The sequence below is a fragment of the Lepidochelys kempii genome, chromosome 6 (assembly GCF_965140265.1).
Source record: "Lepidochelys kempii isolate rLepKem1 chromosome 6, rLepKem1.hap2, whole genome shotgun sequence".
Lineage (NCBI taxonomy): Eukaryota > Metazoa > Chordata > Testudines > Cheloniidae > Lepidochelys > Lepidochelys kempii.
In genome coordinates, this window is record NC_133261.1 from 86,409,371 (window position 1) to 86,481,459 (window position 72,089).

The following is a 72,089-nucleotide window of genomic DNA, read 5'->3' on the forward strand; positions in this document are numbered from 1 at the left end:
TAGGTGTTGTGCAGGATGAGGACTAAGAGGTCAGATATGGAATGATCACTTTGTGAAGTGTTCATGTACAGATGTTGTGGTGTTTATGTCTTTTATCATTTTTCTGTGTGAGTTCACTCAAAGCGTAGTGAGTGAACTCATTTCACCCACATTTCACCCACATAATAGTTATTGGGGCATTTAGTGCATGGGATCATGTGATCGGCATGTGTAGGCCCCTTGGATCGTGAAACGTGTGTTTACAGGAGTGAGTATTGATCCTCATCGCAGCAGAGATATGCCTACAGGTTTTGCATTTGTTGTTCTGGCAGGGTTGGGCACAGCTTTGAGTTGGTGTGTTCTGGTCTGTGGGGAGCTTGCTTCTGATGATGAACTTGGGTGGTTGTTTGAAGGCCAGAAGAAGGTGGCTGGGAAAGATTTCTATTATGCTCAATGGAGACCACATTCTGGGTTGTAACTGATCAGTGATCCCCCCACTGGAACCTGTGCAGTAGGTGACAACATGGGCTTTGCAGCCAGAAGGTTTTGGTTGGTTGGTTTTTATTTAGTTTGTTTGCCTCTGCTGCCCCCCCCCCCAATATTGAAGCAGATTCTCTTGGCATAGAATGGGGCACCCAACTATCCCATAGAGTGGAGTGTCCTTGTTTGGTGAAGGCAATTAAGCTGCATAGCATGGACTTTCTTCTTGGAGTATATTCTGTGGTGTGTGAGTGACTGGCTGCAGCTAGCAGATTTCTTGGTGTGTTTGGGGTGAAGGTAAGTGTGGTGATCTGTGGGTTTCTAATTAACTGATACATTTCAAAGACCTAGTGTAGACAAGGTGAGTTGTATTTTAGCATATTAGCTAGTTGAGGGGAACCCTATGGGACAGCTTATGGCTCAGTGACCTGAGTCAGTTAGCACATGTAATATACAGCTTGCCTTGCATACACCAGCACTTGAAAATGTTTGTTAGAATATGTTAAGTGTTATATTTTCAAATGAGTTAGCTTTTATCCTAGTGTAGACATACCATAAGTCATGTACATAGTCACAGTACATACAGAAGCACTTAGGGCTCCGGTTCTGCTAAGGACAGGTTTCAGAGTAACAGCCGTGTTAGTCTGTATCCGCAAAAAGAAAAGGAGTACTTGTGGCACCTTAGAGACTAACCAATTTATTTGAGCATAAGCTTTTGTGACCTACAGCTCGCTTCATCGGATGCACACTGTGGAAAGCGTAGAAGATCTTTTTATACACACAAAGCATGAAAAAATACCTCCCCCCACTTTAGATAAGCTATTATCAGCATGAGAGTGGGGTGGGGGGAAATATTTTTTCATGCTTTGTCTGTATAAAAAGATCTTCTACACTTTCCACAGTGTGCATCCTATGAAGTGAGCTGTACCTCACGAAAGCTTATGCTCAAATAAATTGGTTAGTCTCTAAGGTGCCACAAGTACTTCGGTTCTGCTAATGTTTATGTATGTGAGTAACTTTACTCATGGGAATGGTTTCAGTGATAGCCATGGGATTAATCACAGTGACTGTATTTGCAGGACTCTGGCCATGGAGTGGTCATCATTAAAAGTCAGCATTTGCCAATAGCTGCCACACAGGATGCATATACATAGGAATTTTTAATCATGAGTTAACATTTGTTAATTAATATGATTGTACATTCTAGTGTAGATGTTACCTATGCCTTTTTCCAGGACACACGTTTGTTGCTAGCTGTTTTTAACCTTAGGTTTCAGTTAAACATGACTTGTACCAAACCCTGGTGTCCTGACTTTGTAAACTGTAGCAATCAAATTAGTTAAAACAACTATAGTTCAAGTGAAGATGTGTTCTGAAATTGCGACAGCTTTTTCCACAGCTTGGCACTGAAGAAGCTTCCTATGCAAACTGTGATAACCGTTGGCAAATGCTGACTTTTTAATAGTGTGTATGTTACATGCACCTCTTTAATCAAGATAGATGAACACTGTGGCTTTCCACAGCCAACCCCTAGAGGCTATCAAAGAATAAATTCTGATAAAACCCTGTACATTTCTTCCCTGGAGTGCTTTCAAAGGGACTAGAGTAATCAGCAGTCCTGCTTTCTCCTGGTATTATTTCCATTTATGATGAATGCTCAACATCCCTAAAACCCAACATTTCCTAGAAAACTGATTAGCCAGCTGTCCTGCTGGCCTGAGTGGTAGTGAAAGCAGGTTATACGATCAGCTCTAAGAATAAGAAACTTTCCCTGCCTGAGGCTGAGGTATGAATATATCAGAGCCAGCTTTTTCTCCAAGGTGTTCTACACTGACACCGTTCTGTCTAGCAGAACTAGAATGTGGCCTGAGTTTCTGGCGCTAAACCAGCTGCTCACTATAGCACATCTACAACTTGGGCTGGGTGCCTTTTAAATTTAATTTGTGTTAAACAACCATTTCTCACAGAGTTGAGGAAAGATTCTCCCACCTTACTGACCATCATCTGCAGTTAAAGGGGAAAAAGAGAAATCAGAATAACCATTTTGTATTGACATTTCTTTTTAAACTGAAGTTATAATTATCCTGTTGCAAGCCTGGGCTACAGAGATGCCATCTTGGGGAGAACCAATTAAAGAATTATTCAGTGTTTAGCTTCTCACAGATAAAGAAATACACGCTTTGAAACAGAAGTGTTTGCAGTAAGCTTTGACAACTCTCTACATACAGATAAACTCAAGTCCTTTAAGCCTTTTTCTTCACCTATGTTTTTTTTTTAAAACATAATAGAAACTACCAGTACCTCTTAAAAGTGAATATTTTACTTCTCACGTTGTATACCGTACATGCAGTGAACAATTAGAATGTACCTTACAGTTATAGTAACACTTGTCTTTAAGGTTCCACAAACATCTCCATTCTAAAGGGTCTTAAGACGGTCCATAATGAATTGGCCATGAGGGCCATTGTGTTCCGTATCCTTTCACTGATATGAAGGTCAGCTCCATGTGCTTCAGAGGAAGTAACCCAATCCCTTTTTGGAATCTCGCTAAGATTTTTTGCCTCAGCGATGTCCTGTGGCAGTGAGGTACGAGCCAGGACAGAACTTACAATGCTGAGTGTTGTGGCACAGAGAAAAAAACACTATGATCCACAAAGCCAAGTTAGGTGCATCAGGAAACATAGGCACCTTAGCCTGGGAGCCACAAAGCCACTAAATGGCCACACTAGATGGTCCCCAGCTGAAGCTAGCCCATGGGAACATTGGCAAGAGGAGTGTTTGCTAAGCCCCACTCCCCTCTTGATGAGCTTCTAAGTTCAGGCTGCTGGAAGACGCTAGTGAACCAAGATCCAGGCGTTCAGCTGCTTAAATGATGGGCAGGGCCAGAAATAAAACAGTTGTGGGAGGGTTCTCCTCTCTGATCATTAGCCTAACTTACTCATGTAGGCTATGGGAACCCCCTGTTCAAAGCCTACTGCGGAGAAGAGATTAGACCAGGGATCTACTAGTTCTCAGATAACTGCTCTAACCATTGAACTAGAGTCATTCCAATGCTGCCTTTAGCCCACTTGATACTGAATGAGTCAATAGTTTAATAAAAGTGGAACTTCGAGAGGAGAGATTGAGGGAAACCTAAATCACACTATTCCACAGTCGTAGGGGGTGCAGGCACTCAGCTGAGAGGTGCCAAATCCATGTTCAAAGCCCCTTTCCCCCACCCTCTCAGGAAGAGGTGGGAGGGACTTGAATTGAGGAAAGGGATGGTCCTCCACACCCTCAGTTTATCAGGGAGGGCCCCTTTTTCCCCCTGGCTCTTTTAGGTGAGCTCACCTGGAGGAAGGAGTCTTATCTTGTATGTGCTCAGAGGCCACCTACTGGATTGGGCAGTCACATACCTACCTTCTCTGGTTTGTGACATCCTCAGGGAGGGGAGTGAGTTAGGTGAGCGATAGGTGGCTGGCCACCTAGCCTGGGGCAGCAGTGTTCATGTGCAGGCAGGACAGTGGGGGTATAGAATGAGGCTGTAAGGCACATGCCCAGAGGACAAACTTAGGTGCTGAGTGAGTTTAGGCACCTACAGACAAGGTTAAGCAATAGCCATGGGGGAGTTTCATGGATTGCAGTGATGCCTGACACGTAGGTCCCTAGGTGCATCAGTACCTTTGTGGATACCACCCTGAGATCTGCAGTTTAATTAGCTACTTCTTCATTTTATTGACTGTCCCTTGTTATGAGCTAGCAAGACCAGAAGTTCCCAGCCCTTCCTGTCTTTTATTGTGCCCACTCCTCTTCATTCCAGAATCAAGAGAGCACGGGGAAGGGAACCATTAGCAAGCTTTGCAACTTTTTAACAGCTCCAGTGGCTGGTGGAAAAAATATTAAATTTGGTAGCATGGCAATGATTTTATACAAACTACAGCAGCTTCTATAGGAGATGGGGTGTGGTGCACTCTCAAATACACAGTAGCCTGATGGTTAAAGAGTGCTGCTGGGAGGAGAGACTTAGATTCAAGTCCTTGCTCCACATCAGGCAGAGAGGAGAGGTGAACCCTGCTCTCCCCCACCCCCTCTGAGTGCTCTAATCACTGGTGTAAAGGGAAGGGGGTGGGGGTGTGTGCCTCTTCTTCCAGCTGTGTTAGACCCAGTAGGGTAGCCCTGTTCTTAGCCACCCTCTGAGCACGTGTACCAGCTCAGGCCCCACACGCAGGATAGGGGTGGCAATGCCTAGTTGGTCATTGCATATGGGACACAAGCAAGGAGCTGCTCACATGTGTCAGGACTGAGGTGTGGACTTTACCAGCACAAACTTAGGCAAGTAAGGAATTTAGGCACCTACCAGGTTTAGGCAGCAGGGGAGGCTGTGAGGATCTAAATTTTGGACTTAGGCATCTAATGTGGCAGTTAAGAACCCCTTGAGAATCTAGCCCTAGAGGATTTTTGCACTCACTTTAGAAAAAGGAGCTCTTTGATATTATCAGCATTGCTTGCTGGAAACAGAAGATTGCAGCTTCCCAAAATTAATTCCCATTAGAAATCACCCTCTCTGGTACACAGTGAAACACACAGAAACCCTATGAGGCTGTCATATCCTCACACACCTTTAATCTTCTTGGTGCCTGGCACCTGTTCAAAGCAGCAGTGTCTCTATTACAGCATGGTAGAGATGTAGCAGATCTCTTTTAGAGGTATTAGAGGGAGTGAGAGAGAAATGTCATCTTTCACAAATTTGAATAGCTCAGCTTCCTCAGCTTAAAGATTGAGAGAGACAAATTGGGAGAACTGGAGGACTCTCAACAGCCTCCACACTGGCAAAAGTATACATATTTAACACTATGAAGTCTCTTCCTCTTCTTGGAAAGGCAGGCTCAGGGCCAGCACGTATTTGTTCTCACAAGACAGCTAGAGTTTTAGCTTGGAACTAGGCCTTAATTTACCCAGGAAGGCAAAAGATCCTATAAGGGCACAGGAGGTTTGAGAAAGAGATATTAAGCTTTGCAGCAAAAAGGTAATACCTAGCTCTTATATAGAAATTTTCTACCATAGAGCTTAGGGAAGAGGAGGGGCAGAAATAAATTGCCATTGTCCTCATTTCACAGCTGGGAAGGTTTTCTATTTCCAAGCTCTGCCTCCACCTGTCATATAACCCTGAGCAAATCACATCACCTTTCTGTGCCTTAACTCCACTGTTTAGGCAGCTACTACACAGTAAAAATTACTGTCCCAGAGTTTTTGCTTAAATACATTTTCAGAGCATTGACTCTGTTAGAAAGGTGGCAACCCTACTCTAAATGCTGGTAACTGAGGCTCCACCCTCTGCCCCACCTCTTCCCCCCCCCAAAAGGCCCTATCCCCATTGCTCATGCCTCTCCCCCCTCAGATCCTTTCAAGATCCTGCCTGCAGGTATGAGTAGGGGCTGGCGCAGGTTAATGACCCACTGCCTCCTGCAAATCTGCGGTCATCAGACTTTTGGTTTAGGTGCTATTTAGGGTTGCCAGGTCCCAAAAACCAGACACCTGGCAGCCCTAAACAGCACCAAGACACAGATGCCACCCTTACCCTATCCCCTTCTCTTCCCCATGCCCCATCTCCCTGGCAACTTCCTTTCCCTGCCCCATCCCCTTTCCTCTTCCCTAGTCCCCTGTTCCTATCCCAATTCCTTTTCCCACTGCCTCTTCCCCCACTCCACCTCCCTTACCCTGCCCCCCCATGGGGGCTCAGCATTGTACAGAAACAGGACCCAGCACACATGGAAGAGGATAATGACAGGCACTAGGACCCAGGAGGCAGCATCCCAGAGCTGCCACCTCAGCCCCAAAAGGCAGAGCAGAGCAAGCCCTACTTGGCACTCACAGAAATTGTGGGTGGGGAGGCAATTCTCCCCTCAACTATGCCCGTGGCTGGCATGAGTTGATAATCGGGCACCTCCCCCAACCACTGGTGACTGCACATTGCCAGGTTCCTTTTTTGACCGGACTGTCTGGTTGAATATCAGACACCTGGCAACCCAATGTTTGAGGGATTCCAAAATACACTCAAATATAAAGATTAAGTCTGATTCTGCTCTTTCTAGATGTCTTACTATGAGACTCTCAGTAGTGAGGAACTAAAGAAGTTTCAGAGCTAAGGAAACCAAGAACAGCAATATACAGCTACAGTGATAGTCAACTGCTCCTTAGCTTGGAGTAATCTACTCCACAGGTTACTTCTCTCCATGCTTAATCATAATCTACACATATATTATACTCTCAGATCCATCCAGATGCTACACATTACCGAAGTGCTTCTCTCTTCTGACTCCCCTCCAGAGAAAGACTCCAGGGTGTAAAGAAGCCTAGGCTAGGATCAGGGACCAAAAATCTATAATCTCTTTCTTGCTCCAGGAAGATTTACCTCTGTGGGTGTCCAGCTAAGGAACAGAACAACATTTTGGCATTAACTAGGGTTATCAGCATGTGAGACTTACTAACAAGAGCTTTAGTTCAGCTGCTAGTTTTAGTTGCTATTGCTGTTTTTTTTAGATCTCATTCCACCTTTCCAGTGGATAGATAAGATTGTGTGCTTTTAACCATGATTGGTGAAGGGGGTTATCTAAATGGGAATGTTCCCATATGAAACTGTGGGAAAAGGGGCTCATTTTTACAAACCCCTCCGCTTTTTAATTTGGACTTCAACCTCTCATATTTGTAACAGTTTTAGTAGTCATGGGAATTCTCAGTGCAATATATTTAGCCCTATTCCTTTGGGACGGGTGGGGGTGGGGAAGAGACCACTAAATAACCACAAGATAAATTTACTATGAATGTGTTTGGGAAACTTTGGCCAGAGAAAAAAACTGAAGGAGAACTCTGTGTAAGCTCAAAAGCTTGTCTTTTTCACCAACAGAAATTGGTCCAATAGAAGATATTACCTCACCTATCTTGTCTCTCTGATATGGTGGGAAGAGCATAACTACAACACTGCAAACAACTAAATGTTAGGCATTTAGATGGACAATGGCCAATTTCACTTGAGCCGTAATTCTACACCGCTTGTTCACAGTAAAGATCATACATTCACAGGAATGGCCTCACTGACTTCAGTGGATCCTCTCCCATCTGTACAGTGAGGAATCCTCAATGTCACAGAATCAGACCATTAACCTGGGCTATACTTCAAGTGAGAGGGGGGAATTCTGTAGCGTTCCCCCTTAAAAAAGTACGCCAAGCCCTCCAGCACAGGCAGGTTTTGCTTAGGAAAAAAATTCCCACAATAAAAATACTGCCAAAAAAAGAAGGAAAAAAAAAGAAAAGAAAAAAGTCAAGTGGAGTTCACAGCACTGCATAGCGAACATGTCCTGGTTGTTCAATTTACAAAATGTTAGTGCAAGCGTAGAGCAGTCTCCCATACTTGTGGAAGAGAAAACTGCGACTCAGTTGGAAAAAGAAGCAGAGAAAGGATGTGAACTTTGTTAAAAAATAAAACATATCAGCTGACAATGTTATCTGGCCCAACAGGAGTGTGAAAACAAATAGGCACTTCAAGAAGAGTGTAGTTAGCTAGGTGACTAACCTCAAAATAGCAGGAAGCGACCAAGGAAACAGACCAAGCTGCTGGAAACAAAACGGATTTCTTCACTGACAGCTTTCCAGAAATGTGCAGTACCCCAAAGGACTACTGCCACCATCTATGAAAAAGTGCTGATTATTGATTATATGTTCGATGCCATCACGTTTCTCAACTCTATAGATTCAGCTATGTAACATCTCATACCTCCTGAATAAGAAACAAGACTGAGGAGACTTGCTCAGCACAGAATTTAACATGACCCAGTGTTTATTGACTCCTGCAACACTTTATTTGTTTCATTCCACATTTTTTTAATAACATGAACACAAAATGTGCTGGATTGTAAAATACCACCACATGAATCAGTATCTATTGACTCCAAAGTGCCAGGATTGTTGACCAGCACACAACCTGACAAGAGAAGGGTTACCCATAACTCACTCTCAAACAGCTGGTAGTGCATCACAGTTGAAGTAAAAATAATTAATTTGCCTGCAAATAGATACATTTTCCTTTACATGCGAGTGGCGTTCGAGCTATTTGCAAAAAAACATTCAAACATTTTAAATTCAACAGAAATGGAATAAAACACTTTACAGAAACAAGGGGTTTTAAAACAAATGAAAAGATCACGATCTTTTCAAACTCCACTTCTGCAGACGTCATTTACTCACAGGAGCAAGGGTAAACTAGAGGGGGAAAAAAGATTAACGAGAGGCCACTTTGCTCCAGAGGCCAACAAGTCAGGTACAGGCTTAAGAATACAAATAGCCTCTCTCTATTTCTCAATGCCTTGTTTTTGTTTTTAAAGTTGTTTGTCCTCTCCCAGCTTTCTTTCACAACCAGTAGGCCCTGTTGGGAACGATAGCTTAGTGGAGCTTGCAGATCTTCCAACATCACCTAACGTGAAATGAAGTCACATTGGGAAGGGCAACTAATTATTTTTTTTTTTAAAGCCATGGATTCTCCATCACTGACAATTTTTAAATCCAGATTGGATTTTATTTTAATTTTTTTCTAAAAGCTCTGCTCTAGGAAATATTTTGGGGAAGTTCTATGGCCTGTGTTCTACAGGAGGTCAGACTAGAAGATCAAAACGGTCCCTTCTGTCCTTGGAATCTATGGAAGAAAAACAAAACAAAAACAAAAACAAAACAAACCTCCACCTTTCACATTGCTTGCATTTGGTGTACAGCAGTTCTGCAGACGTGAATGATGAAGGCACACATTTACCTAAATGTGTAAACAAGCTGTTGGTGGCTTTGGGAAGACTGAAAATTAAATACACTGGAGAAATAAGTCCATTTTCATAGCCAGATGGCACACGCTGCTTAGCTATATACTGTATATTTTAAACACTTTGCCATGAAACCCAAAGCTGGAAAGAAACTCCTTAAGTCCATATCTAGAGAAGCAATTCATGCATTTTATTATTGGTACAGCTGCTAAAAGAAAACTTTGTTCTTGTGTAGCAGTTTCAAGCATTCCCCTCAAAAAAAAGTGGGAAGAATGTGGGAGAGACTTCAAGAATAAGGCTTCATTAATGACTTGTTAAAATTAATGTGTGAAACATCCACAGAGATCCTTCAACTGATCTCAGATCTGTGGTGAGGGAAAGGGGGAATATTTTATAATCCTGTATACTCATTTTCTTGATGTTTAAATTTTACATATTGAGAGATGAAAGGTCTGTCTCTTCCAGGTAAAATCAATCAATCAACACTCTTACCTAGACCAAGAGAATATAGGCTGAAACTGAAAACATTTAGCAAACATTTTCTTTACAATAAATGCACCGATTTCTCCACACACCCCAAGCACACTGCTGGTGCCTTATGCTGGCAACAGAGATAACAAAAGTACCTTTAATATCCAGACCCTTTTAAAAAAAAAAAAAAATTGTACAAGCTACTTTGTTGTAGGCAGTTGATGTGATTTGCACTAACATTACTATCTAATAGGCAACATTGATTAAGTTTAGTGTTTCTGAAATCTATCAGAAGCAATGAGTTTTTATTAGGTTTGGCCCCTCAAATAATTTAAAAAAACTCCTTTAAAGAACTTTTTAAAATGTAGAAAATGTCAACTTTGCATAGAGATACTCAAACTATTACAACATATTCCCCTGCAGCCAGTCTTTTAGAGAGTTCAACATTTAACTATTTACATAAATTAATCTTTCAAGGAGTCACCTATTGCTTTCAGTTAAGACTTTTGACTCCTTTGGAATTAGAATTTTAAGTTGATTAAGTTTCCTTCAAGCCCATTCTGTGCTATTTAGATGCATCTGTAGTGGAAGAATTTTACTTTACAGAAGAAGTGTATCAAATTACATGCCTTATTGGAGGGAACCTAGTAGGATTTACAGGGATCAGGGATGGTTGTGTCATCTCCCCTCCTCAAATACATCTCTCTCATTCAGCAGGATGTGTGCCCTGAAGACACAGACACGCAGACCAACTGGAGTTAAAACCACATGATCACACCTGGATCCCCAGTAGAAGTCTGAGAGGAAGAGGGGTTGGCCAATACTAGTTCACTTAAATTCAGACTTCAAAAAATGGGCACAAGGATGACCCTCTTTTTCTTAAAGAATACAATTGGCTCAAAATACTCAATTCCTTTTGCCATTTCTCATGCCAGAAAAGCTGCTGCTTTTACATTTTGTGTTGCTGTTGTACTTTTTCTCCTAGCTAGGAAGCCTGAATAATGTCAAAAAGTCCTAATTTGGCAGTGCCTAGCACTCACATCATCACTCATTCTCTGGGTCAAGTTCTGTGGAAGCCATGTGCTTGCCCATGAAGGCTGTCCTGCCAATTGCTCCCCTTCTGGTCAGGCATGTGACAAGCTGAGTCAAGGGTGGGTTGGTTAAAATGGGGAAGAAAAATCATAATTGGCAGGGCCCCTCAAAACCATTGGGGTCCCCTGACACATGGGAGTATGGGCCAGAGGGGAAAGCATATACTTGGAAGATGTTAGTAGGTACTGACATACATTGACAAGCCTGGTATAACTATATGAATGAAGAGGGAAAGTTTACACACTAGGTGTACAATTGTTAAAACAAGAACGATTTATTTATGTGCTCAATGTGACCATGACAATTTTCTCAACATCAGTGAGATCTACACTGAGCAGCTAAGTCCTGGTTTTGGAAGTTTAAGCTGCTTAGGGACACCTTGGAAGTTATTCATCTAGCTTTTAAATTAACAAAAAAAAACCCCACACACTTGAAGAAAATGTGTTCCTGCTCATCTGAGCCTAATCCTCTTTTTGTATATCTTGTGGCTCAAATGCAGGAGGGAAAATAATTTGAAATAATTGGGACAGCATCACTTTTTCATTCAAAGTGCACATACATACGAATTAACCAAATGTCCGAGCTCAGGATGGGCAGCAGAGAGAGAAATCAAAACTCTAAATTAGACATAGTTATTCATCGTACATTTGTCAGGCTGCCAAACATATCTTTACCTTCCAAATTCACACTTCTATGGTACACACGTTGGTATACGGAGACTCAATTAAAAATTCTTGGCTCTAAGGGCTAAAGCATTTTGTGTGCCATCAACTTCCCCAGCTTACCAATCTTTCGGAGAAACCAGCTGCTTTAAAAAACAAACTGAAAATGGGAAGTGAACATTGATCCAGCTCAAATCAAAAAGAAAAAAAAATAGTTCACAAAATTGTGAACAGATGCATAACTGCCTCCCCACCCTCTGTCCGGGGGCTGTAAAAGGGCAAAGCAACTGAATTGCTACTGCGTGACTGTTGAAACGTGAACAAAATCCAGGCAGTTTGATGGCAACATGGAAGATTATCCTTTTAGAAAGTAAAAATACAGGAGAGTAAAGCCAATGCTCTGTGCAGCAAAAAAGTGATTAGCAGCCCATCAATAGCCCCACGTTAAGCATAACAGAAGATGACCCTCTACAAATACCTAGTTTAATTTCACATTTCCAATATCTTGCATTGCCCATCGGCATCTGCAACAGATTTTAATTTGTAAATCGCCTTTCCATTGAGCTAAGAAATTTACATAAAGTGCAAATAAGACTCAGGTTTTTTCCCACTGGTTCTAATACTTGTTATCTTTATTACCACTATTACTAAAAGCCAGCTGGCTTAGCCACCTGCATTAGGCTTTGGTGACATTCTTCTTTTACTAAAATCCTGGTTACTTTCTTCAGTTAAAGGCAAATAGAAAACAAGGGTTCCTTCTGCCAAATGCAGGCATGATGGGAGGCTACTGTGAGTACCATCAATGTAATATGCAGGTGTTAGACAGACAAATAAGTACATTCCTGTGGGTAGGAAGAATGTCCAATGTTTCACTGGAAAAGGACAAGTCGTCTTTGGATCTCATCATTTGCAAAGAGTTCAGAAACGGTTGTGATAAAAGCACTATGCCAGCAGATAACTTTCAGTCTTCATGGAGAGCTGCTTCTGTCTTCCCTGCATCTACAATGAACAATTGAAAATGCAATTAAGTTATAGTAAGTAAGTGTTTTGAACATCTAATGTAATAGCAGTAATCAGAAGACTCAGTTGGGGAAAGGAATATATCTGTATAAGAACTGCCATACCGGGTCAAACCAATGGCCCATCTAGAGTAGTATCCTGTCTCCAGTATCTGAGGTTCAGGGAGAGTGTATGGAACAGGACAGTTGGAATGATCTATCCTTGACTTTTCATTTTGGCAGTCAGAGATTTAGACCTGTCTACACTACAGAGTTAGGTTGATGGAAGAGTTAGGCCAGCTCTGTGGTCCCATGTAGTTCTGCAGTGACTGTGACATCACAGCACGGTGCATGCTGGGTAGCCATAGTGAAACAGAAATGCCTTGAATTATTATTTTCAATAGATTTATGAAAGAAAATCATACCAGTTAAATTCCTAAACTTTTTCTTGGCTTCTGCTCTTTCTTCAGCATCAAAATACCACACAGTCATGGCATATCTGTGAAAAAAAGGAAAGGATTTATTTCTTAGACTCCCAAGAAGACACTAAAACACCTAAGGACACTGGGTTTTTATTCTCATACAGAGAGCTCAAAACTCTCGTTTGTCTATTATAAAATTGGAAGCAGACGAATAAAGAACTAATTTGATTTCTGGGTGATAAAACAAACCAGGGAATCTCTGTAGACAAACTCTGTGTGTGTGAGTCTAAGTAAAATCCAGGGAAGAATTTGTGCTGTACCTCTGGGAGGCATAGCACAGATCTGGCAGAGGGAGGGCAGAAATCACTTTAAGATCTTCCCATTCTAGGTGCTCCAGATGTTAAAACAATCCCTGGGGTGACTTAGCCAGCTTAGGGGTTGCTCTAACTTATGGTAGCCTGGCTTGCCTATAGTTGGCTGCAGCACCCCCAATCCCTGTAATGTTATATGATACAGGCCTACTCCAAGGACCCCCACACTCGTATTCACTATGGCTGTTTTGTGCAGAGCCTGCCACTGAGGAATTCTCTCCTCACCAGCTGAAGGGCTTACAGCTCCAATATGCTACCACAGCAGCATACATGGGCCGCAGCAAATGGGGTAGAGGGAGTGGGGAACTTCACCATATATATTATGCACGTATATGGTTTGATCCTGCTGCTCATTTTTGTGGGGAAATTTACATTGGCTTCAATGGTTCCAGATAAACTCCATTCACATTAGTATTTGTACTGTACATATGCATGTGTGCATATATACAGATACACCCCCCCACATAAAGGTTATATATTTTTATACACTATGTGTGTGTTGGAAAAGAGCCAAGCTCTTTAATCTTTGGCCACATGTCAGTACTGAACATCGTATTTACCTGGTTGCATAGGAAGGTTGCACTTCATGTGGGTTCCTTCGGTCTGACCAGAAAAAAAGTAACCTGTCAAAAATGGGCTCAACATCTGCTACATAGGACTTTCCTTCCGGGAATATTCGAAGAATTCCACCATGCAGCTGAAAGTAGAGTGAAGGGTTATTTTCCCCCACATACATACACCCACATTTAAAATGACAATTGTTTCCTCTTTAACACACAACAAATGTGGAGTAAACGTTGAGGGCAACGCAACAGCAGCACATGGCAGTGCTGGAAAGCTGTGTGTTGCCTCACGTTAGTCACTTTGATTTTAGCAAACCATTCGGATTGACCGAGCATAATAAACGTCTGTTTAAAAAAAAAAAAAAAGTCAGCCAAGATGAAACACCAACTGCTTTTTTGAGACAGGACTTCCCCCTTCACAGAGGCTCTGTCACAAACACATGGAAACCACTTGAGCTCACAGTCATTTCTAAAATTAGTTAAGACTCATAAGAAGATTGTTTGTTCATTCTTTCTGGTTTGAGATCAGACTTCACTGCATGACTGTCAAATGGCATTTCAAAACCCTGGTATTGAGCCCACATAGGAGTTCTCTTTTGGGTCTGACAGTGGAATGCTGCACTGGACATGAATATGCGGGTGTACCCAGCCATCTAAAGTTGCATTTTATACATAAAATTGTGGCTACATCCTCCACTCTTCTCACTCCTTCTGGTCTGGCTTCTGTCACATCTCTCACTCTGGTTTCTGACAATCTTATGGGACAAAGTTTGCACCAATTTACGTGCATCAGTGGAAGCGCACAGGGTACAAGTCTGTGCTACCGTCCTCCTAGAGGACTAAGGGAAGTGCAACAGGTCAAGCAGATGGTTACATTTTTTTCCATTTCAATATGTGGGGGTATTATTCAGAACATGCTGTAGGTACAGGATTGTGTTTTTCTATAATACAGGATTTTTCAGTGGCAGCATCTCTCCAATATTAAATCACTTGTTGGGATTTAGTGGAGGAAGCGTGTTGGCACTTAAAGGGATGGCGGCTTTACATGACCAATGCATGTTAAGAAGAAGGTGACCTTAGTATTATCTGACCAGGAAATAACCTGGGAACAGGTTTGAAAGCATTCTAACAACAGAAATCTGAAGAAACAGTCTTTGATTTTACAAGCCCTTATCTTGTTTATTATTTAAGGTCTGATAAATCCCCTGCTCAGGCTGAATTAATTGCCCTGTAATGATACAATATGCACAGAAACAGAAATGAGAGCCAGCTCACCCCATTTGGCAAAGAAACTCATGGGATGTGGCCAGAGAGTTAGGGAAACTCTACCCGATTCCCCTTATGAAGTGTGCTGCGACCCCTTGAATGGAAGGGATTTAAAGACGTGGGGAGTATACAGGGGGCAAGGCCTCCCAATCCCATGAATCTAGGAAATCTGTGGGGAAATGATCTGCCTTTACAGCCCCTGCCTCAGTGTTGCCCCATTAGTCCTCACCCAGCCCTGCTGCCATTGGCTTAACAGTGGCTGTAGAGGGAAATGCATACTCAGATGTCCATGAGGTTAAGCAGGGGACAGTGTCACAAAATACAGCCAAGCTCCCTGCCTTCTGGCTGCTAGCCCCACTGCAGACCACAGGAGCTCCTTCTCCAGAGGGGTTTTACACAGGACAGGAGTACAGAGAGGGTGGGACAGTGCTGCAGAGGAACCTCAGTTTTGGCTCTGACCCTGGAGGTAGTGTCATAAAGAAACGAAGCTACTTCTCACACTCAGGAAGTGCTTCCTTTGCTAGGTCTTATCTTACTTTAAGCTGAAGTCAATGAAAGTTTTTCCACAAGATTCAGTGGGAGCAGGATCAGACCACTTGAGCAAAAACTTGCATCTTTCATGTATTAAGGGGTCTAATGAGACAGTTGGAGCCAGAAAACATGACAAATGGCTCCAATCCACTGAGGAAACTCCTAGAGGCCACACAGAATGGAGTCTGAAGCTGCAAGCCCATAAGCCTGAACAGATCACCCCTAAAATACCAAACCATCATGGAAAGTTCATCTTTGACAGATTCTAATAGTGCCAAAGGCAGTCAGGAAAATAAAACATACCAGGGATCTAGAGTAGAAGGAAGATGGGCTACCATGAGAATTCTAGTCTCCAAACGTTCTGTATGCCTGACTAATGGGAAGGAAGGCAGGTAGTCTTTCTGGACTTAAGGGACCCAATCTGTAGTTAATCCGTTCTTGTGCTTGGGGCCAAAAGATAGCTTTAAACCACCTTTGTGTTCTCAGTATTCTAGGACCATGCAAGGCCCTGACTGACTCCCAGGATAAGGCATAGCAACATTGGGGCTTGGTGCTCAACATGCATTCATTGTGCCCCCTATGCTAGACAAGGGCTCGTGTAGAGAATTTACATCAGTTCTACTTTAGCCAGGGGGGCGGGGAGGAATCCCTGAACAAGGATATTCCCATGGGGCTTTTACACCCACTTTGTAGCACTTTTATGTTTCCACAGAGACATAAAGCAGCCTTTATTTAACCAGGAAGCAGTCACAATACCCAAGTCTTTAAATTAAGGTGAGAGAGATCATAAACATTTCTGGCAAGAAATTTTCTAGAAAAGTCAGGAAAGATCAGACTTCACATTCCTAATATCCCTAATGTGAAAAAACAAGCATAAATTAATAAATGTCTTTCATGCCCTCTTCATGAATCATAAGAAGCAGAAAAGTGCACAAACCTAATTTTCATAGATCCTTTGCAGGTCAACTTAAAGGGACAGACCCCAAAAGTGACCTACCATTTTTTGGTTAAAACTGCTCCCAGATTCCACTTAGTCCTGAGTGGATGTGGTTTCTTTCTAGATGCTTCATTACTCTTTTCTCTAAACAAAACTAAAATGACAGCAGCCCAGCACATGAGCTGTTCTACGACTACAAACTGGAAGGGGGCGGGGGGGGGGGAAGAAGGGGAAATGGAAGAAAAAAAAAACTGGTAAGGAAACAATTTCAGTTTCAAGCTTCCAAAGGGGTTGCTAAAAACAGCAAGAAAACCCAAGATGTAACTGAAAAGTGCAGTTTTTAAAACCAGCTGTTCAAGAGTTCATGAAAATATGAAATGCAAGTAAACAACTGATAGCAACAACGAACCGTTTCTGAGCCAGCCTTCCCTTGCCTAGAAATATGGGGTTGCTTTTGGAACCCATGGCTCACATACCTTTGAGTCCCAATCCTTATTCAGGTAATAAATACAGGTGATACAGCGCCCATCGCCATTTGGATTGTCTACGTGACGAACATACCCAGTTCCGTTCCCAGGGTAGCAAGCTACCATTGCCTAAATGAAAGAAAAATATCCATCAACTAAATTCCCCAAGACTCTCGCTTTGTTTTTAAAACCTTCCTGAACAGTTGATTTGACTCTAAATACTAAATTATTCAGAGCATCAATCCAAAGATTCCAGTGGATACTAACAAGAGGACCAGTCACAAATTTCTTCCCCCATATGATCCTGCCTACGGGCAATTCCATACATGTAACGTCTTTGGTGTATAAGAGCAAGTACACTGGAGGGGGGAAATAGTTTATTTTGAGTAATATGCTAAAACATAAAAGGACCAAGTTACTATTATTTAAAAGCAACATAACTTTCAACTGCAGCTTGTTGTTCAAGAGAGTATCTCAATAAAGGTTTACTAGGGTTTCTAAGGCTGCCTGGTCACTATTAATCTGAAGTTCTTGGTCATAGTGAAAGCAGACAGCAATCTTACTATGCCGAAGTTTTGCTGTGTCCCCATCCTCCACTCCAAGTTTCCTGCACACAAAGCTCATATCCAAAAACACCACATGCAACTGCAAATTCAGGTTCCTCAGGAGCGAAGCGTGCAGAGAGATGCAAATCTTTAGGCTGTGCTTGAACCAGGCCGTACATGTTTGCTGTCACAGGCTGAGCCACAGAAGTAACCAGAAGTTTTCATAATCACAATTCTTTCTTTGATCATCCTCAAACCTGCTGATGTGGCCATTTAAGTCAAGGTTTGGTTAATTTCACATTTAATGGTGAGAAGAATCAACAGAAACACAAACATGAATCATTTTGAACCACAAGAGAGAACTACAGATGACTAGTAGGAGTATGTATCGAGCACTTAAAAAAAAAAAAGTGGTCTTTTGCAGCACGTACGCATTTAACATGAATTCAACCCAGTAGAATGATATTAGCAGACAGGGCACTGGATGCTCAAGGGATTATCAATTGGTTACTATGCCTCACTTGTCTAAATTATTAGTCTGAATTGGTAGTGACAACCTAAGTGCACTAAACTCTAGTCCTAAAGATATGGCCATACTAGCTTTTTCCCACAAAAACTTTTCTTCTATTATTAACACTGGAGGCATGGAATAGGTAGTAGCAATGGTGGCAGACCGTCAGCCAGCACAGTGGATCCCTCTGAACCTCTGCTAATTAAGCTTAGACTCTGTTCCCTCAAGGGTGTGCCAATTGCAGAAATGATTGTACACACAGTTGCACACATACAGTTCTCTATTTTTAATACTACAGTAATCTACTTTCCTTCACGTTGCTTGTCCTTTCCTGTAAAGGTTGCCAGAATGACACTAACAAGTTGTTATAGGATGCAATTTATAATCTGCTCTGCTGTTCAAGCCCCTATGGACATAGCTATTCTGAGGCCCAATCCTACACAGTAAGGTGAGAATCTCAAGGAGGTGATGCATGCTCTTAATTCCGATCAATATCAATAGGCACTCTTAGGATGTGCTGGCACCTTGCAGGATAGGTCTCTAAGGCCCTATTCACTATAGTCATTTCAGGGAACCTGGCTACAAGTTGGGTGTCAATTTGTAATGGAGGCTGAACCTCAATGATATTTCATTACCAGACTGAGGAACTGTGCTAAGGTCCATTCTCCATGGCAGTACTGGAAATATAGCTAAATATAGCTCAGTAAAAAGGCTAAGGGACAAACCTGGTTGGAACCAGGTTCCCTGACCGTTGTATTTGCAATGTAGAGGGAGCAGATGACTGTGAGCTCTGGCAGCAGAGGAAGGACAATACTAATTCTTTGTACCACAGGAACAATACTCTTTGGCTGATTGAGATGCCCTGGCTTGAAAACAAGGCGTTTACACAATATTATGGTGGTGCTGGACGGCTGAGGAAGGCTTTCTTCAATGGGCAAACATCATTTGAATAGCAATGAATTGTTCAAATAAAAATTCAGAGTGACTGCAGTTTGAAAAAAGTGAGCTCTTGTGGTGTAATAAGTCAGAGGTTGTCACTAAGGGTACATCTACACAGCAGCTGAGAGATGTAATCCCCAGCACTGGTAGACATATGTACTAGCTCTGCTCAAACTAGTGCCCCAAAAGAGCAGTGTCCCCATCATGACATGAACATACCAGGATCTCAGACAGAGTTGTATTTGGGTGGATAGCCAGAGCTGCCGCCAAGGCTGACGGCAGCCACACTGCTATGTTTAGTGCGCTGACTCAATCAGAGCTAGCACGTGTGTACATCTTCCTCAGCTGTGAACTACACCTCCCAGCTGCTGTGTTACAGCCTAAGGCCCAGAGTCTTAAAGGTACTTAGGGGCTGATCAGCTCAGTATTTCAATGCCAGCCCTGTAGGTGCCCTGCCACCTAGTGGAATCCTCAGCCCACAGCTAGGTACCCAGACTCCCTATACGCTGGGTCTCAAACTCAATTTACCTTAGGGCCACTGCCAGTCCTCAAATCCTCCCAGGGGCTAATAATGTCACTGAAGATGATGTTCAGAAAAGAAAACGTTTATATTATATTTTTTATTTTGAATTTCTTAGAAGTAATAAAACTGTCAAACAACTTTATACAATTCTTTGCCTGCCAGAGAGTTTTTAGTGTTTGCCAGACACCTGGCAACGCTTCAGTGCTGTCAGTTTGTTGATGTTTGGCCTCAGTGATGGAGCAGTTGAAACCTTCAGGATTGCAGAAAGGGGTGCATCAGGTAGTTGTGTTCGGTATTTTGACTTGTTTATATTCATCGTGGAAAAAAGTGACGCCGCCTCCATGGCTGACTCTGCCCGGCGACTAGTGATGGTATCTCTCCCCCAGCCAATGGAAAGCTGCAGGGGGTGGCACCTGCAGCAGACAGAGGCCACTGTGGGGAGGTTCTCGGGCCGCAGATGGCCCGTGGGCCAGGACTTTGAGACCCCTGCCCTATACAGTGCATGGGGAGAGGTAGGTGCTTAAGACAGGTTTCAGAGTAACAGCCGTGTTAGTCTGTATTCTCAAAAAGAAAAGGAGTACTTGTGGCACCTTAGAGACTAACCAATTTATTTGAGCATGAGCTTTCGTGAGCTACAGCTCACTTCATCGGATGCATACCGTGGAAACTGCAGCAGACATTATATACACGTGTGTATATAATGTCTGCTGCAGTTTCCACGGTATGCATCCGATGAAGTGACTGCTGCAGTTTCCACGGTATGCATCCGATGAAGCGAGCTGTAGCTCACGAAAGCTCATGCTCAAATAAATTGGTTAGTCTCTAAGGTGCCACAAGTACTCCTTTTCTTTGTGCTTAAGACAGGGATCCTCAGAAGCCGGCAGGCTTAGTGAGGAGCTGCCTAAGCTAACCAGGAGTGAAATGCCTAGGAGCAGGGCTGGGAAAGAAGAAGGGCTTAGGCCCTTAACTGGCTGACATGAGGTATCTGGCTGAAGGGCTAGAGATAAGTTCCTCGTTCTGTTCAAGATCCTCAGCTGCAAACCCTCCCCTGAAGTTACACACCGAAGCCAGTTCAGCTGCTTAGGTAGCCCATGCTCTAGCAGCTGGAACCTTCTCCCTGGTCTTGTTGAATACAGCGAGCGAGGGTTTAAATTTACAGCACACTAGGACGCCATGCACTTGGGGCCAGTCACAAAAACTGCCTCACTGCCACTGTAGACACCTAAATTCCAGAATCAGGCCCCATGGGGATTCACAAAACCCTCGCTCAGCGGCCACTGAACCGTGTAGGTGCCTCAACGCTCTTGGTGCCTATGTTTCTACAGTAAAAGTTACCCCAGCAACTATTTTCTGCCTCAGTGTGTGCGCTTTGCTGCCTCACTCTACATGTCCAGATGCCTATGCCACACAGCGATGCAGGATTTGGGGGTTGGAGGGAGGGCGGACAGACAGGCATTTCTCCACTTTGGGCCCCACAGGTGAGTTATTGGGTAGGCATCTTCAGAGCTCTCCAACTGGAGAGCCTACACAAAAACAGGTGGGAAGAGGAGGCCTTCCCTCATAAGTTTCAGTTCAGTGGTTAGGGCAGTCATCTGGGATGTGGGAGACCCTGGTTGAAGCCCCTGATGTGAAATAAAGGATTTGCACAACAATCTGCCACCTTACAGGCTAGAAGCTCATTAGCTGTGGGGCAATGTCAGAACATAGGTGGCTTTCCAAGTGTCATCCGGGGGCAAGTTAGCGGAAGGAGTAGGGGTTAGGCAGCAACTGAGTGGTGGTTATGAAAGGGTCAGTGGTGCCTAAATATCTTTGAGGCTCTGGATCTAATGCCTTAACACTGAGGCCAGAATCTTCCCAGGCCTCCCCACACACTACATTCTAATAAGAAACATGTGCTTTTACTCAGCAGATGCCGCAAGGTATTAATTATTATTATTTTGTATTGTCTGCATCTGCAACTTATAGGAGTCCCTGGGGATGAATGAGTAGAACAATTACCGTATCATCCAAAGCACTGAACGTGTTTATATAAAAGGTTAAATAGGAGCTTTCCAGCAGCAGCAGACTCAGGGGCAGAAGAGCAGAAGTGAAATATCCTTTTTCCTGGCACTAGTAATATTTGAATGAAGCCTTAAACAATGAAGGGAAATCATTGTGGTCCTCCTAGAGCCTGTTGAAATGATATCAAGTTTTATCAGAGCACTGACTGGAGCAGCTCCAGTATAGATCAAGCTAGCCTCAGCAGGGCCTCCAGCTGTTACTACTGCTTTTGGATTCATTGGTAAGCAAACAAGAAACAGGAGATGAGCCGAGTGACCTAGACCTAATTTAGGTAATTGTTGAACATTGGTCTTTGCCAGTTTAGCACTCGGGCTTGATGCAAAAAATGGAGACTGGATCAGATCAACAAGATCACTATCCCCTATATAGGGGAGCAGCTAGTGCAGCTAGCAACAATTATTCCCTATGGATTTGTGTTGATGTGTTAAGGAGAATACTTTCCTTTGGGGGAAAGTCTATCCAACAGCCAATTCTGATTTAATATAAATCAATCAGGCAGTAGGAAGTATGAATGTGCCCTGTGCTGTTATTTTATAGCAGTGAAATCAGCTGCAAGGAGTGTGAATAGGCTTAACCTCCCACTGCAAATACTCAAGAGTAAATCTCAGAATCAGCAGGTGAATTTGCTTTCATTAGTCTGCAATTTGTTGATGCCAAAAAATACACTATGGTCTAATACTCCAGATTAAAAACCTCACACATCAATGTACATACAAACTACTTAGTTGGTTAAAGGCTATCTAGCTGACAATCACAAATTAAAACCCTAAAATCCTGGAGTGTTATTTACTACCTGTCTGTAATTAGATCATAGAGGGGGCTTGTGACTGGTTTTCTGTGTGTCTCAAGTCTTCTTGTATGTAGCAAACCTAGGGAACTTGGATACCATGAAGGAATCAAGAATTCTACTGTTTCTGCACTGTCATTATCTGAGATGTTTGTTTACCCACTTGGGAAACCTAACCACCAGTTAAAAGAGTAGTAATTATTATCTGTAGCAAGGAGCCAGGGATCATCAGTGAATTACATGTTGCACAAAAAGGTTTACAAAAGGAAATAATGATAAAGTCAAATACCATATATTACAAATTGAATTACCAGGGGAAGAATTCTGCAAGTCATAGAAGATGGCAAGGAAATACAAATGAAGACTGGAAGTATACAAAAAACTACAGATGTATAAATAGTCTCCCTATCCCCCGCCCTTCACTTCATTCTCTCTCCCCTCAATGTTTCCACTAGGGAAAAGCCCTGGTTAATTTCTCTTACTACTGGCCTGCAGCCACCTCACAATACACTGTGGAATTGTCAGATGATTTCACAAGCTAAGTAGGGTTGGGTTAGTCACTATTTGAAAAGGAGTTCTTCAGGGAATTCCTGGGTGGTGATGGTGGGTCAGAAGGTGGCATTTTTCCTTTATGTTAGCACTGAGCCAGTGTCATGCTAGTAGGGACTATAAAGGTGACATTTTAGGATAAGATGTAAATATAAAGGTACTGACATTTGTGACCACTATAGGTTCCAAACCTTTCTCCAATCCCGGGGCTGTTATTTCCAGTGACCCAATAAAATTCTGCCTTGGATAATTACCATCTGCCTGCATAAATTACTTCTATAGGTATCAGCTGGTTCCGGTATTTTTTCCATTTCCTGCACCAGATTGTTGTGTAGTGTTGCTGTTTGTCATTAAACAGCTGCTATATTTGATCCCAGGAAAGGGTACAGTGATCCCTCTCAGCAGTTTTCAAACTGTGGGTTGGGACCCCAAAATGGGTTGCAACCCCATTTTAATGGGGTTGCCAGCGTTGGTATTAGACTTGCTGGGCCCCGGGGCTGAAGCCACAGCCCAAGCCCCACCACCCAGGGCCGAAGCCACAGCCTGAGGGCTTCAGCCCTGGGTGGTGGGGCTCAGGTTACAGGCCCCCTGTCCAGGGCTGAAGCCTTTGGGCTCTGGCCCCCCGCCTGGGGTGGTGGGGCTCAGGAGAGCTTAGGCTTCAGTACCCCCTCTTGGCATCGTGTAGTAATTTTTGTTGTCAAAAGGAGGTCACGGTGCAATGAAATTTGAGACAGTTGAGCTCGTTAAGTTTAGAAAGAACTTTGAGGTTCTGTGAAATGAAAGGTGCTACGTAAACACAAAGCAATAATGGTTTATGTAATTGCATCCTCTCATTTATAAGTCATGAGATGGAAAGCCAAAATACTAATAATTAATTGCATTACTTCTGACACACAAGCTTTAGGATATATTTTTAAATGACTCCAAGTTGCCTAAAAGTGGAGTGTAATATGTGGTTTGCAATCCTGAACTAAAAAGATTAAACACACACATTTGGAGAAGGAGCACCAGGATTCACATCAGAGGCCCAGGTCTGAGTGAACATTAAAAAACAGGTTGAGTAGTTTGTAGACTGCAAATATTCTGTGCATCTGGGAGAAAAAAAAAGAAGATACACAGCATGCACTACATTAAAACAGCATGAAGAGTCTGATATCTAATGCTCAAAGCAAAGAGATTCTCAATCAAGTCTCGTATGATAACATGGGCACAATGGAACATTTCTCAAGTACCTTTTTTTTTTGCACCCAATTGTGCCCAAATGTTTTCCATTGTGTAATTTATAGTGGTCAGGTATAAGGTTTACATGGCTAGTATTAAATATTAGTTTAGATTTTCATAAATTCAAACAAACACCCAACCACCACACCAAGGAATAGACTAGCCATACTGGCCTAATGTAATAGTCTTTACAGAGGAATAAATGGAGGGAACAGAAGGGAGAGAAGAATGATGTTAAAAACCTAAACAATCTGTCTCATGTCCATTCGAAAGGTAACCGCCAGTTCCAATAGGTTACATTCTGCTCACCTTACTCTCCCAAAAATTTCCATTCTCTTCAATGGCAGTGCTGAATGAGAAAGGACAAAACTACAAGGGTACCTACTGGGCTCAAAGGGAGACTTGCGACTACTTGCAAAATTAAGCGTAGGCTTGAGGAAGAAGGGAAGGCATATTCTAGACCAGGGGTTCTCAAACTGAGGGTCGGGACCCCACGGGGGTCACGAGGCTATTACATGAGGGGTCACGAGCTGTCAGCTTCCACCCTAAACCGTGCTTTGCCTCCAGCATTTATAATGGTGTTAAATATATAAAAACATCTCATTCAGAGGCTTGCTGTATGAAAGGGGTCACCAGTAAAAAACTTTGAGAACCACTGTGCTAGACCATCCAGAGCAATGACCATGAATCTGTTCTCCAAGCTTAGGACTGCCAGTGTCAGTAGCAATATTTTACTACTTTCCTGTCAGGCAGGAACTATCTCTCAATTAACTGTGGAAAAAATCCATTGATTTAGCTTCCTTTCCTCTGTTCCCAGGACACATCAGCTTAGCCAGTTGGCCTGGTAGTTGGATACTTGTGGCACAGATCTGGATGTTCCAGGAACAGAAAAAAAATTCTTGCTTTGCTTGCATCTACTTTTTGTTCTGCCTTGATGATTCAGCTGTACCTTTGTAGCTGCTTCCACATGTACAGAGATGCATTTATGAGAAATTTTCAGGAGCTCCCCCAATATACTACCATCTGTCATTATTCTGATTGCCACAGGGTTGGTTAAGGGTCTTTCCTTGACTAGAAGAAGAAGAGGAAGTCCCCAAAGAAGGATCAGCCGATGATCCAAAAACTATTCCAACTGCAAAGGATAGGTATCATTTGTCAACTCTGCATTTTCAGGAGAATGCTGAAAGCTAAAGAAATAAAACCAAAGTTATATGGAATATCATGACAATAGGATTGTAATTCTGCTTAGAGTAACATCCTTGTCTCTTCTAATCTTCAAAAGAATTAATCTTCACTTGTGTAAGAAGGGTGTTGTCATGCTCCTTAACGCACATATGTTTGTATTTGCTAGGATTAACATTTCTCTGATTTCCCACTGCTCATGGACTCCCCTGCTCATTATGTTCTACAATGCTGAAAAAAGGGCTTTGTTTTTGTTTTGTTTTAAATTATGTTCCAATTTAAACTTCTCTTTATGCTGAAATTTTATTCAGCTGGTGTGCTTTTTATGTGCCCACAGACAGTACAGTTTGAGAATGGATTCACTTACTGCATGTTGAGAGCAGCCATGCTATCACCATAAAACCTGAAATTTATGAGGCTATAAGCCAATTAATTACTTTCTGTCAGGATATTCAGATTTAGTCTCCAATTAGCAGATGTAAACAGGCTTGGTGCACCATTGTATCAATAAAAGCTGTTTCGGTTTAGGAAGCCCGCCCCTTAACTACTGAGTTCTGGCTCCTGGCCAGCTAGATGATGGCTTAATGACAGTGCTACGTGCAGAGCGTGAGGGTATCGGCAATCAAACACAAACTTTACTCCAGAGTACACCTCACAGAGAGACTGCGGAAGAAAGGAAACACACACTTACAGTACATACAGTCAATGTACTTCTCATTTCTGATTCTTACTGAACGCCCTCCTTCCTTCCCGCACTCTCATTTCCTATATATATTCTTTTAATGCTAGATACCAAAGAGACACTACGGTCTAAATAGATTTTTAGAACATTTTTACTTGTGTTTTAAACCACTGTCTTCCTCTCTCCCCGCCTCATCATCCAAAAAAACTCCATACTATTACATTTTTTATTGTCCAGAAACAAAGCGGGGATGAACTATTCTAACTAGAAAGCATCAGACATTCAATACAGAGTACTCTGTAATGAGCCACAAGAGAGACCGTGACCAAGAGCTCAACCTTGTAGAAAAACAAGTTCATAAACACAAGCTCATTAAGGAAATCTGTAAAGAGTCTCGCCTTAAGTTCAGTTGTCAATGGGGAATAAAGGCATGGTAAGCAGAAAATAAATCTCCTTAAAGTTTTTAATCAAGTGGTTTTATATATCGTGGGGGATAATGTCATAGTTCCTTTAATATTTGATCCTTGTATTCCCTGTCACCACTTACAGCTTTACCATTCTGTTTTTAATCACCCAGAGAAATATTGACAGAGACTTTGATAGACTAAGTAATGCCTTCCCCAGAAACAATTAAAGTAATTGCATATATTTTAGTCTCTGTCCCAGAACATTAATATAGGGCGTCATCCTAGATTTAATGGAAGCAAAACTTAAATGGGAATTTTGCCTATGTTAGGGCTGCAAGATCAGGCCTATATCCCTTTTTGACTTATGGACGCTGTGGGAGATGGTAATACTGCCTGCAGGACTTTCAATGTGGTGTACTGTATGCATAAATAAGCCATCTTTGCACTACCCTGATTCAGTGCTGCTGAGGGGACCCTGGGCTACTCCAACTTACAACAGCTGACCCAGCGTCACATTGCAGACCAGAATCCCTCACAATACTGAGTCTATAGCTATTGACCTTTCTGCCCAGACACCCTGCCGTCTTGCCCACAGCATGCCTCCTATGACAGGGCTTCTGAGGGAAGGCAGCATAGGGCTACTTGCACTGATCCTATGCTGCTTCTGCACCCGAGGAATTTTCCCTCTCTCTGGTGGCACAGTTACAATCCCTGTATACGGAGCCAGAGCAGCTGTAGCAATTTAAAAATCATATAATTGAATTTGGAGGGAACCCCAAATCTCATCTGTGTACCATCCCAAAGTTCTCAAGGCCAGCTTGGCTGCTGAAGCTATGCAAACACTACTTCGCAGCATGAACACTGAGATGAATGGCACACAAATGTTGATCCCAGCAGTACCGCTAAATTAAGGCTAACTGATGAGACCAGTTATCCCTGCTGTAAATTTGGAATAAAGCTAATTCTACATTTTTGAAAGTCGACTAGCTAACAGTACATTCATGCCTGCACTGATTTGTGCATAAATGGATATTTATGGGTAAAACCCATTAAAGTTACCAGTGATAAATTACCCTCAGAAATAATTTATGTTGTTCTCTAAGGAATGGATGAATTTTAGTCTTTCAGCTCTAAGACCTTTTCTGAAGATACCACTAGAGTTAAAGCAGTACAATCCCTCCTAGTGTAAACACAGTTATACCAGTATAAACGTTCTTGTACCAGTACAGCTTGTCCCCATATGGTACGGGGAATAAGCTATTTCAGTATAAGGGTATGTCTACACTGGAAACTTCCAACTGCTGCCATGGGAACGCTCCCGCGGCAGCGCTTTGAAGTGTGAGTGTGGTCGCGTTCTAGCACTGGGAGAGAGCTCTCCCAGCAATCTACCTCCACGAGGGGATTAGCTCCGAGCGCTGGGGAGCCCAGCTCCCATCGCTTGGAGCCTGTCTACACTAGTGCTTTAGAGCGCTCAGACTTGCTGCGCTCAGGGGGGTGATTTTTCACACCCCTGAGCCAGAAAGTTAGAGCGCTATAAAATGTAAGTGTAGACATACCTTAAAGCACTGTTACACAGTAGAATTCTGAGTTACCATAGATTCATAGATATTTAGGTCAGAAGGGACCATTATGATCATCTAGTCTGACCTCCTGCACAATGCAGGCCACAGAATTTCACCCACCACTCCTAAAAAAGACCTCACACCTATATCTGTGCTATTGAAGTCCTCAAATTGTAGTTTGAAGACCTCAAGGAGCAGAGAATCCTCCAGCAAGTGACCCGTGCCCCATGCTACAGAGGAAGGCGAAAAACCTCCAGGGCCTTCCAATCTGCCCTGGAGGAAAATTCCTTCCCGACCCCAAATATGGCGATCAGCTAAACCCTGAGCATATGGGCAAGATTCATCAGCCAGATACTACAGAAAATTCTTTCCCGGGTAACTTGGATCTTACCCCATCTAAAAACCCATCACAGGCCATTGGGCCTATTTACCATGAATATTTAATTACCAAAACCATGTTATCCCATCATACCATCTCCTCCATAAACTTATCGAGTTTAATCTTAAAGCAAGATAGATCTTTTGCCCCCACCACTTCCCTCGGAAGGCTATTCCAAAACTTCACTCCTCTGATGGTTAGAAACCTTCGTCTAATTTCTAATCTAAATTTCCTAGTGGCCAGTTTATATCCATTTGTTCTTGTGTCCACATTGGTACTGAGTTTAAATAATTCCTCTCCCTCTCTGGTATTTATCCCTCTGATATATTTATAGAGAGCAATCATATCTCCCCTCAACCTTCTTTTAGTTAGGCTAAACAAGCCAAGCTCCCTGAGTCTCCTTTCATAAGACAAGTTTTCCATTCCTCGGATCATCCTAGTAGCCCTTCTCTGTACCTGTTCCAGTTTGAATTCATCCTTCTTAAACATGGGAGACCAGAACTGCACACAGTATTCCAGGTGAGGTCTCACCAGTGCCTTATATAACGGTACTAAAACCTCCTTATCCCTACTGGAAATACCTCTCCTGATGCATCCCAAGACGACATTAGCTTTTTTCACAGCCATATCACATTGGCAGCTCATAGTCATCCTATGATCAACCAATACTCCAAGGTCCTTTTCCTCCTCCGTTACTTCTAGTTGATGCGTCCCTAGCTTATAACTAAAATTCTTGTTATTAATCCCTAAATGCATGACCTTACACTTCTCACTATTAAATTTCATCCTATTCCTATTACTCCAGTTTACAAGGTCATCCAGATCCTCCTGTAGGGTATCCCTGTCCTTCTCTAAATTAGCAATACCTCCCAGCTTTGTATCATCTGCAAACTTTATTAGCACACTCCCACTTTTTGTGCCCAGGTCAGTAATAAAAAGATTAAATAAGATTGGTCCCAAAACTGATCCTTGAGGAACTCCACTGGTAACCTCCCTCCAACTTGACAGTTCACCTTTCAGTAGGACCCGTTGTAGTCTCCCCTTTAACCAATTCCCTATCCACCTTTCAATTTTCCTATTGATGCCCATCTTATCCAATTTAACTAATAATTCCCCATGTGGCACAGTATCAAACGCCTTACTAAAATCTAAGTAAATTAGATCCACTGCGTTTCCTTTACCTAAAAAATCTGTTACTCTCTCAAAGAAGGAGATCAGGTTGGTTTGGCACGATCTACCTTTTGTAAAACCATGTTGTATTTTGTCCCATTTACCATTGACTTCAATGTCCTTAACTACCTTCTCCTTCAAAATTTTTTCCAAGACCTTGCATACTACAGATGTCAAACTAACAGGCCTATAATTACTTGGATCACTTTTTTTCCCTTTCTTAAAAATAGGAACTATGTTAGCAATTCTCCAATCATACGGTACAACCCCTGAGTTTACAGATTCATTAAAAATTCTTGCTAATGGGCTTGCAATTTCTTGTGCCAATTCTTTTAATATTCTTGGATGAAGATGATCTGGGCCCCCCGATTTAGTCCCATTAAGCTGTTTGAGTTTCGCTTCTACCTCAGATATGGTGATGTCTACCTCCATATCCTCATTCCCATTTATCATGCTACCATTATCCCTAAGATCCTCTTTAGTCTTATTAAAGACTGAGGCAAAGTATTTGTTTAGATATTGGGCCATGCCTAGATTATCCTTGACCTCCACTCCATCCTCAGTTTTTAGCGGTCCCACTTCTTCTTTCTTTGTTTTCTTCCTATTTATATGACTATAGAACCTTTTATTATTGGTTTTAATTCCCTTTGCAAGGTCCAACTCTACTTGACTTTTAGCCTGTCTCACTTTATCCCTACATATTCTGACCTCAATAAGGTAGCTTTCCTTACTGATCCCTCCCTTCTTCCACTCCCTATATGCTTTCTGCTTTTTCTTAATTACCTCTCTAAGATGCTTGCTCATCCAGCTTGGTCTACAACTCCTGCCTATGAATTTTTCCCCCTTTCTTGGGATGCAGGCTTCCGATAGCTTCTGCAGCTTTAATTTAAAATAATCCCAGGCCTCCTCTACCTTTAAACCCATAAATTCTTCAGTCCAATCCACTTCCCTAACTAATTTCCTTAATTTTTGAAAGTCAGCCCTTTTGAAATCAAAAACCCTAGTTGCAGATTTATTTTTGTTAATCCTTCCATTCAATTTGAACTGAATTAGCTCATGATCACTTGAGCCAAGATTATCCCCTACAACCATTTCCTCTATGAGGTCCTCATTACTCACCAAGACCAAATCTAAAATGGCATCCCCTCTAGTCGGTTCAGCAACTACTTGCTGAAGGAATCCATCAGCTATCGCATCTAGGAAAATCTGAGCCCTATTATTATTACTAGCACTCGTCCTCCAGTCTATATCTGGGAAGTTAAAGTCTCCCATGATCACACAGTTTCCATTAGTATTTACTTTATTAAAAACATTAAAAAGGGCTCTATCCATATCCAAATTAGATCCCGGCGGTCTATAGCACACCCCAAGCACTATCCCAGGGGAGGCTCTAATAGTTTTCTTCCCCAATTTAATTGTTGCCCAGACAGACTCAGTCATATCCATTTCATCGCTTCTTATTTCTTTACATTCTATCTCATCATTGATATACAGTGCTACTCCGCCACCTTTACCTTTATTTCGGTCTTTCCTAAACAGCACATACCCTTCAATACCTGTAGCCCAGTCATGACGACTATTCCACCAGGTCTCTGTTATACCTATAATATCTGGTTTCACTTCCTGCACCAGTAACTCTAGTTCCTCCATTTTGTTACCTAGGCTCCTTGCATTAGTGTACAAACATCTTAATTTTTGCTGTTTGGCCTCACTCACATTCTGTACCCTATTAGGCACGGTTATTTTACTACCAGTATAACCTATTAGACTTGTATCTACACTACCCTTCCTCCTACCTATAGCTGTATCCACTCTTACTTCATTTTCTTTCCACTCTATGCTAAATTCTGGCGTGGAGATTACCTGGACATCTCCCAACCATCTCCCCCAAATTCCTAGTTTAAAGCTCTCTTAATCAGTTGTGCCAGCCTCCATCCTAGAAGTCTATTTCCTTCCCTACTCAGATGAAGTCCATCCCGAGAGAACTGTCCTCTATCCATGAATGCCTCCCAATGGCCATACATCCCAAAGCCCTCCTTATAGCACCACTGCCTAAGCCATCCATTGATAGTCATAATCTTGTCACACCTTTGTTGCCCTTCTCTAGGAACAGGCAGAATCCCACTAAAGATCACCTGAGCCTCAATTTCCTTAAGCGTCCTCCCCAGCCTAGCATAGTCTCCCTTAATACTTTCCAGCGAGAATCTAGCCGTATCATTTGTTCCCACATGAAGGATAATTAGGGGATTCTTTCCCGCTCCCTTTAGAATCCTTTTCAACCTCAGGTCTACATCCCGTATCTTAGCACCTGGAAGACAGCACACCCTCCTATTTTCTGGATCAGCTCTGGTTACAGGCCTATCTATTCTTCTCAGTAAAGAGTCCCCAATCACATAGACCTGCCTTTTCCTAGTGACGGTGCTATTCTCCAGTCTATCCCCTGTTCCCTCTGGCTGCAAGTTTTTTCCATTCCCATTCTCCCTTATAATCCTTTTTAACCCATCCTGTATCCTCCTGGGGCTCATATTTGGTGTAATCTCCATTAACTCTTCCCCTTTTCCTATAGGGCTAACCGCTCTTCTCTTCTTCCTTGCCCTGTCACCTTCAGTGAGTGTGGAATGGAGTTTGTTCGTAACTCTGAACAAAACATTATGGTTGATCTTACAACTGAACATTGACTTAATATAGCTTTGAAACTTTACTATGCAGAAGAAAAATGCTGCTTTCCCTTAATTGTGTTAACACAGTTAAATGTAAAGTACTAAGTACTGTACTGTATTTGCATTTTTGTTTTGGTCTCTGCTGCTGCCTGATTGTATACTTCCAGTTCCAAATAAGGTGTGTGGTTGACTGGTCAGTTCGTAACTCTGAGGTTCTACTGTACCGGCATAACTGCATCCATACTAGGATTAGACTAGACAACAACAAAAACCCCACAGAACAAACCTTCACCACCCCGCAATGAACACTTCTCTACACATTTTTTATACCAGTACTGGGACTTAAAAAATAATCCAGTGCAAAACAAATAAACCCTCAGCATGCAGCACTATATTCATTATACTTTTGCATTTTGTATCTGGAGATCAACATGATTCATAAAGGCAGTTAACCCATTATCTTCATTTTACAGGTGCGGAAACCAGGGCCCAGAGAAGTTAAGCAGCTGCCCAAATTCACACTGCAAGCCAGTTTCAGAGTCCAGAATTGAACATAAGTTGCCCAATTCCCATATGACAGCAAGGACTGCTACTCCATGAATTCTGGCTGCATATCCACACTAGAAAACAAAAGCCTTGATAATTTTCTAGGTGGGACAGCAGCAGGGTAAATACCAATGTGGCACGACACTCATGCTAGCCAACTGTTTCTGCTCCATTGTACTATCTTCTGGATGCTTACACAGTGCTTCCAAATACACCTTGCTGTAACTATGGTTGTCGGAGATTTCCAGAGAGCAAATTTCAGTGGGGCTCTGTACAGGTTCAGGAATCTACCAGGCAGAGTAACCTGCAGGATCAAGGCTTCAATGGGACTTAATTTTAAGTACACAAGCATGTTTGCAGGTTCAAAGCTTAAGGGTATGTCTAGCATTTTGGAGGCTGCGGGAGCAAGCCTCCCAGCCCAGGGCAAGAAATTCAAGCTAGTGGGGCTCATGCCAGCATTCTAAAAATAGCTGTAGACAGTAGTCAGCCCACCTCCCTCCTCGGGCTTCAGAGCCCGGGCTCTGTCTCAAGATACAACTTCAAAGCACAATCTACACTGCTCTTTTTAGAGGGCTAGCATGAGCTCCACTAGCCCAAGTATTAGAATATAAATAATAATCATTTTTATACAGGGAAAGCAATGAAACAGATGAACAACCATAGGTCAGCAAATACACAAAACAAATGTTTCTCTAATCCAGGGGTTCTCAAACTGGGGGTCGTGACCCCTCACGGGATCACAAGGTGGTTACATGGGGGTTGAGAGCTGACAGCCCCATGAGGCTGACAGCCCCGAGCCCCCATTAAATTAATACTGCCCCCCCCCCCCGTTCTTAAATTAAAAGGGATGGGGAAGTCACACTCAGAGGCCTGCTGTGTGACAGGGATCACCAATACAAAAAGTTTGAAAACCACTGCTCTAATCCTTTACAGTCATGCTAGTTATTGTGTTAAATTAGTAGATTTTTAAAAATCAGTAGTGTGACCTAAGTCGACACTGTCTGTTTAAATCAGGAGCCTAAATATGATTTTAGATGTTTAATGTTGAAATGTGCAAACTTGACATTCATATACCCGGCCAGCAGGACTGGTATTGCTAATTCTCTTCCTCCTCCTCCTGTGAAAATGCAGTCTGTAAAATATTTAACAATTCAGTGACCTTTCCTGTTGGCCTGGTTCAGCAGCCATGTACATGCTTCACAGGCAGGGGAAGACAGATGAAAAGCTAATCCATTAAGGAAAGGGAAATATTGGTGAATACTGGAAAGAACAGAGTTCAGTATAGCCTAGGGGAGCCTGTTCTATTTATATCCACCAGCTGGCAGAAAGTGAATTACATACCTTAGCGCGAGGACACTCTATAGCACTCCAGCCACTGCCCCCTCTTCCTTCAAATCCCTTCTCAAAACTCACTTCTACTAGGATGCCTACAATAAATTAGACACCACCAGCCAGGTTAAGCAGCTCTTGATATTTGTTTTATTAATGTAAATCAAACTGTGTGTGTACGTGTATATATATATTTTCTGATTGTTCCCTCACCTCTATGAGCTGCTTGTTTTCTTGGCTCCTGTCCTGCAATGTGCTCTGCTTGGGCAGACCCCTGCTCCCATGTGAAGTCAACGGGGCTATACGTCGGTGCAAGGATCTACCTGCCTGGAGCTCATTGGATGATCAGGGCCTTAGATTGTAAACTATTCAGATGAGGGACTGTCTTCCTCTGTGTTTGGACAGCACCTAGCACACTGTGGGCACTACTGGAATAAATGCTATTACTAATTTTAATGTGAGACGAGCTTGCTACAAGACACTGTCAAGTACACATCCTGATGCAAAGACAGTGAGAGAATATTATTTGGATTGCAGTAGCACCCATGTTGGATCATATTAAAGAAGTTCTGTATTAAAATCACAAATGAGTTTGGTTCCCCAGAGTTTAAATTCCAGGGTATTACTAATTAAGAGGTCTCTTGGTTTTTGGTACTGTTTCTCTCCCTCTATGTGTGAAACTTGCAAGCTGCTAATTGTGTTAGTACATTCTAAGACAGAGTCTGTTCTCAAAGCAATTCACAGAGAGAGAGACTCAAAGCAATACTCTGTAACAACAGAAACAGCACCCAGAGACTCCCCGCCCTTTTGTTGTATTAACCATTGTGATTAAAATAGAGATAGAGGATGTATGTGGATGGATGCTTGGTGTGGATAATAACTGAATGATCAGGGAGGTGCCAGCCTAAGAATCCAGTGTCCATCGGCTGAAGAAGGCGTCAAGTGGAAATAACCAGAGGACCCCACCCGGAGGGCAGACTGGAATCCACCCAACAGCCTCAAGAATGGGAGAACCAAAGAACAAGATAACATCTTGGAGCCGTCAGGAATGTGCTATCTGCTGATTGATTCAGCAACAGCATGATGAAGCAATTCCCATAGACTGGCATAGGAAGAAATTCCTATAAAAATAGACTCTAAAAAGTGAGAACTTTGGGGTCTGATTCTGCAAACCAACTTCCAGGAGCATCAGATGAGCATCTGACAAGGCCCTGCTCCCTCCTCATGTCCAGGCCACCTGGCCAGTGGCTTGGCATGAGCAACTCTAAGGCTGGTAACTATGATAACAACCTTGCAGAACCTGTGTGTGTGGGTGTGTATGTGTGTGTGTGTGTGTGTGTGTTTGTATGAATGAATGTGTGAATAAATATGAGATTGAATGGAATGTTATAGCTATAACTGCTTACTATGATTCTTTCTGTATTCACAATAAATGTGGTATTTTGCCTTTTTCCCTTTAATAAGATCCTGCTGGTTTTTATTTTATTGGTACAACACCCAAAAGAAATTAGGGCCCACTGTACATACCAAAATCTATCCACCCACCCTCTCAGATGGTCCCTGCTTAAAACCTAAGCAGGACAAGTGGTGGATACAAACACGTTGGGGGGAGCGCAGGGGAAACAGTGCAAGATTTTCCTCATAACTTATTTAAGGCCCCCAATCCAGCAAACCATCCCTATTCAGCAAGGTACTTAAGCACATAGAATATTAGAGTTGGAAGAGACCTGAGGAGGTCATCTAGTCCAATCCCCTGCTCAAAGCAGGACCAACACCAACTAAATCATCCCAGCCAGGGCTTTGTCAAGCCGAGCCTTAAAAACCTCTAAGGATGGAGGTTCCACCACCTCCCTAGGTAACCCGTTCCAGTGCTTCACCACCCTCCAAGTGAAATAGTGTTTCCTAATATCCAACCTAGACCTCCCCCACTGCAACTTGAGACCATTGCTCCTTGTTCTGTCATCTGCCACCACTGAGACCAGCCTAGTTCCATCCTCTTTGGAACCCCCCTTCAGGTAATTGAAGGCTATCAAATCCCCTCTCACTCTTTTCTTCTGCAGACTAAATAACCCCAGTTCCCTCAGCCTCTCCTTGTAAGTCATGTGCCCCAGCCCTGTAATCATATTCATTACCCTCCACTGGACTCTCTCCAATTTGTCCACATCCCTTCAGTAGTGGAGGGACCAAAAATGGATGTAATACTCCAGGTGTGGCCTCACCAGTGCCGAATAGAGAGGAATAATCACTTCCCTCAATCTGCTGGCAGTGCTCCTACTATACAGCCCAATATGCCGTTGGCCTTCTCGGCAACAAGGGCACACTGCTGACTCATATCCAGCTTCTCATCCACTGTAATCCCCAGGTGCTTTTCTGCAGAACTGCTGCTTAGCCAGTTGGTCCCCAACCTGTAGTGGTGCATAGGATTCTTCCTTCCTAAGTCCACATGCTTCAGTCCCATTGATTTTACAAAGAGAGAGTGACTCTTTGAGCATATGCTTAAGTGCTTTGCTGAATTAGGGCTGAACCTTTTAAAAATATTTCTTTTATTGATTTTTTTTTCAGAAACATTCAAATCCAAACAAAACCAATGCAGTGCAATAAGTAAGATTTTTAAATTGATACAATAATCATTATTGACTCCAGGACAGAGGAATGAAAACACACACAGTTTTTAAAACAAAATACAGAAAAGGGCTAATATGTGACCCTCAAATCAGTATAAGTTATAAATGTAATTTAGGTATTAATCATTTTGGTACTAAGAAGCATGCAATACCTATTTCTTTGTGTTCACTGTAAGATTTAATTAAACTCCTAATTCAAGCATGCAGAGTTTTGTATCAGAGCAGATCTTTATTTTCAGAACTGTGGCAAGGTCTTTGCATATATTACGCCAGTAATTTGTGCCAAGTAAAAGTTAAGGAGGACAGCGTAGTTAGCCGCTGATTTGGTGACATCTTTAGCATTCACAATGCTTAATATTTACCTGCTTTATGGGGACATTTTGGTGTCCAGTATAATTTACTTCAGATTTTGGTTTTGAATCATCATAGTGACAAAACTGCTTGCATTAATTAGCTTCTAATAATTGTTTTGCCTGGCATCATTAAATTTCTTTGTTTAATAATCTTTAAGAATATAGTGAAAACTATTACAAAGAAAAGCCCCTCTCTCACACACACAGAGTGCGGGGACGGAGGCAGGGAGGGAGGAGAAATGGGGCTTAGGGCTCTGCCAAATTGCTTGAGGGAACAGAGTCAGAGATGGTTTGGCGACAAAATGCCATGGCCGTGAATCATTTAGACAGAAGGATGTAGTCTACTTTGCATGAGCTGCCTTCATCTTTTCCCTTCCTTCATTGTTTCTCTGTCTAACAGAAAGGATGAGCTACTTCTGGCCTACTCCCTTCCACATTCATCTAAAAGTCACATAGCAATGTTATGCGTAAACCAAAACCATTTCCAAGGTATCATACAACAACATATCTTGTAGTAACAGAGCAATTATTCACCCTCAGACCTGCTAAGGCATGCGTTTGCAATGAGCCATCCACCACCTAGAGCGCACGTACTGAAAGCAGTTTCAATACTTTTCTAAAAACAAGGCTCCTCTTTTAATCCATTAAAACCTTTTCACTGAAGCTTAGAGAGAGTCTTGTCTTGTTAATGACTTGCTAACATTGCTGTTTTAGTCTTACACTTGATCACAGAAGGATTATGGCCATGCTAAACACAAGCCAGGTCTGTGACACTCACTCTTGTTGGTATACATACCCTTCTCTCCAGGAATCTAAAGCTGGAGACTGTTACTTGCACAGGTTCCCTTACTGAGTTCCCTTGCTACTTGGAAACCTTACTGAATTGCTTATTCTCACAGGCTGCCTATTGTAATGTTAAAAGAAAAGGAGGACTTGTGGCACCTAAGAGACTAACCAATTTATTTGAGCATAAGCTTTTGTGAGCTACAGCTCACTTCATCGAATGCATCTGATGAAGTGAGCTGTAGCTCCCGAAAGCTTATGCTCAAATAAATTGGTTAGTCTCTAAGGTGCCACAAGTACTCCTTTTCTTTTTGCGGATACAGACTAACACGGCTGCTACTCTGAAACCTATTGTAATGTTAGTGTCACAGCAGACCAGGCAGCATTCAACTGGCAATTTGCCACTGCCTATTATGGTGTGGGGTAGGGAAACTCAATCAAGTCAAAAGCATGGACACACACTTTAAAAAAAAAATTGTGTCTACTGTCTGTTGTTCATAAGACCCCTATCAAAGTGTGTAACAAATCGGTGCCTACCAATTATGTCCTTATCAGCTTAGCAACACTGACTTAATATAATCACCACTGTATTCATGTTTGGGTTGTGTGGTGTTCTCCTTCCTCCCTCCTACCCCGCACCCATTTTGAAGGGGAATTTATTTCACAGCAAAGCGAGGAATGACTATGGCTAGAATTTGTTGGTGTGCTCAGGCATTATGAAGACTCCTCACAAAGGCCCTCTCTTGCTGGGTAAAAAGTGTTTTCTTAAATTGTGTTAACTCAATCAAGTTAGCTTAACACGGTTAAGAAGTGAGGTTGCAGGCCAGCACGTCTGAAGCCATGTTCAGCTGGCCATCTTGTGTTCTAAGGGGGAATGTAGGCTACAGCACAGCCAGCTAACACAGCCTCAAGTTATAACTGGCATCCTAACAGAGCTTTTCAGTCATGTTAGCTAGCTCAGTTAAGTTAACACAACTGGAAAAAAAAGGGGGGGGGGGAGAGAAGGTGATCATTTTTGCCCATCAGGATTTCTCCATTGCTCTGCCAGAGCCCTGACCTGCAACACCCCTGCTCTGGCTGCTCAGCAGAGGGATGTCTACACTACAGAACCTATACTTGCATAGTCATGTTTGCCAGCATAGACCCTCCCCCCCCCCCCCCCCCCCCCCCCCCCCGAGCACAGACACAGCCTATACTGACAGGAGTTTTTTTCTGTCAGTGTAGGAACACCAGCTTCCTGAAAAGGACATTAGCTATGTTGACAGAAGCACTCTTTCAGCAGTATAGTTGTGCCTACTCTGGGGGTTGTGTCAGAATAGCTGTTGGTCAGGGGGATTATTTTTCATACCCCTGACTGACACAGTTATACCAACATATTCTTTAAGTGTAGACCAAGCCAGAGACTGGTAATCATGTCTAGCTATACCAGGATAAGGGCTCAATCCTGCACCTGGATTCATGAGAGCGACCCTTAGCATCAATGGGGTTCTGAACAGGCACACAGGTCCACCCAGGAGGAACGGATTGCAAGATCAGGGCCTTAACCTCTGCCAGAATTTAGGACCAAATCCCCATCATTATTTTCACTTGTGGATGATGTAAAATTTGAACCCTTATGACCAGCTGTGATAACGTCATGGATAAACCTTCTACACCAGCAAACCACCACGTATATGAATTTGGAAGGGGTTGGGGAGCGGAAAAGGACATTTACTAAAGGAGTTGATTCCATAAGGTAATAAAGACACCAAAGTAAATTGTTAACTTAATTAGATACAAGGAACTCCGTATGCCAGCAAACAGGTTTACCTTGCAGTATATGTGCTCTCCTACCTCAGTGTAATGAGCATCCATGCATTTTCATTTCATTGCAGCTGAATGCTAAGGAGATTCATATGAGAGAGTTATTAAACACACTGCATACAAATGATAACAGCTAAGGGAAAATTATCTCATTGCATGGAGAAATGCATAGGTGTGGAATGGTCTGGGGTCAGGAAAGTCCACAAGGTGAATCTTGCAGAGTTTCCAGAAAATTGTGGATGTATCTGGGGATGCAGAAGGGGTGGGACATGCTGCCATGCAATCCCACAGACCCTGTAAATCCACAGGAAAGAGTACTCTCACTCCCGTAACAGTTCAGGCCCACAGCTCTGGTTCCACAGGAGCTATGCTGCCAGTTAGCAAGCTATATGCACCTTCACAAAAAGCAACTCTTTCATGGAGTTTCAGGCATGAATACTTTGGGCTTGTTTATGGTGGGGAATTTTCCCTGGTGTAGTTATATCCCAGCATAGCAATATCAGTGCAGGCCTCCACTGCACCACTATATAGGGCGGCTTGTACTGATGCGACTAATCCTAGTTTGAAACATGGCAATGGAAAAAATCAGAAAGTGGCCCAGTGGCCCATGACTGGATTCCAGAAGTCTCACCATCTGCTATCAATGAAAAGTGAGTAATAATACGGCTTTTCAAAAACTGTTGAATCCCAGGCTACAGTGGGATAAACTAAACTAATCCTTAAATTGTATTTCCTCTGGCCCTGATTCTGCCACCTCGAATGCATGTGCAGTCCCACTGAGTTCCCTTCAGGATATATTGACAACTCTGTTCTTTACAGTATTCAAATGTTCCCCAATATTTCCCATTCCTGAATGGATTAGCTGGTCATCAGTCTTCCTGTCTGTATTAGGACAGTAAAGCATATGGATGGTCTCTGACAAAGGCCACAGGAAAGGTCACTGAGTGGTGAAGTGTTTCACAAACTTCCTTTTCACAGGAAAAGATGAACTGGCAATAGCAATCCTGCTGACGAAGAGTCTGACTCAAAGCCACCTGAACATAACAGTGGAAAGACTCCTGACTTGGATCAGGCTGCAGGTGCATTACATTTAGCATCTGATAGTGGTAATACGTATGCCAAATTTTCACTCTGGGGCTTTTAGACACTGAGGGTATGTCTACACAGCAGATGCTAGTGTCAGCTGTGTATCGGGTGACCAGACAGCAAGTGTGACAAAATAGGGGCGGGGGTAGGGAGGTAATAGGAGCCTATATAAGAAAAAGACCCCAAAAATCAGGACTGTCCTTATAAAATCGGGACATCTGGTCACCCTAGCTGTGTAGTCACGGCTCCAGCATTGGGAGAGAGCTCTCCCAGCACTGTAAAACACACCCCACCTCCGCAAGAGGAATAGCTATCAGCGCTGGAAGCATGGCTCCTAGTGCTCTAGCACTGTCTACACCCCCATTTTACAGCACTGAAACTTGCATTGCTCAGGGGGGTGTAGACAAGTCCAAAGATCCACTATTTAGATGCCTAAATGCAGATTTAAAGGACATTCAAAGGACTAGAAGTTGTAAAGTTACTCAAATGAATAACTGTCTGTAGGATCAGACCCTCTCTCTGTAACATCAAAGTCCTGCTAGGTGGAGCAGGAATTTGAGGGCTTGGCTACACTTACATTTTATAGCGCTCTAACTTGCTGGCTCAGGGGTGTGAAAAATCACCCCTCTCCCCGCCCCAAGCACAGCAAGTCAGAGCACTTTAAAGAGGCAGTGTAAACAAGCTCCCAGCGCTTGGAACTAATCCCCTCCTGGAGGTGGATTGCCAGGAGGGCTGGGGGAGCTCTCTCCCAGCGCTCACGCACGACCACACTCGCACTTCAAAGCGCTGCTGCGGGAGCGCTCCCACGACGGCGCTTTGAAGTTTCCAGTGTAACCATGCCCTGAGATTCTGTTTGCGTTCTCATTTCAATAAAGAAGTGTTTTAAAAAAAAAAAAAGTCACTGAGCAGAATGAGTCAGAACAAAATTAAGAGTAGATATAAACTTTGGTATCTTGTTTTAATGCTTGATTGTCAAGAAAAATATCCCTATTCCTGTGTATAATTAACCTGGCTAACTAATCTTGCTTGACAAACATAGATATAGAAATCAGTCCTGACAGTGATCCAAGGCAACTGCTCTAGGATCTCTGCCAAAGCTGAATTCCTCAGTCTGATATCATAAAATGACTTGTCTGTTGTATTTACAGTTCCGATGGCTCTGGACTCTGCTGAGCACTGGACATTCTGGCACTCATCCACAAGAACAGATTTGAACCTGACCATTATGCCAAAACATGTGCATTTGATTAGAAGAAAAATTATGCATGGTTCTTCTGGATGGCAGTATTCATCAGACTTTCCATTGTAAGCTAATTGCAAGGCATGCTGCTGTGCAAGTATCATAAAAATCCTTTGTAACATAACAAACTATTATATTTCTACATCCTGTGTTCCTCTGCAATTTGATTATCAACCTGTTACACTGCTCCTTAGGCTTGTACCCAGAATCTAAGGGGTTTCACTTTGGATTTTAATGTTAAACAAGAAAAATCGCTGGGAGGTTTGTTTTTTTAATATATTAAAAACACACACAAAAATTATATTTCCTCCCCCCAGAATTACAAGACTATTGATGAAAATCCTCAACCTGAGCTTCTGAAGATTCATGCATTCCTTAAATCCCTGTGATGAGCAAGGGGTGGGTGGGGGAGGGGAGCGGAGCAGGCATCTCAGCAAGGAATCATTACATTGGAGGCCATGATTCAGAAGCCACCTTAGGACTCTCGGGCCTCTGCCAGGCGGGGAGCTCTGAACGCGATCCTCCCAGATTTGGGGCCAGCACCTGCTAGTTGTGGCCACACCACCCAATCTTGGAGAGTAAATAAATACTTTCCCATCTATAGGGCAAAGGCAGCATGGGCTCATGTAGGGTGGTGCTGGAGAGGATGAAGGTGCCTACTTGGACTGACTGAAGTTTTTTTAGTCATTACCTTGAACGATGACATGGATGGAGAGGGTTGGAAGGGGTGGGAGGAGAGACTACTCAGACAAAAAATGCTAGTGATTGTCTCCTCTCTGCTATACACATTCCAGTGACTGTCACCCTTTATACAGAATATGACCCAATTCTTAGAACAGCTCAGCCCTCATTAAGACACCTAAATGAACCACCCAGATTTTCAAAAGAGGTTTCCATGCACTTTCATTTATCCAGGGTCCTGTCTGGAAGTGGTTAGGTTCTGAGCTCTCTGTATAAAACAATGTCATTGCGTTTCTTAAATACAATTGAGTTCTTGTGATTATTACTGGTTGCAAAATTTCCTATACTCAGTGGAACTCACTTGCCTCTGTGAGGTCAGGCCTCCAGAGACCGTCACAGCCTCCAACGTTCACACCAAGTAGTGGCGGAGTCTCTGATAAAATGAGCAAGTGGGCTATGAAAACTTCCACCATAATTGCATGAGTGCTAGGTGCCTGCAACCCCTGCTCCGTTGAGGTGTATGCAATCTTCTGACCGAGTGCCAGAAACTGACCGAGGAGTGGTCCTGGCCAGATCAGCCAAGTGATGGTCTGAGTCAGTGCCTTCCTTGGAGAGTCATTGCTGGTGGGACTCTTATGGGGCCACAGCTGTACTTTAAAGCTGCCATTTCCTGGCAAAACCAGAGGGCAAGGGTGGAATCACCACCATGCTCTTCACCAACAGATGAACCACCCCTCTCAAAGAGCATAGCTGCCTTTACAGCTCAGGGAATGCAGGTTGCATCTCTCTATACTAGCACTGGGTGGCGAATGGAGCTCGGGAGTACACATAAAGGAATGTTCGAACAGCACACCTGCTCATCGTGAAAGGATACGCCAAACAGATCTATTACTTTACAGTTTTAAAATGCTCCCTGTACAAAACAGAAACAAAAAAAGCAACGGCAGTAATACATCTTTCCATCCATAGATCTCAATGGCCTTCGCAAAGTAAAGTAAATCTCTCTATCCCCATTTTAAAGATGAGGAAATGGAGGCACAAGTGACATCTAATGCTATGAAGACTACACTGGCATAGCAATGTCATTCTAGCTATGCTGGTGTAACCTCAGAAAAAAGATACAGTCTAGTCTACACCAATGGAAGAGGTTTTTCCCGTCAGCGTAGGAGAACACACCTTCCTGAACTATGGTTGCTACACTGACCAATACATTCTTCCATCAACAACCCCCAGTGTAGACGCAGTTATAAGTCAGTATAGCTATGTCGGTCAGGGTTGTGGATATTTCACACCCCTACCTCACAGAGGTCTGTCGACCTAACTTTTAGGCATAGACCAGGCTTAAGGTAAGTGAATTTAGAGCCTGTAAAATGTGCAAGGCTGACAGATTTATCCAGTGAACAAACAGCAAAGGGAGGAGCAATATACCTGGCTGAAATATTTTTCCAGTGGAAAAAAGTTCTCTCTTGGAAATTGCCAATTCAATGGAATAGGAAGGGGTCACAGGAATGTGTTGAATCCATGAAAGCTTTTGATGGAAAGCAGGCAGGGATCAGCCTGGCCAGCCTACCTGCCTTCCCAGGCTCCCCAGCACTTGGTCGGTTGCCAGGGTGGTTGGGTTCCCAAGCTCCACCACTCCCAGCTCCTCAGCAGCTCAGCTGGCAGGGTGCTTGGCCTCTGAGGGCTTCTCAGGAGCCTGATGAGCTCAGACTGGTAAATTTTCAGAAGTGTACATTTTGGTTCTTCCAAAAATGGGATTTTCTGAAAACATCCCTCCTGCAGAAAATTTTGCATTTTTTTTTCAGAAATGAAAATTTTTCCATGGGACAAAAATTCCAGTTCCTGCACAGTACTACATAGCAATATAATTTCCCCCAGGGCTTGAACTGTGGGGTGCATGGCAGGATAGTGCACCAACACCTCTTCTCACCAGCAATCTTGTGCTCCAGATTCTCAGCTTTATTTAGTTCGTTAAAACTACGGCCATGTCTGGACTACAGTGGGATAGCTTTGGGGCCATCGCTATACTGGCATAACCCCAAAGCGTAGATGCAGACTACAACAATTGAATGGGTTTTTCCATTGCTGTAGGAACTCCACCTCCCTGAACAACAGTAGCTAGATCAATGGAAGATGCTTCCATTGAAATTGCTGAATCGACACCCAAGTGTCACAGCTATTCTGACCTAAGTTTCAGGTGTAGACCAGGCCCTACAGGTATGTCTACACTACGCAGACTACACCAGAACAGCTATATCGGCATAGCCCTCTAGTGTAGACACAGCCTACGCTGAGGGCTTGTACTCGCTGGCAACGTTAAAGCACTTCCGCAGCTCTCCCAGCGCTCTAAAAAAACCACCTCCACGAGGGGCGTAGCTACCAGTGCTGGGGCACTGTCTACACTGGCGCTTTACAGCGCTAAAACTTGCTGCACTCAGGGGGGTGTTTTTTCACGGCTGTAAAGGGCTGTAAAGTGTCAGTGCAGACAAGCCTTAAAAGAACAGGTTGTTCCAAGTGTAAACCAAGACTGGCATAGCTAATTTCATTCAGAGAGGTGGCGTTCCTGAACTGATGGAAATTATATCAGCATAGCTGGTGTGAAAAATCTGCACCCCGAGAGACATAACTATGCCAACCCAATCCCTGATGTAGACAATGCTAGGTCACCCACCTCTTGGGGAAATGGCCTACCTATGCTGATGGGAGGGCCTACACTGAAGCACTATAGCATCTGTGCCGTTGAAGCAGTTTAAGTGTACACATACCCATAGCCTAAGCAATTCCATCAATTCCTTTCCATCAATACTCAAGGTTCATGTTTAATTGAATATGCTATAACTTTACTAAATGTAAAGTTTGAGTAGATTTCTAAATAATTATCAGTCTTGTGACACTTGTATTCATTTCCACAATCAGAATACTTATCACATAGCTAAAGTTTTACATGGGAGGGGGGGGAAAACACACACACAAACAACACAAATTGTTCTGGATTGTTAAACACCTTCTAGAGTAACAGCCGTGTTAGTCTGTATTCGCAAAAAGAAAAGGAGTACTTGTGGCTCCTTAGAGACTAACCATGAGCAAGCTCATGCTCAAATAAATTGGTTAGTCTCTAAGGTGCCACAAGTACTCCTTTTCTTTTTGTAAACACCTTCTGTGACCCTCCCTTCCTCCCCTCCCCTTTCCACCCCCATGATCTAGCCCACTCCCACAAAATGCCAGTTTTCCTAAAAGAGTAATTATAACAACATGTCAAACTGAAAAATGCTGAGACTGTCGATTTAAAAAAAAAAAAAACAACAAAAACACCCCCACACATACACTCATGCCGAGGCTACTGAAGGTTTTCGAGTATCCAAAAACTCAAAGCATCTTTTAATAAAGGATGCAATATAGTATATAGCCAAAACATATCTAGATTTAAAACAATTGCAATTGTTGTCCAAGTTCACCAATCTCACAAGACAAAGCCAGATGGGCCTGATTTTGGATGGGAGGCTTCAAAGAAACAGGCATGTAGTGCAGGAAGCTGTGATAGTTATTATGGCAATTCAAAAGGGGAAAAAATCTTTCCCTCTGAATCAACAACTTTGTACAGTGCAAGCAGGCACTGTCTTACTGAAGCTGCCATCTTTCAGTGGAGATGTAGAACAATGGCTACCTGTGATCCTCAAAAATTCCACAGCACTTTTTTTGAGAATAGGGATGTTAGCCTGCGTGTTCTTGTTAATTTCCTATTGAAATTCTCCCTGCATTTAAAATCAGATACCACATTCCTCCCTTTCAGTCCTGAATTGTTATGTAATTTTTCTATGCACAGTTTAAAGTCTGCCACCTTCTACCCAAAAATGTTCATGGTTGAAGAGATCTATGTATACAAATATTTTGTCATCTGTTTGTAAAGTGGTTGAGTTCTCTGTAGGATACTATATGAAAGTCAGTTATTACTCCTTATCCATAAAGAGTAATAACTACTATGATTCACAAACATTGAGGGCTGGCGGAAAACCACAGATTGGTTATAAAAAAAATTCCACTACTCAAGGTGAGTCCCAGAAGAACTTGCCCTAACCCTACAAGTTACATCTAGTGAGGGTCTGTGTGTGCAATTATGTAAAAATTATGGTGATCCCCCTTCGTGTTTGGCTCTAGCTTTAGCACAAACTCCCCTTTCTTCCCCCTAGTGGCCAAATAATGCAGTGCCTCACTTTCAGCATTAGTGAGGCGAGCAGCGTCCTAAATTGCAGGCAATAGGCAAGGATGTTTTCAACAATTAATAACTTTGTCCATTGTAATTCCATACAGGATCACTCTACCATAGTGAAACAGACTGAAGAGAAACCAAGTTAGCCCACTCTAAATGAACTAATGTTCAAACTCTACTGGGAATGGGGACTTGAAATGGCAGTTTATGCCTTCCTTTTCACAGAACTATACCTCCTTGCTCTTAACACTAAAGCACTAATAAATTGGTTAGTCTCTAAGATGCCACAAGTACTCCTTTTCTTAAAGCACTAGATCTCTCTTTTCAGGCTTCACACCTATAATGGCGATACTAATGGCTCAATCAATCACAATATCCCCTCTTTAGTTATGAAACAGTTGATACGTGACCACTGAATTGAAACTAGTTGGAGTGAAACATTTCATCCATCAGATAGTATTAAACAGCCAAATAAAATCAAACATATTTGAACAGCCGACGTGCACAAGGAAATGTAGATCACCCTCCCCACCTTCAGATAGGGAAAGCCATCTACCTCAAAACCCCTCTGAAAGTTAGAGACAAAAAGGGATGGGATAAAAAGAGCCCATGTTAGAGTACTCTAGTCTGTTGTGATCAATTAGTGGGTGCTTAGGTGCACTTCTGCCATCCCTTCCAGGTGTGTTTAGCACTATAAGAAAGGCACTGGTGGACAGGGTTGTAAGCAAACAAAGCTTCTCCTTTGGATCAAATACCAGAAAACATTTTATGCTGGGACCCAGGCTCTGGTCTTCCCTCACTAGAAAATTAAATGATTGCTATGTAAATTTGTTTATTTACTCAGCTGTGGCCTCTACTGGTACACATGTGCATAAATTAGAGATTAAATGTATTACGTTTTATAATAACGAGCCGCCAAGCGCCTGCCTAGCGATGAACATTAATACTACAGTGACCAAGCAGACTCTCTTAGGCAAAGTAAAAGGAGAGTAATCTGACAAGATAGTCAATGTATGTCATGTACTTACAAACTTTCTTATTTAACATACATATTCATTCCTCCCCTTTACAATTGACAGGAACTGTTTATAAACAATTTCCTGTACTTTTAGATCTGGCAGCTAATGCACACACTGTGCTTCACAGGAAAAATCTACAGTGTGGTTTAAATTGGGGAGGAGGATGAAAAATCTGGGAGCAGTAATATCTACAGTTCATGAGTTTAGAAGTGTAAGGTGCTATTGCAGGGGGTTTATAACTCAGTGGTAAAACTAGAACACGGAAATACATTTAGGAAAAACCACAAAGCCAGAGTCTGTTACAAATCCAAATAGTGACTGAACCACTCTCTTACCTTGGACCTTTCCTTGACATAGTACTTGCCCAGTCTACTTCCACAATACATCACCAGCCTGTCTATCAACGACAAGAGAAAGTTGATGGCCTCACAGCCTTCCTCAGTGCCTCCGATCCACTTTATCTGGTCTCCTCTCAAATGCCTTTTGGAGATACCATTGTTGTGGCCGGCTAGTTGACCATCCTGCAGCTCCCCGTTACAGTGCATCTGTTTCACTCGCTCCAACAGACAGTCCCCTACCACCTCGCCCAGGAAATTGTCCAAATAGCAGAAGCCGATATCATGCAAACAGGGCACAATATAGTCGAGGGCTATTTTCTCTAGATCTAATCTCATTATAGGTCCCAGAGGCATCTTGACTAGGTCGTTTCCCCCCCACCCCAGAGTTAAGTCAAATATGCACCAAAGCGGTGCTTAGTAGAGCTGGAGATGAACAATCGCTCTAGGAACTTGAGTCAACCAGCAGGTACAACTTTTTAATTTACGAAGCAAACGAGTGCAAGGTTAAGTACGAAGACAGCGTGGGAAAGTTTAGCTGCAGCAATGTCTCTCCTCAGTGGAGATTTCCAGTTCCACCCAGCCTTTGGGTTACCAGACTAGATAATTAAATGCACGCTGAGTGCACTTACTACCCCGAACTGACTCCCCCACCTCCCGCCTACCAGCCGCACCTTTGCTGACAGATAAGTGCTTAACCAGAAGGCTGCTGATTCTGGAGTTCTTTTTTATCTGGTTGTATGTGATCCACGTGTGTGAACTCCCCCTTTTTTGGAGCTCATGAGTCCTGCAAAGTGCAAACTCCTTTCGATTTATTTACCAAAGCAGCAGATGGCCCCTTTCTGATTAATACGTCTGCTACGTGCAGAATGTGTTCTTACTCAGCAGCGATCAGCACGTGGGTGGAGCCCCCTCCCCCCTCCAACCCGATTCAGCACTTACCTAGCCAATCAGTGGGTCGAGTGGGCGTGGCCTCCGTCAGAACCCCCAACGCGTTACACCGAGTTCAGCCCTTCAAAGGCTTCACCGTTGGAATCGCATGAGGGGGGCGGGGGGATTGCCATGAGTCTAAAGGAGGTGTGTCTTGTGGTTTAGCAGGCTCCACCCACCCATCCCGGGGGCGTGGTCTCCGCCATTGAGGAATTCTCCCTCAACATGTACACAGCTACTACAGTCACATACTACAAGGCAATGTAAACAAATGGTGCTGAAAGATTAAGTGCTAATCGAACTGCTCGTGGCAATTATCTTAACTCAATAACACGGGCTGGGGCAAGAGTTTGCCAGGGTCTATAATCTTTTTCCGGGAGGGGGGAGACGCCCCTCAACCCATACACCTTGACACACAAACTACCAGGAGGTGATTTAAAGTTAGTTTAAAAACAAACTTGCCCCAAGTCTTATTCATCTGGAGACAGAATCCCCCATTCCCGAATCAGTTTTTAAAAGTATCTCCTTCTTGTGACAAACGCTCTTATATGGTTCAATGAGACGTTTAAAACTAAAGATCTCATTCATTTTTTGCTTTAAACTGTCCGTCATTTAAATTGTCCCCTGAAATAATAGCAATGCCAGTTTCAACATCAGAACAGCCTGGTACAATTTTGGGGGGTAGGAAAATTTAATGGAAGTTTTAAAAAAGTTTGTTTAAGAGCCTCGTCTGTACTTTCCCCAATTATTTACTGAAAACGCTTTAATGGTCTATTTTGTGTTGTGGCATGAAGTGCATGGGATTCTGTCAGTTTCTGGAAGTAACACTGCATGTGATCAATTCAATCTGATACGTACAGCTTCAATTTTCACTTTTAAGAAACAACCCAGCAATCTTGCAGCTACTGTAACCACTGCATTGTAAGATTTTCACATTCCCCTCCAGTTATCAAATATGATACCATGTTACTTGTAAAGCATTTAATCTCTACTCGTTTATAAAATGTATTCTAATGAAAAGGAATTAGTTTATGAGACGGTACAAATAAAGACTCGTTTAACAAAGTCCGCTAACACTCAGCGTGCCCAGGATTTGCTGAAAATCTGAATGTAAGATGTTGTGTGCATTTAACGCAGACTAGAAACTAGTGGGGGGTAGGGGTACCTTAAAACAAGTAATTGTCACTGCCGTTACTAACCTTATGTCTTCCTCTAATTTTGTAATTCCCAAGTTTCCCATCAGCGTACATGATGAGTTTATCCATTCTGGACAGAAGGTAGCCTATATTTTCACATCCTTGCTCATTGCCCTCCACCCACAATATCTTGTCCCCGCGAATAGCCTTAGTGCTGCCTGATTTCTGACTTGCCAGCTCTCCATCCTGGAATTTGTCGCTCAGGTGCAGAGCTTTGACTTCTTGCAAGACTTTGTCTCCAGTTTTGTGTCCCAGGAAATTGTCTACTATGCACAAGCCGTAGGAGTTCATGCAGGGCACGAGGTACTGTACCACTAGTCTCTGGCCACCTCTGTGTTCTTTAGCAGGAGCCCTCTTGCGAGGGGTCAGGTTCAGAGAGCGCGCTCTGGCGCTGGGCTCCCCCGCTTTCACTGGGCAAGCGCCTCCTCCTGTGCATCTCGACGGGTCCGCTCGCTGCGCCTCACTCCTGCCCTGGGCTTTCTCGCTGCTCTCGGGGTTATCCGCATGGATCAAACCCCTTTTCATGCTGGCTACCGATTCGCAACTGCTCTTGCCTATTGGCGGCTCGGCTCCCCAGCTCGTTGCCATTTGCACTGCGGTCCCCCGTCCCCATGCATTGCTCACACGCTGCTGCCAGCCCTTGAGCCGTGCGAGGGAATGGGAAGTGCCATGTTCCACCAACAGGATGCTACAGAGGACAAGCCGCCGGGCGGGAGCGTGCACACGTACCGGCGGGAGCGCGCAGGCTCACCCGCCTCCTCCTCCTCCTCCTCCCTGCCCTACAGCCGCCTCCATCCCGGGGGACAGCGGCTGGGAGCATGCCAGTTCCAGCGAAGCGCACGAAGGCCGAACGTGCAGAACGCGGCAGCCCCCGCCTGCAAGGTGCGTTTCCTCCCAGCTGAAAGACACCAGTGATCGCCCAGGGGACAAGCTGGGTGCGGTTCATTTTTGGCCCTAAGCTCCCAAATTAGACCATCAAAAACATTGGGGGGGGGGGGGGCGGAGAACAATCCAGAGACCTCAATGCAGCTGTAAGTGGGAGGGCTGCACAAACCGGGATCCAGTTAGGGGAGCTTGCTGGGTCCCAGCAAAATGTTGGCCACAAAGCCCCAAAGTTGAGTATCTGAGAAAAGTCTAGCCTCTCCTGCACCAAAAAATGATAGAGTCTGGCACAGGACTGCTGCAACCCCCCCCCCCAAATCCACACCTGGCTCCAGAGGGATCCTGCCAATTGTTGGCACCACTGCCCAAATAGATAACAACTGTAGCTGCCTCAGGCGCCACCGAGAATATCCTGCTCCCATGCATGCTGGAACATGGCAGGTGCAAAACCCCAGATTCAACACCTAGATCCAGTCAGATCTTGGTAATTTTTGCCTCCAAATCCCTAAATTCCTCTTTCACTTAAAAGAATCTGATGCTGGTCCAACAGGAGTGGAAGAACCTGGATCATCCCAGTTTATAATCTACACAGAGAAAAAATGCAGCAGCTCCTATACATCAAAAATCCTAGACCTTGTTGCAAAATGGTCCAGCAGCACAAGAAAAATCTGTCTCCAGCATCTGGATTCTGCTAGGTCCAATTAGTTTTTATCTGAAACCCAAAGAATTCTGTCAGCTGTACAGAAAAGTGACCTGCTAAAATTCCACTGCAAAAATCCAGACCCCAAAGCATGCTGCATTCTATCTTATTTATTTTACAGGTAGCATTTGCAACAACAAATGCCATAGTTTAAGTTGTACACACATTTCCATTACAGCTAAGCTATAGGACCAAATGGTCCCTGATAGTAGGACATGTGTGCAGGGAGGATGTACATTTTCACCTGCCATTCAGGCCGTGTGCAGGGAATAATTCTAGCACCCCAAGGGATGCAAATTGCCCCAAAGGGGAATGTAGAGAAACTGGGACCATGGCCCTATTACCCGTCTGCACCAGCCCACACAACAAGCCCATTGAGGAGCAAGTTGTACCAACCCAAGGAATAATGTAGCATGTGTTTATTGCCCTGCAGAATGGGGAGCACCCAATGAAATTTTGCTTCCTGAAGCACCTTGCCTCACCAAGCACCTGCTGGAGATGCTTCACACAACTCCCTACCATGGCAAAATGCCACAGAATAGCCAATAATTATGTTACAAATGTAACAAAGTAAAGGTGTGTGAAGCTAGGCTTATTTATAAATGTCATCTCAACATCTGGATGTACAAAAAGCCTTATTCATAATTGTTGTGTTTCCTATGTTTGACAGATGACACCTTGTAAATAGAAAACTTGTCTTTCAATGATAGATGAACTGCCCCTGTGCCATCCTACACCTTCATTTTTGAAAGATTCTATTTAATTCTCAGTTAGAAGCCCTGAGGATATTATAAGCTTATTGCTTACATTTACATTTGCAGTAGTTTCTCTGTAATACATGCAGTAAAGTTTGTGTTGATAGCATGGTATTAATGGCTCTTGTTTGGGATGACTTGCATAACTCATTAGTACCGGTAAAGCCTTTATACTACATTATACATACCATCGTGTAGTTTTTAATGCCACATGTTTTACAGATGCACTATCTTAAAATAGGTTTCAGAGTAACAGCCATGTTAGTCCGTATTCGCAAAAAGAAAAGGAGTACTTGTGGCACCTTAGAGACTAACCAATTTATTTGAGCATAAGCTTTCGTGAGCTACAGCTCACTTCATCGGATGCATACTGTGGAAAGTGTAGAAGATCTTTTTATACACACAAAGCATGAAAAAATACCTCCCCCCACCCCACTCTCCTGCTGGTAATAGCTTATCTAAAGTGATCACTCTCCTTACAATGTGTATGATACTCAAGTTGGGCCATTTCCAGCACAAATCCAGGTTTTCTCACCCCCCCCCACACACACACCAGCAGGAGAGTGGGTTTGTGTGTGGGGTGGGGTGAGAAAACCTGGATTTGTGCTGGAAATGGCCCAACTTGAGTATCATACACATTGTAAGGAGAGTGATCACTTTAGATAAGCTATTACCAGCAGGAGAGTGGGGTGGGGGGAGGTATTTTTTCATGCTTTGTGTGTATAAAAAGATCTTCTACACTTTCCACAGTATGCATCCGATGAAGTGAGCTGTAGCTCATGAAAGCTTATGCTCAAATAAATTGGTTAGTCTCTAAGGTGCCACAAGTACTCCTTTTCTTTTTATCTTAAAATAGGTTTCAGAGTGGTAGCCGTGTTAGTCTGTATCAGCAAAAAAAAACTAGGAGTACTTGTGGCACATTAGAGACTAACAAATTTATTTGGGCATAAGCTTTCGTGGGCTAAAACCCACTTCATCTGATGCATGCAGTGGAAAATACAGTAGGAAGATATATATACACAGAGAACATGAAAAAATGGGTGTTGCCATACCAACTGTAACGAGACCAATTAATTAAGGTGGGCTATTATCAGCAGGAGAAAAAAAACCTTTTGTAGTGATCATCAGGCTGGCCCATTTCAAACCGTTGACAAGAAGGTGTGAGTAACAGTAGGGGGAAAAATTAGCATGGGGAAATAGTTATTACTCTGCGTAATGACCCATCCACTCCCAGTCTTTATTCAAGCCTAAGTTAATGGTGTCTAGTTTGAAAATTAATTCCAATTCTGCAGTTTCTCATTGGAGTCTGTTTCTGAAGTTTTTTTGTTGGGGAATTGCGACTTTTAGGTCTGAAATTGAGTGTCCAGGGAGGTTGAAGTGTTCTCCGACTGGTTTTTGAATGTTATAATTCTTGATGTCTGATTTGTGTCCATTTATTCTTTTGCATAGAGATTGTCCAGTTTGGCCAATGTACATGGCAGAGTGGCATTGCTGGCACATGATGGCATATATAACATTGGTAGATGTGCAGGTGAACGAGCCTCTGATTGCATGGCTGATGTGATTAGGTCCTATGATGGTGTCCCTTGAACAGATATGTGGACAGAGTTGGCAATGGGCTTTGTTGCAAGGCTAGGTTCCTGGGTTACCGTTTTTGTTCTGTGGTTGCTGGTGAGTATTTGCTTCAGGTTGTCGCCTAGAGAATACATTGAAATACTGACTTTTTTTTTTTTTTCTGGTCCTAACAGAATCAACTGTTTTCCCCTCCTATCTTGCAAGTTTTCAGATCTTGCTTAGTAACCTGTGACTCATAAATCACTTTTTGATTAAGAAAGGGGATTCTTTTTAAACAGGCATCAACCCCCTCTCCCAAAATCATATTCCAGTGTTTCTAGAATTAAACACTAAATCCCAGTGATATAAGTACAGGTCTGCACAGAACACTGCTCTCTACTGAACCACAGATTCATAGGTCACCAATGAAGAGACAGAAACTGTAGCTAGTTTATATGCAACTGTCAGGGGTAGGTAGGGGAAGCTATCAGGGTATGAACAGAGTTTAGTAGAAGTAGTATTTTATTGTATCTTGTTTACACTTCAACAGTCTGCAGAGGATTTTTTTTTTTTTTAAATTGGATATGCCCTTTTTTTGGCCTTTTTAGGAGATATAAAGAAATCCTGAAAGCTTCATAGCATATTTGCCTGCTTTTTAGCTTAGAAATAACAGTAGCATCAGATCTCTTTTTCCTTTTCTATTCTAGCGGGATCTCATGGGGCCCTCAGAGTCATATATCCGCAAACTTTGAAAAGTTTACACAGCCAAATAGCAAACCCACATGTTATCTAAAAGGTGACCTTTATTGATGGGATGAGGGTGTGGAATCTCTACCAAAGGCTTCTATCAGGGTGTGCTCTGCTCACCACTGGGTGGAGTCTCCTTCTGGCAATTAGCTTCACCTAGTTCAGCATCCCCTTTCTGGTCTTTCAACACACAGCTCTCCTCCCACTCACAAAGTCACAGTACAGCTGCTTTATGACTCAGCCCTCCAGCCAGATCAGTCATGTCCCCTGCAAGGGGAGTCTTTTCAAGACTCATGCCTGATGCCCTAGGTCCCTCCCTCAGGGCTTGTCTACACTACCGCACAGGGTCGATCTAAGTCTTCACTGCGGTAAGTCGATAGCTGACGCTGTCCCGTCGACTCCACTTGCACTTCTCATTCTGGTGGAGTACCAGACTCGATGGGAGAGTGCTCAATATATTGCATCTATACTAGATGCGATAATTTGACCCCCGATGGATCGATCGCTGCCCACCGATCCAGCAGGTAGTGTAGACAAGCCCTCAGTCTTCCTATTCACTGCCCCTAGCAATACCACTCTACAGTGGATGGTAGGGGAATCCAAGATGGCCCTCTACTCTGGGTTCTGGTCCAGGGCCCTACAGCAAGCAGTTAAAGTGTATGGCTAGACCTACCTTACCACTCTCTTCCCCGGAATACTTCCTGCCAACCTTCCCAAAGCTTTTCACTTTCTAGCCTTCCTACTGAGATCCTTCTCCCTTAGGCCTGCTAGGTAAACGCTTTCTCAGAGGTTCCTCAGAGAGACAGACTGCACGGCAGGCTTCCTTCATGTAGCCTTACACTGTTGCTAGCCGCCTGGTTTTATGGAATCACTGCTTGTTCCCTCACAGGTGAGATACCTTCTAGTTAGTGCCCTCCACACAGCCTAAATCTCCCCTATTTGCAGCTTAATTGGCCAATTGCACCTTCCTGGCCTAATTCTACTCTCTCAGGGCCGTTTGGAGCACACCCCATCACAGCTTTCTTTCTCCAAAATTCAAGTTAGACACTGAAGTTGTACAAACTGTTCACACACAACACTCCCACGCCCCCAAAAAATTGACTATTCTTCTACTCTCAATTGCTCATCTTTTACTCTTTTGGCTCTTACAATGTCATCATTTCACTAGTTCTCCAGTCATGACCGATGTTTCAAGACAGTTTAGACCTGAATTTCTAATATTAAAACACAAACAAAACAACAACCAGGAAAAAAAAAAAAGAGAGAGAGAGAGAGAGAGACAGACCCTTTTAGGCCTTCTTTATAAATCATAAAGAAGCAAAAGAAAAGTAAAGAGCACAAATCCAATAATTTTTTCCCCTTTGCAGATCACCTTTAAAGTTAAGCAACTGACTTGCACTTTTCCAGTTCTATTAGCTTGTCAAAGTAAGCAGCTTATTAGCTGCATTTTAATCATTCAAGGCTCCACTGTGAGGTTCTGAGTACATACTATTTTAGTATACTTTTAACTTGACTCTGGGAGTTCTCCTTCTATCCACTGAAACTGAAATTCCATTAGACTCCCAACTATGACTGTCCAGCTGAAACTCCAATCACAGTACAAGCTTTAAAAAGCCGTTCTACAGGTGATCTGCAAAGGATTTTATTAAAAACGGAGCTTATGCCCTTTCTTGCTTATTTATGAGGTATATAAAGGCCTGAAAAGTTTTTATTGAAAGAGAGAACTTTTTTGTGTGCACATCTGTTGGTCTTTTAATCTTAGAAATGTCAGAAATATGAACTCTGTCCTTACCTGGTTTTGCTGGAGAATGGCTTGACAGACTCCAAGTATGTGAATTTAGCTCTTAGGGTATGTCTACGCATAACGCTACATTGGCACAGCACTTCAGTGTAGACACAACCTATGCGGACGGGAGGGATTCTCCCATCTGCGTAGGTAATCCACCTCCCCAAGAGGCATTAGCTAGGTCAGTGTTTTTCAAACTGTGGGTTGTGACCCACTACTGGGTTGCCGTGCTCTGGTCAGCACCGCTAGTAGGCTAGTGCCTACCTTTTCCAACACTGCGCTGCGCCCCAGAAGCGGCAAGCAGCGGATCTGGCTTCTAGGCAGCGGGGGCCACGGTGCTTCGCATGCTGCCCCCGCTCCGAGCACCGGCTCCAGTTCCCAGCCAATGGGAACTGAGGGGGGTTTCGAAGTAGTAGCCATGTTAGTCTGTATCCGCAAAAAGAAAAGGAGTACTTGTAGCACCTTAGAAAATAACAGAACGCCACTAGCCATCACCTTCAGCCCCCAGCTAAAACCTCTCCAACGCATCATCAAGAATCTACAACCTATCCTGAAGGACAACCCATCACTCTCACAGATCTTGGGAGACAGGCCAGTCCTTGCTTACAGACAGCCCCCCAACCTGAAGCAAATACTCACCAGCAACCACACACCACACAACAGAACCACTAACCCAGGAACCTAGCCTTGCAATGAAGCCCGTTGCCAATTGTGTCCACATATCTATTCAGGGGACACCATCTTAGGGCCTAATCACATCAGCCACACTATCAGAGGCTCGTTCACCTGCACATCTACCAATGTGATATATGCCATCATGTGCCAACAATGCCCCTCTGCCACGTACATTGGCCAAACTGGACAGTCTCTACATAAAAGAATAAATGGACACAAATCAGATGTCAAGAATTATAACATTCAAAAACCTGTCGGAGAACACTTCAATCTCTTTGATCACTCAGTTACAGACCTAAAAGTGGCAATTCTTCAACAAAAAAACTTCAAAAACAGACTCCAAGGAGAGACTGCTGAATTGGAATTAATTTGCAAACTGAATACAATTAACTTAGGCTTGAATAGAGACTAGGAGTGGATGTGTCATTACACAAAGTAAAACTATTTCCCCATGTTTATTCCGCCCCCACAACTGTTCCTCACACATTCTTGTCAACTGCTGGAAATGGCCCACCTTGCTTATCACTACAAAAGGTGTCCCGCCCCGCCGGTAATAGCTCACCTTACCTGATCACTCCCCTTACAGTGTGTATGGTACCACCCATTGTTTCATGTTCTCTGTGTATACAAAATCTCCCCACTGTATTTTCCACTACATGCATCCGATGAAGTGAGCTGTAGCTCACGAAAGCTTATGCTCAAATAAATGTGTTAGTCTCTAAGGTGCCACAAATACTCCATTTCTTTCTGAGGGGGGTTGATGCTTGCGTGCCTTCGCCTAGGAGCCAGACATGCTGCTGGCTGCTTCCAGGGTGCAGTGCGGTCTGCGGTACCAGGACAGGCGGGAAGCCTGCCTTAGCACCCCCGCTGCGCTGCTGACCGGGAGCCGCCGGAGGTAAGTCTGCGCCTCAACCCCAAGCCCCAATTCCCTGCCCCAGCCCTGAGCCCCACCCTAAAACCTGGAATGCCTTCCTGCACCCCAAAGCCCTCATTCCCAGCCCCACCCCAGAGCCTGCACCCCCAGCCCAGAGCCCTGACCCCCTCCTGCATCCCAACCCCAGCTCTGAGCCCCACCCCAAACCTGGGGCCCCTCCTGCACTCCAAACCCCTTATCCCTGGCCCTACCCCAGAGCCTGCACCCGCAGCCCAGAGCCCTACCCACCCCCCCGTCCAGCACCCCAACCCCCTGCCCCAGACTAGAGCCCCCTCCCACACCTTGAACCCCTCATTCCCAGCCCCACCCTGCAGCCCTCACCCCTGCACCCCAACCCTCTGCCCCAGCCCTGAGCCCCTTCCACACCCCAAACCCCTCATCCCCAGCTCTGTTGGGTCATGGGCATCAAGAATTTTCTTCAACTGGGTCCTGGGAAAAAAAGTTTGAAGACCACTGAGCTAGGTCAGCGGAAGAATTCTTTTCACACCCCAGTGCAGGGGCAATGCGTGCGGGGTGGGAGGCATGCAGGGTGACACCCATGACCGACAAAAGTTTTGCTGACAAAGTGCTTGTGTACACATAGCTTTAGTTTTCAGTCTCTTCATTCTTGTCATGTAATTTGATATGGTCCTGCCTGCAATAGTTTTTTTGCCTAGAGTTAATTGATTGCTAATTAACTTAAGATAGCCAACACCTTTGTAAAGGCTAGTGTGGACACTCCCAGGTTGCAGACCTTTATTCTTTACCTTGGCTAAGCCTGTGGCTTCACTAGGAAAAACGGTATATTTTTACCACAGTTAAATAAACCCATGTTAACATCCTAGTGAAGGTAGGCACTTGTGGTTTTAACTTCTACTAGCTTGTTGAGCTTGGAAATGACGAGTATAGCAGTAAATAGGTTTGTAACAATTGGGGAGTGTATTGGTTAGTATTTACAAATGTGTTATCTACAAGATAAAAAGGAGAAGAGGATAACTTTTTTATTTTAGGCCGTACAATGTTGGGGGTTTTACTTTTTGTCCATTATAAAAATTATACAAGTGTAATTTTTTTTAATGTACTGATTAGGGTTATTAGTTTATAACTGATGATGCCTTAGTTGCATATGCAGTTACAGAACTACAATTGCTTTCCTATGTCCTAGCAAGCACAATTAATCAGTTATCGTATCTAAGCACAGCAACTGCATAGGCAGTTCAGGCTCACAGAGTTATGAAAGTGTCTGCTCCCTAACATTCTCTTTTGCAGTGTAAACTTTAGCTCAAGTACAAACCATGAAAGTTGATATGATAAATCAAAGAACAAATTTTGCTCTGTTACACTGGAACATCTTAACTGGAGTTCTCTGAGCACAAATGGAAGCAAAATATGGCTGCTAGTTCTTAAAACGGTTGGAGTATATTGAGCACCTATTGTTCATGTATTGAGATTATAAATAGCCAAAAATAACAGACAATTTAAAAACATCAATTGTTCAATTTATATAGCCTCATATGTAGGTGTATCTGAACAACCACAATGTCAGCCTTAACATTAAGCTGCAGCTGTTTTGTTCAGTGCAGAATTCTGAATCCAATATGGTGGAGAACACTCTTTGCTAGGTCTAAAATCTTAATTCCCTCTCTGAAAATAAGGCTTAATTAAGAACATGGCACTTCTTCCCTTCTGAGAATCCTGCTGGTGGCAACCCCATTAGTCATAAATTTGATCTTCCGATAGGCAATTTTTTCTTCTTTTAATCTCTTCCTGTCTCCAGAGCTGTTCACATGCCATCCAGCAATTTATTAGCAACAAAAATCAATACGTTATTAGGTGATTATCATACGTTAAAACTTAAGAGTATGAATTCAGTAGCTATCACGCTTACACAGCTTTCAACTCATGCTGGGCAAACATTACCCTATTTCTTAAAGTTCTTATCCTAATGTTTAAACAGGATGGAAAAAGCTTTACAATCTGTGACATTGGCCTCCCACACTGTTGTCTTCCCAAATTATATCCCCTTTCACCAGCATGTAGGCCATGCTAGGCTCAGGAAAAACACCAACTGTAATATAAAAACTGTCTTTTCAAACACATTGCCCAGTTTATAGCCAGTATGAAATGTCTCTCCTCAGAGAATCTTCCAAAAGAAAATCCAATTCCTACAATGTACAGTAAAATGAGGGTTATTAAAAGGATTTTAATTTAAAAAAAATCTTATTTAAAAGACACAGTCAAGTTCTTTTTTCAAAAGAGTCGAAATTATTTATTTATTATGGTTTCTACAACCCATGGGACGTGTGAAGCAGAATCTGTATGTTGCGAGCACAGGATTATGACTTAACTGCAGGATAAAGGGGAAAGAGAAAAGTGGGCTTTGAGGGAGAAAGACCTTTTAGAACAACTATCTTACATAATTAGCAATAATAGCAAAGGAAATGCAAAGTATCACAATGAAAGGAAATAGCTGTTTACATAGATGCTGTCTTTATTCAACTGTACTCTAATATAAAAGTCCCTTTTAAAGAGAGAACCTTGTCATGTCACTATTCCTTCAACCCACTTAATACCCACTATAACCCAACAAGATGTTGAGATGGTGGGGAACTGGTACCCCTGCTATATCTATAACCTGCTTTTGAAGAAGCATATATTTTTAGAGCCACAAAGTAGACTATTTTTCACAAGTGATATGTTTGTACTGGCCTTCCTGTTAAGGTCTTGCACATCTATATTTGGTTAACACTGTTATGCTAGGATACATAATACATATAAGCACATCATTTCCATTTTCTAATTGCTTCACAGGCATACTGATAAGCCATATAATGACTGTACAACAACTGTCAAGATGTATACAATTTCTTTCCAATTTACAGTGTGAGTAGATATTTACTGACAAAAGCTCAATGGAAATTCTTCAACACATTCAAGCACATTCAGTAACTGACAACACATAACTACACCACAGAAATTGCCATGGAATGAAGGTTGTGAAAGCTGGGTAAGGAGAGTTAGAGCTTTTGACACTATAAAGGTATGGGAAATGGTTTGGAATTATGCGATAAACACATTAGCGGGATGTTTCTGCAAAAGTATTCAGCAGCAAAATAGTTAACTGTCTGGCCATGTAACATCTTTGGGTTAACACCCTCTTGAGATGAATGGAAGCGGCTCACATTTCGCAAAGAACTATTGTATCAGGCTGTCTACAGATTCAGAGAGTATATCTACACCAGGAAACCAACTTCTTTTTTTTTTTCAGTGCTGCTACAGCTGCACAGGTCTTAATGATGGTGTTAACTCAGTCCTTGAGTTGGCACAGGTATTTTTACTACTGGGTCATAGTATAAACTGTAGTGGAGACTGGGTGCAAACGTTTTACTATCTTGTGAAGAGGACAGCTGTAGAATAGATTGGTACAGGCATTTTACTTCCATACCACCTAATTCTGCCTATGTAAATCATTTTTGTCCAGTCAGTGTTAGAGCTTACACAGTGAGTAGCACCATGCAGACACACTCGTGCTGAAATATGACTACAGAACTTCCTAGTGTAGATAAGGTCAGGGAAGTGGGAAATGTGGTCTAGATGAAATTACTGTAACGTGGGTACACAACTGGTTGAAAAAAAACCATACTCAAAGATCAACTATCAATGGTTTGCCGTCGGACTGGGAGGCTATATCTAGTGGGGTCCCACAGAGGTCTGTCTTAGGTCTGGTACTAGTCAATATTTTAATTAATAAGTTGGATAATGGAATGGAGAATATGCTTTTAAAATTTGCGGCTACCAAGCTAGGAGTGGCTGCAAGCACTTTAGAGGACAGGATTAGAATTCAAGATGACCATGACACCTTGGAGAAATGCTCCAGAATCAACAAGATGAAATTCAGTAAAGAAAAGTGCCAAGTATTACTCTTAAGAAGGAAAAATCAAATTCACAAATACAAAGTGGGGAATAGGCAGGAGTACTGCAGAAAAGGATCTGGGGGTTATAGTGAATCACAAATTGAATATGAGCCAACAATGTGATGCAGTTGCAAAATCATTCTAGAGTATATTAACACAAGTGTTGCATGAAGTGTCCACTTCTGGGTCACACACATAAAGAAAGATGTGGACAAATTGGAGAGAGTCAAGAGGAGCTCAGCAAAAATGATAAAAGGTATTGAAAACCTGTGAGGAAAGGTTAGAAAAACTGGGCATGTTTAGTCTTGAGAAAAGAAGACTAAGTGAGGACCTGATAACAGTCTTTAGGTATATTAAGGGCTGTTCTAAAAAGGATGGTGATCAATTGTTTTCCATGTCCACTAAAGGTCTGACAAGAAGTAATGGTCTTAATCTGTAGCAAGGGAAGTTTAGGTGAGATATTAGGAAAAACTTTCTAATTATAAGGATAGTTAAGTACTGGAATAGCTTCGAAGGGAGTTTGTGGAATTCCTGATGTTGGAAGTATTTAAGAACAGATTACGCACACATCTGTCTGGATGATCTAGGTCAGGGGTCAGCAACCTTTCAGAAGTGGTGTGCCGAGTCTCCATTTATTCACTTGAATTTAAGGTTTCGCTTGCCAATAATCCATTTTAATGTTTTTTAGAAGGTCTCTCTCTATAAGTCTATATATAATATAAAACTAAACTATTGTCGTATGTAAACAAGGTTTTCAAAATGTTTAAGAAGCTTCATTTAAAATTAAATTAAAATGCTGATCTTATGCCGCCGGCCCGCTCAGCCCGCTGCCAGCCTGGGGTTCCGTTCACCTAGTCTGGCAGCAGGCTGAGCGGGGCCTGCGGCCGGGACCCTGGCTGGCAAGGGGCTGGCAGCCAGAACCCCAGACCGGCAGTGGGCTGAGAGGGGCCAGCGGCTGGGACCCCAGACCGGCAGTGGGCTGAGCGGCTCAGCCCGCTGCCACTCAGCCCACTGCCAATCTGGGGTTCCGTCCGCCTGCTCCTGCCAGCCAGGGTCCCGGCTGCCAGCCCCGCTCAGCCCGCTGCCGGTCTGGGATCCCGGCTCTGCCCACATAGAGTGGGTACCTACCTTCTCCCTGGTTCCAACCCATTCTCTTCCTCTCTGTCTGCACTGAGCTGAGGGTGAGAGTTCACTGAGCACAGGGCTGGGGGTGGAGGAGCAGGCTGGGGGTTGGGGTGCAGGGTCTGGTCAGGAGCTAGAATGAGGGAGGGGGCTCAGGGTTGGGGCAAGAGGTTTGGGTGTAGAGTGCTTACCTGAGGAGTTCCCATTTGGTGCGAGGGGTGCAGGTGGGAATGTGGGGCGGGGAGTGCAGGAGCTCCTGTTTCGTGCTCAGGGTGGGGGTGGGAATGTGTGGGGTGCAAGAATCAGGACATCGGGTGTGAGGGGGCTGGGTATGTGTGGGCGGTGCAGGAGTCAGGGCATGGGGTGTGGGAAGGCTGGGTATGTATGGGGTACTGGAGTCAGGGCTGGGGTGTGTGGGGGGTGCAGTGGTCAGGGCAGAGGGCCGGGAGTGTGTGAGGGAGATGCAGGGCTCAGGGCATGGGGCTGGGAGTGTGTGTGGGGGGGTGTAGGGGTCAGGGCAGAGAGCTGGGGTGTGGGCTGGGGTTGTGGGGGTGCTCCCAGCCCCCTGCCCAGAGCGGCTCACGGCAGGGGGCTGGAGGGGATATGCCCTGACTCCACCCCCCTTCCCCAAGGCACCATCCCCACCTCTTCTCCACCTTCTCCCCAGAGCAGCGAGTGTGCTGCGGCTCTGCTTCTCCCCCTCCCATGCGAGGGCCATCAGCTGATCGGCGGCAGGGAGAGGAGGAGGGACAGGAATGCAGCATGCTGGGGGAAGAGGCGGGGGAGGGGGGAGCTTGCCTGCCCTGCAGCAGCAGCTGGCAGGACCAAGCTTCTTCACCCTGCTCGGGGGTGGGGGAGGGGGTCGCAGAAGAGCGGCCCAGGGTGGGAGGCGCAGAAGAGCGGGCCAGGGTGGGCAGGAATTTTAATGGTATGCTGCTGCCTGCTGGGGCCCTGGCCTGTGTTCGGCAGCGGGCTGAGCGAGGCTGGCAGCTGGGATCCGGCAGGCAACACCGTGCCATTAAAAATCGGCTCGCGTACCGTCTTTGGCACATGTGCCATAGGTTGCCGACCCCTGATCTAGGTCTACTAGGTCCTGCCTCAGTGTAGGGGACTGAACTAAATGACCTCTTGAGGTCTTTTCCAGCCCTACATTTCTTTGAGTCTATTAAATCAATGCAGCCTTGGTTTGCATTGGGTCACATTTGAAAGGTTAACTTTGCAACGATAAGAACAAGAAACATTTTTATTGAAGCTAACGCCTTGTTTTCAGTGGGGCTAGCCCACTGAAACACACGATTCACACTACGTGAAGTATCCTGTTGTCAGGCAGATAGATTCTGAGATACTATTCTGCAGCATGGGATAAACTCCATGGCAAATTCCATGACTCCACCCATAAGGGCCATCAGCGCCCTCAACTCTCATAGATTTTAATTGAATCATTAAATAACCACATCTTTAATTAACAGGGATTCTCTAATCATACTTTCTGTCTTGGAAAGTGAGATATCACAGAGACCTCTGCCAGATTAGGACATGATCTAATAAATAGATTACATCGATTCTATGGGCTAGTTCTAGATGGGTATCTACCAGGAAGCCAGGATGTAATCAAGATGTGATTTGAAGGGGGGAAGGGACAGATCTATCCTTTAATCAGAAAGTTTCATACTAAAGCCACCCCTCCCAAAAACTAATTGGAAATTAGTTAAGGTAAAGAAGTTAGTTTAAAAATTAAGTTGTGATTATTGGAGCATAAATATTCGTTACGGTGCAATACATTAGTGTCAATCTGGTTAATGGCTGCAACTTTGGCTTCAAGTTGTCCCATTTCTCTCTCCCATAAGGAAGAAAAACTCAAACTATTGTTTTAAAAACAAATAATTAAACAAGAGATCTCTGCCACACTATGGGTGAGATCTGAGAAGTCAATTACCTCGATACATCAAGTGTGTGCTGTATTGGATTCTATTCTTGAGGCTAAGGAGTTTATCATTGAGGCCAAGATATATTTACTCCTTGATTGTATGTGCTTCCTATGTGTAGGACCAAAGGGCCTGATTCAAAGCCCATTTGAGTCAATGGGAGTCTTTCCATTGATGTCAGAGTGTTTTGGATCAGGCCCAATATACATATTCTTTTTATATGAGTTTTTAAGCACTCCAGATGTCAACAACATCAGTGGCTCATATATGGATAATGGAATGGATCACTTTTTGTTCACTTTTTTCATCACTCATCAATTTGTGTGCTTATTAAAACTCCCATACCCTTTCCAAAGAAAGCCCCACAAACTAAATCAAGCTATATTATCATCTCAAAAAGTAAGTTACTGTTTCACCAATAAATCGTTTTAATGTAGTATTAATAATAATTTTATAATTAATAGTAAGGACAGGTAAGTTATACAAAGCAATGTGGATCAGTTAGTAAACTGGGCTCATTTGAACTCCACATTTTTAATACAGCCAAAAGCAAGGTCAGACATCTAGGAATAAAGACTGTAGCTCACAATGATGGAGTATCTATATTATGCTTTGGGGGACAGCATCCTGGAGAGCATGAACTTCGAAATAGATGTAAGGTTCATGGGGGATAAGCAGCTGAACATGAGCTTTGTGACTGGTTGTTGCACTAGAGTTTGCACTGGTAGAATGCACCTTGTTTTGGTGGAGGCATGTTTGTGGCTACTTTTACCTCTGTCTCACACTGAAATCTCTCTCAGGTTATTTGGTATAATTATTTCTCATTTGGGAATAACGAAGTCCCTCTTGATAAAGTTATATTGATGCTGGGGCAAACAGTACAAGAAGGCCTCTGACTGCATTCCCATCCTGCATCATTCCCTTCAGTAGAGACTTGTCTGGTAATCTGTTTGACCTCTATTGTTCAGGGGTCAGAGTGACCAGAAGTCCCCTAGGTTTTTAAAGGCTTACAAAGCATTAAAACTACTAAGCCCTCAAGAGAATATTCCTTTGTGCAAACAGTGTCTTCTGTTCAGGGCCAGGCTCAGGTTTCAGGATGGTGCAGAAAGGAAGTCATTGATTTTCCTGGCCCACAAGGTGAGAAGTAAACAAAACTGATTTTTTAAATATGGGGGCTGCAACAACAAAAAATATAAAAATAAAAGATTCATTTCAGGTCAAACAAAACATTTTCTTCAACTCAAAACAATTTCTCCTCTCTTTTTTTGTTTCATTTCATGCTTAGGGTTGTTTTTTTAACCCTTTGTTTAAAAAAAATCTAGCTACATTTTAAAACAAAACATTTCAAGATGAAAAGTCTCAAAATATTTTGCTTCAAAATGTCAAAACAAACTGCTTTGACTTTTTTTGAAAAAAAGTTGTTGGGTTTTTTTTGGTTGAAACTATTCTCTGAATTCGACTTGAATTCACAAATAGTTTCAGTCAACCCAATACCACATTTTTGTGTGAATAAACTATTTGTCTGAAAATCTTTTGCCCAATGTTAATGAGGAGTGAGTACAGCCAGGCACTGGAAAGTCCAGGTGTGGTCCAGATCCAACTTAACACAGACCCAGCCTGAAACCCTGGCACAGATGCCAGAACCTGCATATCCCACACAGTGGGGAACTCAAGTAAGTATATGAATAATCATGACAATTACTAGCCAGTTCCTACACAAACATTGAGGTCAAATTACTATCTTCTAGCTTTTAACTATTGGCAAAGCCTCTCTAGCCATCACCATGCATGTTGGAACTGTGTGTGGAAATACTAGGAAGGAGGGCAGCAGTGTCCTTCCCTTCATCCTACTCCACTGGCACTGGTACAAGCTCCATCTGCCATTTCACCTCCCCACTCTGGTAAGAATGTTCCAGTTCTCCACCATCTCTAAAAACACTCACTATTCCCCCGATTTGGGTTGGGACCTGCCCCAAATCCCATTTTTAAAACTTTGCAGCTGGCTTTCCAAACTGCACCTCCTCCCCAATATTTTGCCTAAAATAGTAGTGGCAAAAATCGGCATTTTGCAAACAAAAGTACTTTCATCTCAACAGTACGCCACAGCACACTGATATTTTTTTTAAAGCATGCAACTAAATCCATTACTGACACATGGCAGACATGGTGTGAGGTGCATCAGTAGCAACATTATGCAATATTTGTGGTGCAATGGCTATAACAAAATTGATTCACGGTGAATATCATGTACACTCTATGATGATGCATGTAAAGTATGTTCATCGACTCAGTTCCTGAATTAATGTGATGGCATGCACTTCGATAAACGCATTTAGCAGCCAAGGTAGAATACACCTGAGGTAGCAAAAAATTGATAGCACTTTCCAGCCAATATATGCTACTCGGTAAAAGAGCATGATTTTCTGTGGTAAAACAACATTATGCACAAATACATACACATACATTACGCAGACCCACCATCTCTCATTCAGAAATCAGTGGGAAGATAAAATACACAGCAGGCACTGACCACATGAACCTCAAAATACTGAATGGTTCATCATGCCATGTAACAGAGCAAGACAAATATAATAAGAGCGCCTTGCTTAGGGCTGGGGTTCAAGGAGACTAGATGTTCTCAGTGCCATGGCTTACAGCTTGAGAAGCTTGTTAATCTTCACATGAACTGTTCTTGAATCTAAAGGTTCTATTTCAGAGAACATTTTGAACGAGTAATACCTTATTTTTGCCCACCCATTATGGTGGAGAGGTGATTTGCCTGGGTGAACCACAGTAGACTACATTCCCATGAAGTGCTGGTGGAGTGGCAAGGGGTGGGGTCATCATGGAAAAGAGCTTGGCTGCATATTTCCCCAGATGGCCTCTAGACCTGTTAAACAGCTCCCTTCTCTGCCACTTTGGGATCCTTCTCAGGGATATATCCGCCAGGATCCCAACAGCTACAGGAAGTTAAATTTATTGACTAAATATTCCCTTTACTTGTAATACAAGACCCTATTCACCCCTCTAGTATTTCCAGGAGAAGTTCTGCAAGATGCTGAACTTGCAAAGCAAGGAGAATAACATTCACCATCCTGAGGGCTTGAATGCAGTATTTGCCTAAGAGATCTTTGTTGAAGTCTACTTATGTGTTTCTAAGTGGGAAAAATAAAGACTTTGGAACATTTCTCTATCACAGAATGCCTGCATCCCTAGCACTAACCAGTGTTTGTTTTTTGATTAATCATTGGGCTCAAAGAGCAGGATCCTATAATGTGACACACACACACCCCCCACACACACACACCTGCAGAACTTCTGGTAAATATCTGAGACAAAAGAAACAGAATCATGTTTTCTGATCTTATGTCCACATGCCAGCAGAACTTGTGAATGGCAAGAAAAGTGTTTGAAAAGAGGAGGAAGGACAGATAAATACATGGACATGGTTCAGTTGACAAAATGGCAGACAAAACGACTGGAAAAAACAGTGGGGCAGAGGAAGAAAATCAGGCAACCCAAGGAAATGTGCCTGGCTCTGCAAAGCAGAGAGAATGTAGGCTATTGACAGGAAACATACATCCCCAGCAGAGGCAATTCCCAATTCATTCCTACCCACTGGACAATAACTCCTGCAATGATACGTTGTTAATAAACTACAAGTGTTTTATCAACAAGGGTCTTTTTATTGTAAGCAACAACCACAGCAATAGACGGGAGACCAGTAATACAGACAGTAGAGACAAGCACTATGGCCCATCCTTATCATTACTTGGATATTATAGCACCTTGAGATCAACACCGGTAACTGGTCAAGTATCCAGCTGCTCAAAATTAGCAGTTGCTATACTTCACTTTCCCAGCCAGGTGAAAGAATTTCTTCCTTGATTTCATAAATGTTACGCAGTGCACAGAAGGCAAATATAAAAGATGGGACATTTTCCTTGCTGAGATCAAGCTGTGTTATGAGACATGTCACCTGCCTTTAGGCTTCTGAAGGCACACTCATTCTGCAGCTAATGGTTAAAGGGTTCCTTGTTACTTTCCAGCCTACCAGTATAGTCATCAACCAGTATAGTCAATCAATTGGAACAGCGGGGCAGGGGGGAGAATCACTGATTTCAGTTTGTCAAATACTCCCTGAACATTCTGGCATCATGCACTTTTCTGGACAAGCCAATGTTAATATCAGTGAGGCATCCCCAGTGATCCACCATGGCCTGCAGAAGCATTAAGTGCCCCTCCCGGTTTATATACTTAGAAGCTAGGTGAGGGGGATACAACATGTGCATATCAATCCTGTCTAAAGCTCCACTACAATTAGAGAAGCCCAGATGCTCTAATCCATCTATTATTTCCTACACACTGACCAGACTGACCCCCCTAAGCAGCTGCATTGCCGTGCACACCACAGTGATGACTGCCCAACTGTAGTTTTCCCATACCAAATTGGGTCCCCACTGATCAGCAGCAATATGAGGTTACAAGCTTTCACACTATGATTATCTCTTGCTTCTCCATGCGAAGGGCAGCTCTTATTCTGATGTTCTGACGCTGCAGGGCCTGGGTTCATCACACAACTCCAGGAATGTGTCCTGCCACATGAAGTTCTGGAGCCACTGCTGGCCATCCCAGATCTACAAAATGATCAAGTCCCACCAAATAATGCTCGTTGGACTAGCTCAAAAAGTCACTGCACCAAGTGTAACTGGTGGACAGAACAAGGAGGAGTTGCATCCACTTCCTTTATGTGCAAGTTCTTCTCTGATGAGTCAGTCTACCTCCAGTGACCATCCCTGTGCAACAGGGTCATATTTTCTAGCCTAACAAAGGACAAAACACTACATTACTCCATCCTCAGCCATGTAAGTGGTGAGCAGTTCAGAACTGGCACAGGTGAGTGGCAAATTATGGGATATATGAGAGAAAAAGCTGGATGCTTGACTTCAGCTCCCACAATTCTCTGTGACACCAGGTAGTATCCCACAGTACACAGCAGGTGGCAGGGCAGTGTGGAGGACATTAGGTATCTACCTGTAGCATACTGTACTTTTAGTGACCCAGCATCTTGCTGTATGGACACAAATGTTGTGACAAGCACTGTTGCAAGGGCACAATGTAGTTTTGTCAATTGTCATCACGTTCCCATTATGCCTCTGGCGTTTAGGGCAGCGATGAAACTCCTCCACTCCTGTCTGTTTTTTCCAATTGTACTATACCAATAATTCTGTGCTGGTGCAGCTTGTTGTGTTTAAACAAACCCTTAGAAGTATAAGAAGGGGACTATCAAGTAGGATTAGGGAGGTGGTATTACCACTGTATACAGCATTAGAAAACTGGAAAGGGTTCAGAAAAAAGTTACAAGAATGATTTGAGGTCTGGAAAACCTTCCTTTCAGCAAGAGACTTAAAAAGCTTAAGTATCTTCACAGAAGATTCGTGATAGTAGAGGGCTCTTTTATCTAGCAGACAAAGGTATAAGGAGATCCAATGACTTGAAGATCAAGATAGACAAGTGCAGACTAGAAATCAAGGATAAAGCTTTAACAGTGAGAGTAATTAAGTTGGAATAATTTACCAAAGTCTGTAGCAAATTTTCCAGCATTTGAAGTCTTTTAATTAGGACTAGAGACCTTTCTACAAGTTATGCCCTAGATCAACCAGAAATTAGGAACCTGATGGGGAAATAACAGAGTGAAATTCTATCACCTGGGTTATGCATGAGGGCAGACTAGATGATCACAATGGTTCCTCTTGGCCTGAAAATCTATGAATTTAAAGACAAGAAATAACTTTGTAGGAATCTGACTCTAACAGCATTTGCTCTCTCTTTCCTGTTCTAAGCATTAATATATTAAGCTGAATTTAAGGAAAAGATCTTGAAAAGATTGATTTTTTGCCCCTCTCAAACATAGACTGCTTTCAGTTTGGCTGGGAAATTGGAGAAAGGACAAGACCCACTGAATCTTGAAGTGGAATGAAATCACAGTGATCGTAGATGGTGGCTGCACTCATGTTTGGGAAGATTATTATATTATTATTTATTTATATTACAGTAACAGCTAGATTATTTTTCCTTATGCTTTTGTTGCTAAAGATGCTCTGCTGTATAGTCTGACCTTCTGAAATTTCTCCATAGAAAACTGCAATTTGGAACGTCTTGTCTTTTATTTAATCAAAGATTCAGACTGATATGCTAAACCTCATGTAAATTTGTTATTTGTGGGTATCAGAAGAGCTGATTAAAGTTAGCAATTGGAAGTTGGGGGGGAATGGGACAAAGCCTATCTAGAATGTGTTCATCTGCTGTCTCTAGTGCCTTTTTTAGAAGATTCTCCCAGAAAAAAAATTCCATCTCATGTGAAACATCAATTTAGTGCTAACATTAAAAGGGTTAAGTGCCCTGATCTGTTAACAGAAGTGCTGTTGCTATTTCCTCATCCTCAGGATGCTTTACAATGTGGTTTCCTTCACGGTAATGTCTGTGATACCACAACATTTTCGGTGACCTAGTTAGTGACTTTAGAAGTGAAAGCTAGCTCAGCAAGCAGTCTGGGGCACAAGCAATTCCAATGTCTGTATTTGTTAAGCAGCTTGATCCAGCTAATGTCCCCTGAAATTCTGTGTGGCAGTTGCCCTGAAATGTAGATATCATATAAGAAATGCCTCCAGGCTAAATTTAGTGACTAAATAGTTAATGACATTACTATGGCAGTGCCAGCCCATTGGGGGCCCTAAGCAGGAATAATTTTTTTGGGGGGGGCACACAACACATACTAAAAAAG

The 72,089-nt window shown here is 43.2% G+C and overlaps 1 protein-coding gene across 3 annotated transcripts; it reads right to left on the reverse strand.

Annotated features, from left to right (window-relative positions):
- Positions 1–8,271: 8,271 nt before the first annotated feature.
- Positions 8,272–51,025, reverse strand: EGLN3 (egl-9 family hypoxia inducible factor 3). 3 transcript variants are annotated; one of them, XM_073348993.1, is made up of 5 exons: positions 50,336–51,025; positions 17,032–17,151; positions 13,819–13,955; positions 12,891–12,964; positions 8,272–12,466 (listed from the first exon to the last, which is right to left on the reverse strand). In XM_073348993.1, exons 1-5 carry the CDS (start codon positions 50,918–50,920, stop codon positions 12,429–12,431), a joined length of 954 nt encoding a protein of 317 aa, XP_073205094.1. In that variant the 5' UTR covers positions 50,921–51,025; the 3' UTR covers positions 8,272–12,428. The 3 variants fall into 3 exon arrangements, with proteins under 3 accessions (XP_073205094.1, XP_073205096.1, XP_073205097.1); XM_073348995.1 differs by lacking the exon at positions 50,336–51,025 and adding an exon at positions 48,207–48,879; XM_073348996.1 differs by lacking the exons at positions 17,032–17,151; positions 50,336–51,025 and adding an exon at positions 48,207–48,879.
- Between the last annotated feature and the right edge of the window lie 21,064 nt (positions 51,026–72,089).

What these genes read in the sequence shown, in the direction of transcription:
- EGLN3 (XM_073348993.1), bottom strand. Translation starts at nt 50,920, where the DNA reads ATGGCAACGAGCTGGGGAGCCGAGCCGCCAATAGGCAAGAGCAGTTGC. An exon ending in ATAAGGATTGGGACTCAAAG is followed by an intron (nt 13,956 to 17,031) that starts GTATGTGAGCCA and finishes CTCTACTTTCAG; the next exon opens with CTGCATGGTGGAATTCTTCG. An exon ending in CAACCTTCCTATGCAACCAG is followed by an intron (nt 12,965 to 13,818) that starts GTAAATACGATG and finishes TTTTTTTCACAG; the next exon opens with ATATGCCATGACTGTGTGGT.